The sequence below is a fragment of the Ruditapes philippinarum genome, unplaced genomic scaffold (genome assembly GCF_026571515.1).
Source record: "Ruditapes philippinarum isolate M1 unplaced genomic scaffold, ASM2657151v2 ctg38_1_1_1_1, whole genome shotgun sequence".
In the NCBI taxonomy this organism is placed as follows: Eukaryota; Metazoa; Mollusca; class Bivalvia; order Venerida; family Veneridae; genus Ruditapes; species Ruditapes philippinarum.
This window is the reverse complement of record NW_026860353.1, coordinates 264,374-334,622: the sequence shown is the minus strand read 5'-3', so window position 1 is coordinate 334,622 and position 70,249 is coordinate 264,374. Positions and strand designations below refer to the sequence as shown.

Below are 70,249 nucleotides of genomic sequence, written 5' to 3'. Positions count from 1 at the left end.
TATCGGTCTTAAATACGATATGTAAATTTGATTAAGCGTTTTCCTTTTAAGTTTAAACTTAAGCATTCGCATCGTACCTAGAATTCTAGAAGATGATGTTGTTATATTCGAAATATGTTGATGCCATGTTCCATCACTTAATGTTACTCCTAAATGCTTGTGTGAATGAACAAGATTAAGATTAAGATTTTGAAAGTAGATGTCGGGGGCATCGCGATTATTTTTTGACAGTGAAAAATACATAACTTTCGTTTTGGCAACATTAAATTGTATTAACCATTGTTTTGCCCAGGCAGATATAATTTCAAGATCGCGGTTGATAGTAATTTCTATATGATTTTTATCTCGTGAACTTACTGCTAATGATCTGTCATCTGCAAATAATCGTGTGACACTTGTAAGTGACTACTCTGCTATGTCATTCACATAAATTAAACATTTAAATGTGATTTGTGGCAAAACAGATTGAGCAAACAATCTGGAATTTTGCATAAATAAACAATAGCGAAAGCTATATTGTGGCTCAGTCGGACGGACCTCATAAGAATTAATTACACACTCGTCTCCCTTTAAAGACCCAAACAAAATACCTGTATCTCAATCCCAATGCATGCTGCTTATGTTTATATATACCAAAAGAAGCTTTAAAGGAATAGCTAATTTTTGTTTCGCTCTTTAAAGGGAGACAGTGTATTTACTACCACATAAATGTTTACTTGCTGACTAGCGGATTACTGGGTTGGTGCTATGTAACACCGCACTTTGGGGTCAAACGCACTTTGGGGTCCGACCCCAAAGTGCGTTAAACTTCGCACCGCACTTTGGGGTCAAACGCACTTTGGGGTTAAAATCGAGAAATTGACCCCAAAGTGCGTTAATATGCTACATATCAACGCACTTTGGGTTACAGAGGTCTAAAGGTGTAATCTGAGTTCTGCTTAAATACTGAGAACTGACTTATTTTCGATCTGCGACATTGAAATATTTGAGGTGGAGTTCAAGATGGCGGTCAATACTTTGATGATGCTTAAGTGAAGAAGTTTCATTAATTTTACCACTTGAAATATCCAAAAATTGTGTTCATATAACAAAATTACGGTGGCATAAAAGTGACATTTGCATTTTTTTATTTAAGTTTTGCATACATATTTTTATTTAAGTTTTGCATACATGTTTTTTTTTCAGTTTTCATTCATTTTTTTTAATTTTTTTTTTTTTTTTTGAGTTTTGCATTCATATTTTATTGTAGTTTTCGTACATATTTTATTATTTTATTTTTCGTACATATTTTAGCCAACAAAACAGCCTTCACATCTCATAATAGCCTATAGTTGAGTATAAAACTAGCACAGTGGATTGGTCACATTTCGGCCCATTCCTGGAATCGGTCCAGTCGTTTTAGGCCGCGCAAGGTTAGGTTTCGCCCGACCTTTTTCGGCCCATTTTTTAAATCATATGTATTCTATATAATTATTGTTTTTAATTATTATATTCTATTATAGTAGTGTCTATTTGGAAAGGGCTGTTGATTTTTGATCAGTTATTATTCCATGAATATGCACCACTCAACCCCACTCCCTGAGAAAAGCGGTGGGCATTGACTTTAAACCAAGCCGACCACTGGTAAAATCTTCGCCCTGCGGGGGATATTCAGATAATATCATTCCTGCCTTATGCCCCGGAACAGTGCATACATCAAAACACGATTCCTTTTTAACCCGCACTCCCCCTGGGGCAAGGGAGGTGGTTACAAATGACTGTTGTATTACAATTATGCACTATAAAGATCTAAATAGGTCGTTATATTTCACTGATTTAGAAAAAAATATAAATACATGTATATATATGTATATATACTAAAAAGTGTTGTTATCTTTTTGATACCTCCAAAAATGAAAATGTTGGTATTTACAATGGTGTTGCAAATGGGGTACTGTAATTTACAGATGGCGAAGTGTTTGAAAATGGTGTTTTACAAATGGCGTAATTATCCAAACCTCTACTTTGCAAATGGCGCCATGTAAAAATTTGTACGAAAAAAGTAAAAAATATAACAAAAAATAAAATATGTACAAAAACCTCAAATAAAATATGTATGCAAAACTAAAACAAAATATGTATGCAAAACTAAAAAAGAATATGTATTGAAAACTAAAAAAAGTATGTATTCAAAACTAAAAAAAAAATGTGTACGACCACGGATTTATATTATAAATCCTGGGTACGACAAACAAAAAAAACCCCAAAAATATGTACGAAAAAAACAAAACAAAAAAAGTATCAAATAAAAAAAATGCAAATGTCACTTTTATGCCACCGTTCAAAATACTCTAATATATACAGAAATTGTGTATTCCTAAATTTAAAGGTGCTGCGAAAAATATCCCGTTCTGTCAGTCATTTACTTGATAACTTTTGGTTCCATATTGAGTCACATTTTAAATATGCAGTTAATATTTTTTTCCAAAGAACTATAAATATACTCTATTGCAATGTTCTGGTGAAACATCAAGTTTTTCGATATAAATAGTGATTTTTACAAACACATTATTAAGATTATCAACACACTTAAGGGTTTTTGTAAGCTCCGTAACAACCGTTCGCCAGAGGCTTTTTTAATAGAAAATCTTACATACTTCTTTAGAAAAAGCAAACATGAATTTTATAATGTTAAAATAATGGTAGCAGAGAAATGTAAGATGCTTGTTGCCTGAATAAAGTAGCGATACATGTGAAATTATTTTTCATAAAAATATTCAAAACAATGTAGTATTTCCATATAAAATACTTATTCACTATAACTGTACTCATCATTGTCAAAAAGCAACAGATGAAAAGGATGATTCAGGTAATTTGGCCAATGTGTATTTTTTGATAATATAAAAGAACATCAAAATAAAAAAAGCTTTTAAGAAAAACAAATAAAAGCATAATGGGCCTTTAAAATGTTATTTTTAACCCTCGGGGGGATCGATACCCCACATTCCCCTTTATACCCCCAGTAAGAATTTTACATTATTCTGAAGCTCCGCTCTTAATGTGCGACTATTTAAATAGTTGATATTTTAGTACTGCCTGTACGGACTACTACTTAAAAGCCGCATCTACACCTAGTGTCACATTTAGCTAAATAAATGGCTATTTTAACATATTATCAGGCAATTTTTTTACTGAAATGGTTTACTAAGATTACCCAGAATTTATACCTTTGTCTATGCTAAGACTGTCTATGCTAAGACTATCATATTTCTGTAAAAGTGTAAATAACAAACGGGAAAATGATGCATTAAGCTATGTAACACCACACTTTGGGGTCAAACGCACTTTGGGGTCCGACCCCAAAGTGCGTTAAACTTCGCACCGCACTATGGGGTCAAACGCACTTTGGGGTTAAAATCGAGAAATTGACCCCAAAGTGCGTTAATATGCTACATATCAACGCACTTTGGGTTCAAGAGGTCTAAAGGTGTCATCTGAGTTCTGCTTAAATACTGAGTACTGACTTATTTTCTATCTGCGACATTGGAATATTTGAGGTGGAATTCAAGATGGCGGTCAATACTTTATGATGCTTAAGTGATAAAAGTTTCATTAATTTTACCACTTGAAATATCTAAAAATTGTGTTCATATAACAAATTTACGGTGGCATTGACATTTTTTTGTTTTTAGTTTTGTATACATATTTTATTTTAGTTTTGCATACATTTTTTCAGTTTTGCATACATATTTTTTTAGTTTTGCATTCATATTTTATTTTTGTTTTTCGTACATATCTTATTTTGGTTTTTTTTTATACATATTTTAGCCGATAAAAACAGCCTTCAAATATCATAACAGCCAATAGGTGAGTATAAAACTAGCACAGTGGTTTGGTCCCATTTCGGCCCATTTTTGGAATCGGCCCAGTCGTTTTCGGCCGGGCAAGTCTGGTTTCGGCCGACCCTTTCCGGTCCATTTTTTATATTATATGCATTTTATATAATTATTGTTTTTTATTATTATTATATACTATTATATAAGTGTCTATTTGTAAAGGGCTGTTGATTGGTGATCAGTTATTATTCCATGAATATGCACCACTCCCTGAGAATTGAGAATTATAAAACGTAGGTCAATTCTTTAGCACATCCAGATAATGTGCAGAACTTATATGCCAGGTGTGCCGGCTCAAGGTCGGGGTCACACCTTCAGGTCAAAGAAAAGATTTGGGTTTCATGTCCGCTCCTTATCTCCGAAATCCCAGGAAGGATTTTAAGGCACATTGTGACAAATGTTAACCACATCGAGACCATATGCAGAACCATTCTTTGGGTTACCGCGGACTATTTATTTAAATATATACTAAAAAGTGTTGTTATTTTTTGATACCTCAAAAAATGAAAATATTGGTATTTGAAAATGGCATTTGCAAATGAGGTACTGTAATTTACAGATGGCGAAGTGTTTAAAAATGGTGTTTGACAAATGGTTGAATTATCCGAACTTCTACTTTGCAAATGGCGTTATGTAAAAATATGTAACAAAATAAAATATGTACAAAAAAACTAAAATAAAATATGTATGCAAACTAAAAAAGAATATGTATGCAAAACTAAAATAAAATATGTATGCAAACTAAAAAAATGTATGCATTCAAAATTAAAAACAAAACTATGTAAGACAAACAAACAAAAAATATGTACGAAAAAAAAAAGTATCAAAAAAAATACAAATGTCACTTTTATGCCACCGTTCAAAATACTCTTGTACAGAAATTGTGCTTTCCTAGAATTAAAAGATGCTGCGAAAAATATCCCGTTCTGTCGGTCATTTACTTGATAACTTTTGGTGCCATATTGAGCCCCATTTTAAATATGTTGGGAATGAAATAAAATGCAGTTAATATTTTTTTCGAAGAACTATATATATACTCTATTGCAATGTTCTGGTGAAACATCAAGTTTTTCGATCGGACTATAAAAAGTTATTTTTATAAAAATATTATTAAGCTTATCAACAAACTAAGGGTTTTTGTAAGCTCCGTAACAACCGTTCGCCAGAGGCTTTTTTATGGTAAATCTTACATACTTCTTTAGAAAGAGCAAACATGAATTTATAATGTTAAAATAATGGTATCTGAGAAATGTAAGATGCTTCTTACCTGAATAAAGTAGCGATAAATGTGAAATTATTTGTCATAAAAGAAGTCAAAACACTGTAGCATTTGACTTCCCTATAAAATACTAATTCACTATAAGTGTACTCATCATTGCCAAAATGCAACAAATGAAAAGATGGTTCAGGTAATTGGCCAATGTGTATTTTTTGGAAAATATAGAAGAACATCAAAATGAAAAAGCTTTTAAGAAAAACAAATAAAAGCATAATGGGCCTTAAAAGCGTTATTTTTAACCCTCGGGGGGATCGATACCCCACAATCCCCTCTATACCCCCAGTGAGAATTTTACATTATTCTCCGACTGCTTAAATAGTTGATATATTTAGTACTGCCTGTACTGACTACTACTTAAAGCCGCATCTACACCTAGTCAAGTTTCTTATATGTCACATTTAGTTAAATAAATGGCTCTTTCAACATATTATCAGGCACATTTTTACTGAAATGTCTTACTAAGATTTCCCAGAATTTATACCTTTGTCTATGCTAAGAATATCATATTTCTATAAAATGTGTAAATATAAAACGGGAAAATAATGCATTTAGCTAAAAACAATGGAGTTAATGAAAGGTGTACATTCTTTTAAAATAAATGGAAAATTTGAGAAAAATATTTTAAGCTTAATACTTGATACAAATTCTTTATTTGGTGATTTATTTGGTGAAAGTTCTTCACTTACTAATCAAAATCATTTAAATCCCTATTGATTCTACTTTAATTCAGGGCACATGTTTGTGTCTATTTAATACCTTGATTTTTGTGTTTACCATTGACTTTGACTACAATATATTATTTAAAACATAATGAACATTAATTTTCTATGACCCCAAAGTGCGGTCGTTTGCCTGATGTTAAAAAATGCATATGTACCTGTTTAACGCACTTTGGGGTTAAAATTGGATCCCAAAGTGCGTAACGCACTTTGGGGTCGGACCCCAAAGTGCGTTTGACCCCAAAGTGCGGTGTTACAAAGCTAAAAAACAATGGAGTTAATGAAAGGGTTACATTCTTTTAAAATGGAAAATTTGAGAAAAACATATTTTATGCTTATTAATTGATAAAAAAAATTTACTTGGTGATTTATTTAGTGAAAGTCCTTCACTTACTTATCAAGACCATTTAAATCCATATTGATTCAGGGCACATGTTTTGTGTCTATTTAATACCTTGATTTTTGTTTACCATTGGTTTTGACTACACTATATTATTTAAAACATAATGAACATAAATTTTCTCTGACCCCAAAGTGCGGTCGTTTGCCTGATGTTAAAAAATGCATATGTACCTGTTTAACGCACTTTGGGGTCGAAATTAGACCCCAAAGTGCGTAACGCACTTTGGGGTTGGACCCCAAAGTACGTAACGCACTTTGGGGTCGAACCCCAAAGTGCGTTTGACCCCAAAGTGCGGTGTTACAGTGCTAAAGATAATGTATGAATTGCTTGATAAACTATTTTTGTAGAGCGTCTGCGGCGAAATTGTAAAGCGTCAGTGGTGTATAGGCTCCGTACTGGGATACGAAGCCAGGAGTCCGTGGTTCAATTCCGGTTAGGTTGTCATCATGAATGTTTATCCTTAAGTAAGGCAATTCACTCTGCATTGCTACTGGTTTCTTCCCCGCTTCTGCTGGGAAGAAACTACCTCCATGGTCGACTGATTAAGAGTCGCCGACATCTAATCCAAAAGACCTCTCAGATGTGGGTTCGAATCCCAGCGGAGGACGCATTTGTCAGTTTGCCGTGCAGGAGTGGGGTCTGGTACTGGTTATTTCCAGTAAGGCGACAGTACGATGGTGACACTACGACAGTACGATGGTGACACTACGACAGTACGATGGTGACAGTACGACAGTACGATGGTGACACTACGACAGTACGATGGACTATCACCATCGTACTGTCGTGCATCGCCATCGTACTGTCATACTGTCACCATCGTATTGTCGTACTGTCACCATCGTACTGTCATGCTTCGCGTTTTCCGTCCTCAGAGAAAACGCGATGGCCCTAACAGTACACCTTTCGAAGGACAATTCATGTTTGTTTATAGGGGAGTAAGACTCTCGATTCATATATCAAGGAATAGGGGTTGGAATTGATCGGAGTAAAGTAGCTTAAATATCATTGAATAGCTGCAGTTGATAAGCTGGGCACCATTTGACAGACGGGGTACACCATTATGTAAAGGTAATCTTAAAACAAGGTGGGTGCCAAATACTTTCTTCAATTTTCCAAACCTTAAATAACATATTTCACTTAAATTTTCACCGATGTATTAAAAATAAGATTAATTTTAAACTACAAAACAAAACACACAAAAATCAAGCCCCAACTTAGGATGCTGCGTAAATGGGATAAGAGTAAGGGGCAGACACATAATTATGACATTTGCCGTCTGTATAGAGATATCATTTAATGTCAGCGAAATAAAAATGACTCATTTACGCTCGTTCATTAATGACCTGTTTCATGCGACGTCTCATAACTTAAATACTTCGATTTTATTGCACGATTTTAATATATATTCCCCAAATGTTGCTGAACTGTATTTTTCATTTGTTTTACCTACATAAAGAACGATACATTAGATTTAAAGGTAATGCAATCTGTGGAAACAACGGACGGACGCACCAACAGGCTTTAAGTTTACCAATTAATGCGTTTTTGACATTTCATACCTCCATGCACTTTAACCTTAAAACTTACATTCCAAATATCAAAAAATTGGGGTCACTTTTCAACGTTGAATTACGACCCGGGGTCATTTTTCAACACCTTCACATTACTGATCAAAATTTAACGGGTGGGTCAAAATTCAACGTTGAGAATTGACCCGTGACCGTTGAGAAATGACCCAGGGTCAATTCTCAACGTTGAAAAATGACCCTCAGGGTCATTTCTCAACAGGGTCAAAATTTAATGTTACACCGGCATCTACCATGTATAAGTGCTTGACATTTGTCGGGTGCATCTCAAAGATACCGTCAAAATCATCTGGAAAAAGAAACCACAAAGAGTAATACATTTTCAGATAAGAATATATCAACATAATGCACATTTTGCAGGTATTCTCTCCCATTTCTGCTAGCAAAATTTTATGTGCAAATTATGTCATAATTTATTATTTTTCTCGAGCGAAATTTCATGTGTAGATCATGGGAGAAATCAGTTTTTTTCAAGCGATTATGACAAACGAAATAAAAACTGACCACTGGTTCTACTGTTTGGATCCCCATCAACATCATCGAGGTCTGGCGCCGTTTTCTTCAGTGGCGTGAATGGAGACAGGGGGTAACTTTGTTGTAGAGACAATCCCCTCATGAAGTTGTGGATCACACCTGCACGCCCTGCACGCGTACTTAGGAGCTCGAACTTCTTACTGTAATGTAGAATATGATAAGGGTTAACAACAATATAGTATTAAATCGCTTCAAAGCATTTATTTATTGAATCGCCGTTTTTGCCACGGTAATGCTATTGGTGATGCCGGTTCTGTGCCGGTGACGCCCTGGTAATGCACCTATGCTTCCTGTTCAAGTTTATGAGAATAAAACTGACTGACCACGTTGACATCAGTCATTTGGTAAAAAGACAGCAGAGATGCCATCCTAAGGAAAGGGGAAAGTTAGAAAAAAACTGTGTCTACAACACCTTCAGAGATTGGGGTACCTGAAGCTGAAAATGCACCAGCTGATGAATTTTTCCTTCTCTCATTTAACAAATTGTCCATGCTCGTGTTCCTTCTCTAAACAAAATGATCCAAAGTAGCACTACACGTTTATATATTCCTGTTCTTTAAATTTAGTGTATCGGCATGAGGTCGTTACACCACCGTCTATCATCGTTGTATAACCGTACTTGTCTGCAATATCCGGGACATTACCGGAGCGTTGTTGCCAGTGACCTCAATGTACCCTGGCTCTACCGTAGCTCTGCCTGTTTTACCGTGGCAACATCGTGTCATCACCGGGACTTTGCCGTTTGGACATTGATTGACACGCATCCCGGTTTACTACGATTTGTCACGGTATGGATGCAGTATAGATACGGTGGTTTCCCGGCAGTTCCCTGTTCAGCCCCGGTTGTATTAAACATTTGAAGATAATCTTATTTGTATTTATTTATTGTTGACCATCTGGGCAAAGCATGTAGATGTATATTAATTATTTACAAACCGGAGGAAAATGCATAAATACTAGTCAGTTCTAGAAGCAAACCTGGTTCTTTGTGTGTGCGGCGTAAACACATGGGACCACGGTCACATTCGAAATAATCTGAGTCTTTACTTTATTATTAAGATCGGTTCGATTAGGAGAACCTGAGTGCCAATTGCTGACTTTACTATGCATGTAAGGAAGCAAGTTTATAGTGAAAATGTTATGTTAAAGTTATCTATAAGTTTTATAATAGTCTATCAATAACTGGAACTACAAGGAAAAATACAAGCATGCCGACACAAATATGTAATGGATACAGTACGAGTTTTCCTTCAAAAGTGTCTTCTTACAGACATAAGAAGACAATTTTGAAGAAAAAACGAGTAACTGTATCTGACTTATACGACGTTTTATTGTAAAGAACCGATATATTAATAAAAACATTTAATTACAAATAGATCTATGTATGTTCACGTTGAAAATATAAAACTATAGAAAATATTTGCAAGGCCTTTAAGCTTTGGGCAGTGCAAGGTGTAGGTAAATTGTATTCGCACGGAACTTTCGTGCACTTAGTCAATCGGACATAATTCACTTTCATTTATGATAAACAATGTTATATAAATGGCTGCCATCAATTAACAGAATGTCAAATTTATGTCAGTCAACATTGAAATCGTCTCTAACTTGTTTTGCGTCAATGTTATATGGATTACGTTTTGGACCCCAAATTTAGTAAGTTTCCTTATTTACATACTTACCTTAACGCAATGTTAAGCCGTTTATGGCAGTTGATTGTTGTGTGTGTGGGTCGGTGTGTGCAGTAAATGTCACGTTAATGTTGTTTTTATAGTACCATCTTCCAACGAACAACTGTTAGTTTCGTCAATGCTAGAATCAACAGTTACTTTAGTCCTGGACATGGCCATCCAATTTCTCGATAAACTGGTTATTCTCATGAGATGTGCACTACTTTCCATCGGTTTCTATAGTGTCCTGTTTGAAGCAGTTAAATATCGCCTGTTAAGATTGACTAAATCTCTTGTTTAAGTTCAACTATTCGACAAATTCAATGTTGAATGGCGCGAAAAGTATTTTGTGAGAACGTAAAATCTTGCTACTTACCTATAAAAATACAGAAAGGCAGACAAAACTTTAAGAAAAAATCGAGCATGTCAATAGCAGTCCTTTCATTGTCCCAAGAAGGACACCGTATATTTCAACTGCACTAAATCCACGTGTAACGTAACGGTTATTTAAAAGTGTATTCTTACTATTGTGGCCTGTTTGGAACACTTTTGTGCGTCGTGTTGGCGCTAGCCAAACGGCGCGTTGTCGGATTTTCGTCTTGTCCTGTCGCTAACGATGTACGCCAAACGGCGCGTTGTCGTTCGGCGTGTTGTCGCGATGTCATATTGTCGCTTGGTTCAAATCGAAAGATTGGCTTAATATAAGCAAAGGGACAGGGTGACATCGCGACAACACTCCGCATGACACGCTGCATGACAACGCGCCGTTTGGCGTACATCGTTAGCGACAGGACAAGACGAAAATCCGACAACGCGCCGTTTTGCTAGCGCTTCGCTAGAGACAGGACGACAATACAAGAGCTCGACAACTCGCCATTTGGGGCTTTGTCGTGTTGTCGCTAGCAAAAAGACGAAAATTTGCTATCGACAACGCAACGCGCAATGTACCAAATCAGCCACCATATCTTACAGACGTAAGAAGATACTTTTTGAATAACTCTGCCGGTGGGGGGGGGGGGTTATAGTCGTTTAATAATACAGGGAGGATAACTCAAGCACATAATGGTGACTGATTTGGTACGCTTTTGCGCGTCTAGTTGGCGCTAGCGACAACACGACAAAGCGGCAAATTTATACATAAATTAGATTAATTTTACAAAGAAATGAAAAATATCTTTGGAGAAAAACTTGATCCTCGATTCAGCAGCTACCTGTCTTAAGCAGCCAACATGACTGCATCCCTTGGCTGACTGATTAAGACAGTTTTGACTGTATATATATTAGTGTTTTCTTTATGTCTCAGAAGTTTTAGATTTTCAGACACCCCTTTACTGACTGTTTGTTCTGTGGTGAACATATGTGAACTGTTTTGATCCTTGAAGATCGTTCAGTACATTATTGTTGTGTCTGTGGTATTTTCAGTTTTAACTATTTGGCATTTTCTAGTTGTGTGATTCCAATATTCCTTATTGAATAATGTTGAATCACCATAAGGATATACTGCCTGCTTTTTAACTATGTCTTTTGATGTCTTATCTGTGATATGCAGGCTTCATAATCTCTGATCCCCTTTCAAAATTCCATTTTGTTTAGTTCCGCCCATACTTTTCTCGTTATAAGGGCACACGCTTTCTATAACTTGGGGACCATACGCCGGTTTTCATAGAATGGCGCAGAAGTGTCACATTGAAGGTTCCATGATAACCGCGGTATAAAAGTTTACCATTTCATGTTTAAATGTTGAATTCTGCTTAAGCCGTTGCTAGGGGGCATGGACGGTAGTTTGCACTTGCTCAATCAAGCCGAGCCTGCAACATTTTAAATTTTGCCGTTTTGGGCTTTATTTAGGGATTCTTTTTTCCCTATTTGACTTACTTAGGTTACTTATTGAATCATCATTAAAGGTACAACTAAAATGGACACACTCATAAATAATGAGTTTCAAGTATATGTTGATTGATAAAAACGAATTGTAAAAAAATCATAAAGCATGGCTCATTTTTAATATTCAAAACAGTTTAATTTATTTTAACAATTCAATAAAACTGAATTTCAAACATAATAATCATTTACTCGGGTACACATGTATCTGTATTGCACAGCATATTACTTTTGTACACCTGACAATAATTTTTATTTTCCAAACACAATTCTTACTCACATTAAGCAAAGTAACCTATAACTTAATACCCTTAGCTGAAGAATTATTTTTATTCAGATACAACTCTGAATCGCATAGCAATATTCTCACTCACATAGTCATATTCTCACTCAAATATCCATATTCTCACTCATATAACCATATTCTCACTCACATAGTCATATTCTCAATCAAATATCCATATTCTCACTCACATAGCCATATTCTCACTCACATGGTCATATTCTCGATCATATAGCAACATTCTCACTCACATAGTCATATTCTCACTCACATAACCATATTCTCACTCACATAACCATATTCTCACTCACATAGTCATATTCTCACTCACATAGCAATATTCTCACTCAAATATCCATATTCTCACTCACATAACCATATCCTCACTCACATAACCATATTCTCACTCACATAGCCACATTCAAGATGCCCATTTATATAGCCATAGTCTCACTGCATGTTACTATTCACAAAACCAATTCTTACTTAAAATAGGTATTTTACCATTTCTTATGGTCATTTTCTTACTTTACATAGTTATATTCCCAGTCATGTTTCATATAGTCATTTACTCACTCACATAACCATATTCTTACCCAATATAGCATTTCTATACCACATAATTTTAGTCATATAATCATTTGATATAGCTCTCTGACTTCTTTCATATGAAACAAACGCTTTACATTAGACGCTCAGAAATGCCCTAGTTCACATTTACACATATTTAATGAAACACATTATACAACAGCCCCTATAAAATAAAGCATAATAAAAATCATTTAAAATGAAATGACAAATTTTGATCAGCCTTAAAAAGAGTCGCTGTATTTCCGATTACAAACAGTCAACAAAATGTACAGCAAGACCACTACCTCCTTGGTGGAAAGAACAACAAAGTTAGATAACTGTACGATGATGTCCATGAATAACAGTTACCACCCCTGGTATTTTTATTCACAGTCCAATTATACTATTATGGAATGATAAGGAAGTATAACACTGCGAGTGACGGACTCTTTTTACATAAGTTCACCCTCCTTGTATTCTGTGTAATCGTCGAGTAATTCAAAGTTCAATTACACATCTCTTAGATAAACTATGCACACTTGTAATGATATAAAGCATACATTTCAGCCCTAGGTCATCATTCATCTAGGGGATGGCGTCTGTGCTGCAGTATAGAATTGTGATTCATCATCATCGTCTATAGAGAAGCACCTGTTGTCTTGCCATTGTCGAGCTTTCTCCGGTTGTAATGGTTTTCTTCTTCCTGGAATCTCTCGCTTTTCCGTTTCACTTTCTATTTCTTGTTCTGTTGAAACTTCAGTAGCAACTGACAAAGCGCCGCTCCCAAATTGTTTCTGGTTCTTTCGACTAATAGCTTGTTGTCGCCGAAAACTTGGCTGCGCGTTTGATTCGTTTCTGTTTACTGTTCCATTTTTGGGTTCTTCGGTGAATGTAATGTTCTCCTCTTCGATGGATTTATCAATTCCTTTACGTGCATCACTGACACTATAACGTCCACTCCTGATTCTAGATAAGAATCGTGAAAGTCTCTTTTTGTTTTTCTGAGACACTCTTCTCAATAACGGGACCTCTTCCAGACTGCACAGACACCTCGGCGGCTCTGCGCGTTTCTTTTCAACCACTTGAGCAATTGCAGTTTTGATTTGTTCAACATTTAATAACGTATTAAACTCCGTTAACTTTGATAATCTCTCAAATGCAAGGTGTGAATATTTAAAGTTAAATGTAGAGTAAGGCGTGGTAGGATCATCAAATATGTCAAAGTCCGCAAACTCTTTTTCTTCTTTAGTTCGTCGTCGGACTCCTAAAAATAAAGAACATGTTATATCAGTTGTGTTGCTGTTACTGTATTCTATTTGGCTGGTTTTAAAGTCATGCCGACTTGATTAATAACAAACTATGGGTATTGTGCAACTTTTAGCCATGTTTTATGTTTTTTTTATTTTTTCTGTCGTTTACTTTTAAATTTTTAATGGATGTGATTTTTTCTGATATTTCGATCTCTTATTAAAACAACCTCATGTTAACATCTACATCACATAATATTTGAATGACTAGTCATGTTTTGAATAAGGATCTGCTAATATACATATATCTTGGTACAGCAAACAAATTGAGATTCTGGTCAGACTACACGGATGTCTAAACTAGATACTAGATATAAAGGCAAATAATCAGTTCCGATCTGTGCTAAATAGTTATCAAAACATTAAAAGTTGAAGAATTTACAACTTTATTAAATCTGTCGAATTATCAAAGTATGTTATCTATGTATTCCCAGGTTATTATTTCGTTTTAGTTAATAATATTCATAGCGCGTTTCATATTTTTGTAGGTCTATAGTACTTTGCATGTTGTTGTAAGCTTCTTTTTTTTTTTTTGGTTTTTTTTTTTGTTTTTTTTGTTATACTGTATGTTTTCACTATACTAAGTATATTGATAGTACATGTATGAAGATAATTGTAATCAACCACATACATGTGGATCTTATTTTGACAATTTACATTTTTTTAAAAAAGACTTGAGCAATTAACAACTTACGTAATAAGATTCACAATACATTACCTGGTTTTACAAACTTTCTGAATTCAATATTGACGAGACAAAAATGAAGGACAACGGGGCAGTGCGGGTCTGTTGGGTGTTTAAAAATGTACATTTCCTTTAAACCTTCTCTGTCAAACACTGATGTGTCAATAGGAGGAAACGATACTTTATGCTTCTTCGCCCAGTTGGCTGCCAGTAACAACTCCTGAAAAAATACGTAGGTTTTTTTAAATAAACTAAAGATGTAGATACATAGTAAACACAAATAAAAAAATCTTGAAGACGAGAAATGTCTTAAAATTAAAATAAACGCTTGGCTTAAGAAGAAAAAGAAGAAGACAAAGAAAAAAGGAGAAGACAAAAAGAAGAAGAAGAAAACAGAGTTGAAAATCATATCATTTGCTCTACTTTTCCACGTCTGGCTTGGATAAAGTCAAACAGAGAGCTCTAAATCAAAGTCGGAGGACGCCTTTGATGTAATTTAAAGCGGTATAAAACTTACACTCTTACATTATATAACTTCAAGATATGTATGAAAGTCTAAACGGTATATTTTGTGTGCAAGTCAATTATAAAATACCTTGAAAGGTGGTGTGGTATCGCTAGGTCTTGCACTGAAGTCGAACGACAAAATGATGTCGACCTCCCGTTGCGGCCGTAATACAACCGGGTATGGAGAATTAAAAGTGAGACCGGCATCTACCATGTATAAGTGCTTGACATTTGTCGGGTGCATCTCAAAGATACCGTCAAAATCATCTGGAAAAAGAAACCACAAAGAGTAATACATTTTCAGATAAGAATATATCAACATTATGCACATTTTGCAGGTATTCTCTCCCATTTTTGCTAGCAAAATTTTATGTGCAAATTATGTCATAATTTATTATTTTTCTCGAGCGAAATTTCATGTGTAGATCATGGGAGAAATCAGTTTTTTTCAAGCGATTATGACACAAACGAAATAAAAACTGACCACTGGTTCTACTGTTTGGATCCCCATCAACATCATCGAGGTCTGGCGCCGTTTTCTTCAGTGGCGTGAATGGAGACAGGGGGTAACTTTGTTGTAGAGACAATCCCCTCATGAAGTTGTGGATCACACCTGCACGCCCTGCACGCGTACTTAGGAGCTCGAACTTCTTACTGTAATGTAGAATATGATAAGGGTTAACAACAATATAGTATTAAATCGCTTCAAAGCATTTACTTATTGACTTAATGGAGTTACTCCAATGACACTTTTCGTTAAGTAAGTAAATAAAATGGTTTACAAAATAAAAGAAAATGAATCTTACTCATTTTTCAATCTGGACAAAACCATTATGTTTCGGGGAAAAAACAATATGTACTGACATGAGGGAACAGTGCCGACCATAATCAGTCGGCAGCACACATGCGCAGGTTGGAATTGGTTGATTCGCCAGTTGTTTATGGGTGAAGAAATTGAGAGTGAAACTAAAGATTAAAATTGAAACTTTCAAATGAAATTTATAAGAAAGCCATATATTTGCTTGTAAAAACATTTTCTTATTACTAAACTCAAATTATCATACTAAGGTACCACAAATTTACCGGTGGACATTCCACAAACAACCGGGACAATATTTTTATACTAAATAAGAAACAGATATATTCGACTTACTTTTCAAAAACGCCTTTTAAAAAATCTGACCAATATCCTTTTTGTTTAGTCCTTCGTGTTGACATCAAGCGTTTAGGAGCCCTGAAGTTGTTTGGTAATGTTTGAGACTTTCCATTCGATGCTAAACTTCTCTCACTAAAAATAATAAACATTAATAGAATAAATTTCAAATTTCTTGTTGTTTTTTTATGTATCGAATTCTGTTATATACACGTCTCAAAATCCAATTAGAGTTGCTTCCCTTTAACTATTCAAATTCTTTTAAACATAAATTATCAATGTTTGCCTGTTTTCTGATTTTTTACTTTTATTTTCGGCTGTCCTAGATAACTAACAAGGTATATAACCATTTTTTCCGCAAGTGACCGACTACTTTTCCCACTGTCTGAATCTGACAGCGGCGAGAGACAAATGACCATCCGACATAAATGTCCGAGATCAACTACCACAAAGAAATTGGACCAGCAACCCCTAGTTATCTAATCCGATCATCTCTCTATTAAGTTAAGGTGCTAGTGAGTATAGTCAAATTCGATTTTTTTAAAAATCGGAGGAAAGAATGGTTTGGCTATCAAGTCATTGGTTCCGAAGTATGGCATGCAATACATGTACATTCACAATTATATTCGGTCAACGTTAAATAACGGTTTCACAGAGTTTTGTGATGCAATATTGTCTTGAACTTTCATATTGCAGTTCAACATTTACACTGGTTTTACGCTATTTTGTTTTATTTGATATCGCTGTATGAATGTTGTATAAACACCCCTCCCCTTCCACCTCAGTTTTAAGTTTATATATATATATACTGCTGTTCTGCTGTTAAAAGCCATTTTGTAAACAATGGACAAACCAAATTTCAACAACAGTAGCAGCAACAATAATAACGAACAAGTTTTTGGCTTGCCTTAAAGATGGTGATGCTTTTGATTGCGGTATTTCACGGTTTGGGAGTGTATCTGCCTTGGACAGTTTAATCATACTAGGTCGGTTGTTCGGAGCTATTTCTTCTGCGTCATCAAATTCGCCCTCATCACTGCTATCACTACTCTCATCTTGTTCGTTTTCTTCAAGTTGTTTCTCTGAAAATAGTCCGTCAGAATGAACATTATTTCCAAGTCAAATCTAAAGGTTGTTAATTCTCTCTTTAGTTCGTGAAAACGCGACAATATTTATACGGAAATGGATATGGGTGATGGAGGGGGATATTACGATAACTCACCGTATTCCAAATACATTAAATACCGAACAAGTCGAATTTGCACGAACTGGTGATGGTTAGGATGTCTTTCTATATATACACGTAGAATTAACATATATTAGAAAAGGGACGAAGCTTTTGCCTCCCACATATACTTTTATCGCATGACATTAATCGTTTTCCGACAAAAATAACGATTATTTTAAGCACGTTAAATAAAGAAAGTATGTGAATTTACCATTTTCCAATATTTTCCGCTTTAAATAACATCTGATAAAAAGGACCTAACAATTACCGTTTCATAGAAAGTCATACATTAATCTCGCATCAGATATGGTATAATATTTGTCACGGATTCGTTATACGTAACCATTTCTTAGCTTTAATTTAAGTATATATTAGATGATACTGTAAGTCAGATCCTATATGTCCGCTTTCACATTTGGTTTTATTGAGTAATAAACACTGATAAAATATATAGATAAAACACAATTTTAAGTGAAACTATATTTTATTTTTATTGGTAACACTTACGATTAACTTAAAAATGAAATCTGTAAACCGGTAGATCTATTATTTTATATCTCTAAACTATGTGAAATATTACTTGTCAAGTTCTATAGCAAATAAGCCTTATTCATATTTCGAACCAACTGGAAAATATGTTTAATATAAAGTCGGACGAATCGTCACAAAAGTGGAGCGAGTCGTTTTTAAGTTATATATATATGGCGAATCGTCATTGGGACGAATCGTTATATGAGCCGCGTCACGACAAAACCAACATAATGCGATTGCGACCAGCATGGATCCAGAACAGCCTACGCTGACCAGGATCCATGTTGTTCGCTTACAAACCCTATAACAAGTAGAGAAAATGACAGCGAACAGCAAAGATCCTGGTCTGGATCCATGCTGGTCGCAAACCCATTATGTTGGCTTTGTCGTGACGCGGCTTATATTATCCGGTAAATATATGTTTATGGTAAGATTCGTGTCTTAGTACCTACCCATTTCAAGTCTTATCATTTCTACCGGATCCAACTTTCTGTTGTCTTCAAGCAATCTTTTGAACAATATACAGAATGCGCTCCCCCATATGCCTGCAATACAGTATGTAAAAATTATAAAAAATTGTAATCAGGATCTTTTAACTAGATCTATTTAAAAGACCTTGTTGTTATGTACAGTAGGAACGTATTGTTTTAAATCATGATAAACTAAATCTTACAACGAACGACAATTATTAAGTTGACACGAACGACAAGTCTTAAGTTGACAGCTTACAACGAACGACAAGTCTAAAGTTGACACGAACGACAACTCTTAAGTCGACACGAACTACAACTCTTAAATTGACACGAACGACAACTCTTAAGTCGACACGAACGACAACTCTTAAGTCGACACGAACTACAACTCTTAAATTGACACGAACGACAACTCTTAAGTTGGCACGATCGACAACTCTTAAGTCGACACGAACTACAACTCTTAAATTGACACGAACGACAACTCTTAAGTCGACACGAACGACAACTCTTAAATTGACACGAACGACACCTTTAAAGTTGACATGAACGACAACTCTTTAGTTGACACGAACTCTTTTAGACTTTTAGACACGGACAACAACTCTGTCAGAAACTTTACGCCAAAGATTATAAAAACGAAAAGTTATAGATTAATATCATGCTACCACGCTTCCTGTTCTTTTGCAAAATTGCCCATGAAATATTTGTTGTTAATAATTAAATTAATTATTTGTGCAGCAGATGGTACATTGACTTGCCAGTTAAAGTTCGCATGATATCCGGTGCTAACCCACGACTTTGCGTCACCGTTTAGTCATAACCGACCTTATTGAGAATAAATATTACTTGTGTGGACCCGGCTCGTTTCAATTTTAAATTGACTAGGTTTCTAAGAATTGTAGATATTAAATTTAAAAAATTTGGTAAAGATATAGTATGTTAGAATTTATATGATGCGTTTACCGAAATGGTAAACCAAAGAAATAAATCACGCCCAGACTGTAATGTACTTTTGGTTAAATGTTACATAACTTGCATGAAAAGAAGCAAGGTCACTTAAAAATTGCAGGAAATGAAATACTTGTATGTATTCAAAACCAAATGTTTACATGTATTAGAGGAAATGTTACAGACATTAGAGGAAATGTAACGGACATTACTAATTATTTGTACATTTCTGGACAAACATTGGAACAAATGTTACAGACATGGAAAGAAATGTTACCGACATTGGAGGAAATATAACATATCTTGTAGAAAATGTAACAAACAATATGGGAAATGTATCACATAAACATGTAAGAGGAAGTGTGACATAAAATGGTGGAAAAACAACATACCATGCAAGAGATGTAACATATACATTAGAGAAAATGTAAGAGACATTAGAGAAAATGTAAGAGACATTAGAGGAAATGTAAGAGACATTAGAGGAAATGTAAGAGACATTAGAGGAAATGAAAGAGACATTAGAGGAAATGTAAGAGACATTAGAGGAAATGTAAGAGATATTAGAGGAAATGTAAGAGACATTAGAGGAAATGTAAGAGACATTAGAGGAAATGTAAGAGACATTAGAGGAAATGTAAGAGACATTAGAGAAATGTAAGAGGCATTAGAGGAAATGTACGAGACATTAGAGGAAATGTAAGAGGCATTAGAGGAAATGTAAGAGACATTAGAGGAAATGTAAGAGACATTAGAGGAAATGTAAGAGACATTAGAGGAAATGTAAGAGACATTAGAGGAAATGTAAGAGACATTAGAGAAAATGTAAGAGACATTAGAGGAAATGTAAGAGACATTAGAGGAAATGTAAGAGACATTAGAGGAAATGTAAGAGACATTAGAGGAAATGTAAGAGACATTAGAGGAAATGTAAGAGACATTAGAGGAAATGTAAGAGACATTAGAGGAAATGTAAGAGACATTAGAGGAAATGTAAGAGGCATTAGAGGAAATGTAAGAGACATTAGAGGAAATGTAAGAGAGGCATTAGAGGAAATGTAAGAGACATTAGAGGAAATGTAAGAGGCATTAGAGGAAATGTAAGAGAGACATTAGAGGAAATGTAAGAGACATTAGAGGAAATGTAAGAGACATTAGAGGAAATGTAAGAGACATTAGAGGAAATGTAAGAGACATTAGAGGAAATGTAAGAGACATTAGAGAAAATGTAAGAGACATTAGAGGAAATGTAAGAGGCATTAGAGGAAATGTAAGAGTCATTAGAGGAAATGTAACACGCAGGAAATGTAACATACATTGGAGAATATGTAACATACATTCAATGATATGTAACATGCATTTGAGGAAAGAAAACATATATGGAGGATTATTATGTTACATACTTCAAAGGTACTGTAACATATATATAAGAAATGTAACATATTAGGGCGGAAATGCTAAAAATTGGAGAAAATGTACAGTTTTTTTTATAGGAAGTCTTTAAAAATGAAACGTTTTTGGGGGAACATGAAGCGTAAATGAGTAAATGAAAAACATCTTGGAGGAAAAGTTTCATATCTTGGAAACATGTTACATATATCTGGAATAAAAAAGTGTTGAAAAACATATCAGACAGTTGATGTAACGTACCTTGTAGGAAATGTAACGGAGGTTCTTCATATTCTTTACACAACTTTCCCATGAAAAATTTACCTCCGAATAATTTTGTCGACATGAATGTTCCATATTTTGCCAAGCCAATCTCATACGGTGAAAATTCGACCCATTCTATAAATCATCAAGAAAAACATCTTTACATCCACAATTAAGATACATATGGTTTACATCCACAATTAAGATACATATGGTTTACATCCACAACGCAGATGCACTGGTTTTGTGTTCTGCTTTGAAGACATTGTCAGAAGGGAATTCAATTATGGGGGTAAATCTAACAAACGGTACAGCAGGTATCCTAACGTTGGTTCAGTCCCGGCCTTAAACAAAAAGGCAAATGCACACTTTTTTGATAATGCTGACATGTCTAGATTTTTGTTAATATTTTGACAATTGGTGTCTTGTATATGTGTATTAAAATAACGTTAGAGAATTGAAAAATAGGCCAAACCTTGAAAACTCCTGGCTGAACGGTCTTTTTTGACGTGAACACACGTGAGAAGAGGCATTGGTATTCCTCCATCAGCCAGTTTTGCCTGTTGGTCAGACAATTTACAGTCCAGTCTCTGTAAAATAAAAGACAAATTTGTTGACCAATAGATGAAAATTACTGATTAAAATGATAGCAACATTTTATTTATGATAGTAATATGCTGTGGAAGCTTTATTGGCTAGAAACATAACGACTGTCTTTAAATGTTTCTAAAAATACATTTAACTTTTCAAACGAGTCGATACGCCAATTTAAGGCTTAAAATGCTTGACAAAAAGATTTATTCAATTTCCAAGTGACATGAAATATACTACAAAGAGACGACCAAAATCATTTGAACAAAAGAAAGAAAATTTACCCCCTTCAGTAGAGTTTCGCCAACCATATGTCCAAAGAAATCAGTGAAACTAACAGGCTGACCCATCTGTCTTTTCTTCATAATTTTGTCCAAATATCTGTACACACCTTGTGGTGAAAGCAACCAGAGCAGGCTCGAGTCTATATTGTTCTTTAACTCATCTTGCATGGCCCCTGGTGCCATCTGTGGCCAACTTGGGTGAGAATATAACGTGGATATATACCTGAAATAAAATAAACAATATTTGGCATTATATAAAGCTTTTAAATAGTATTATTTTTACTCTGTATTTCAAACTTTCTATGGCATCATATATAAATAATGGTGCTGAGTTTTATACGAACTGTGTCGCAGTGTTTAATTCGAACTGTGGCGCGGTGTTTTATTCGAACTGTGGCGCGGTGTTTTATTCGAACTGTGGCGCGGTGTTTTATTCGAACTGTGGTGCGGTGTATTATTCGAACAAAAGCGCCGTTTTATATTCAAGGAGTGGTGCGGTGTTTAATTCGGACTGTCGTGCGGTGTTTTACTCGAACTGTGGTGGGGTGTTTTATTCGGACAGTCGTGCGGTGTTTTATTCGAACAGTGGTGCGGTGTTTTATTCGAACTGCGGTGCGGTGTTTTATTCGAAAAGTAGCGCGGTGTTTAATTCGGACAGTAGCGCGGTGTTTAATTCGGACTGTCGTGCGGTGTTTTACTCGAACTGTGGTGGGGTGTTTTATTCGGACAGTCGTGCGGTGTTTTATTCGAACAGTGGTGCGGTGTTTTATTCGAACTGTGGTGCGGTGTTTTATTCGAAAAGTAGCGCGGTGTTTTATTCGGACAGTAGCGCGGTGTTTTTTTCGAACAGTGGTGCGGTGTTTTATTCGAACTATGGCGCGGTGTTTTATTCGAACTGTGGTGCGGTGTTTTATCCGAACAGTAGCGCGGTGTTTTATCCGAACAGTAGCGCGGTGTTTTATTCAGAGAGTAGCGCGGTGTTTTATTCGAACAGTGGTGCGGTGTTATATTCGAACCGTGTGCGGTGCTTTATACAAATGAATTGATACAGACAGGAACAGCAGAAATAAATACAGGGAAGCTATCATCTTCTTATCAATTGAAACAGGATCGGATGAAGTTCTCAAATGCAATCAAATGTAATTATTTATAGACCGTATTAGGTAAAACATGGAGTTTATATGAAGTGTTTATGATTTCCAGACGTTTAATTTGCAACATAAACAGTTTTCAAATTAATTGTATTTTCTTCCTGAATAAACCACGTCTAAGATACTATATAACGAAAAAAGAACAATAACAAAACAAAACATTTGACAAAAAGCAATAAAATTAATGTTAATTCCGTGTCTATGTTACCTAGACGTAAAAAAGCAAGACAAATTGTTGTGAACATGATTGCAGAGTTTTTAATTAACCACAAACAACTTTAATATAGAAACACTTCAGAATATTTGTCTCGATGGAAGACAAAATTACGGTCTAGGGTCTGAATTTAATCTCAGTGAAAGTTTATGTTTGCTTATCAAAGATACTTATACCGTAATCGTATATATAACCACATATATATTTCATTTCATTTATTTTAAGTTAAGGTTTTCTTCCAGACGTAAAAGGTGAAATAATTTTGTTAATATTCTTATAATAAATAAGGCAGTGATCTTATTTTGAACTTTGCTATATATGTATCATAGAGTTGAACCACAACTGTGTTCAAATGGCACATATACCCTAGTAACCTTTGCTATAAAAAGAACACATCTAAGTTTACCGAATGCAAATAGTGTTGCAGTCTGATCAAATGTGATTTTAGAAGGGTTATCTATAGTTATTACATTTTAAATAAGTAAATGCCAAAAACTCTTGTGGAGCTGGTCCGAAAAAAGTATGTGTAAGTTTCGACGATGTTTCTATATTATTAACTTTATGAGATATACAAAACTATTGTATAAAATGCTTTTATTTTTAATTAGTCAAAAGCCAAATGCACATCATCTAATCTAGATGAAAACATTTGCTTATATATAGACATGTTGTGGTTTACATAAGGAGAAAGCGCAAGGAATGTCTCAATTATGACTAAGTCAAGGGTCATCAATATGGTTCCGGTTAAGTACATATACTTGATTAAACCCATTATCAGAGCATCTGAATAATTACATACTAATACGGTTGGTTTAATTTCCTTTCTATCATTTACTGGAGACTCTTGCTGTAAAATTTTCCGAGACATAAGTACGGACGGACGCCCTTATGATGTGACATATGTTCGCGTATTTCTTTCGATGAAAAAAGCCCAATAAGGTCATTTAAGTACCCAACATGTAAACTGAATGAATCAAATTTATCTTTACTCGTTGTTCCCTGTACCAAAAAAAGAGCCAAATACATGTATCCTGTCATTCGTCAGAAAGGGTGGACAAAGGACACATCAAGTTGGGGGGACTGGGAACGACTAGAATATTTGATAACTCACCAGGAAGATCCGGAGAGTCCACATAGGTAGGTTGTACATTGTAGTATACCAGAATCATGAAGAGCTTTGACCACGCCACTGAGGCCAACCATTGCTCGAAACCCACCACCTGAACCAATCACAGCTATCGTTGGTGCCTGGAGACGTAAAATAAATATAAAATAATTTAAATGAAAATATATACATATATAACATTTTTATTTGTAGCAAATATCTGATATAGATACATAGTTAATAAAAATATATATAAAAGCAAATGATTTATAAACTGTCGATTCTGTTAATGTTTTACCTAAAAGTGTGTGTGTTATACGGCAAGGAAAAAGTAAGAAAGTATATCTTGTTTTGGGGAGGCAAGGAATTGCCATTGTGTCCTCTTGCATGGAACTAATATAATAATCAAAATCCATGCGCGCAACAATATAGTTTGGTGCCATTTAAAGTAATCCAGGGCAAAAAATTATACACATCAATCATTGTTAGAAAAATATTAGTTTTTGTTTACGAAAATATTTCATTTTCATTTCGTGACTTATGGAATGCCTTTTTTTGTGGCACATGGCAGGAGCTGTTATTATTAACAGTTGTGTTTATTAGTTTTATTTTGATTCTTAAAAGTCAAGGAAACAAATATGTTGTTATAATTGTATTTTATAACTTTATTTGAAAAGCATTAGCATTGTGATATTTATATCTATGAAATGGCTTCTACTAAAAGCCGGACTCCGAATATTTCTGTGGTCTACATTGATGTCTATTCTGGAATGTACTGGTATTTTCATTTTTTGTTATTAATCTTAGATTTAGATTTTATGGTCTTCTCTGTTTATTCATTTTTTGTCTGTAATGCATTGTTTATTGGTTTGTTATGTATACTGCTATGTCGGTCAGGTTTAGATTGAAGTGAAATGGATTATTAAACACACATTATACATATATCTCTTGCACTTCACTTTCCTGTTTTTGAACAAGTTGTGTGTAAAAATTTAATGAAGTCAAGATCTTGACCAAGAGCCTTGGTAAATATATCATATAATGATTCTTAAAAATAATGATAGCTGAGTATTTCTGCAGTTGCAACATCTTTGATCGCTAGTTCAAAGGGTCAAGGTCACAGGGGTAAAATATAGCTAAGATCTGTTAACTAGAACAGTTTTGGCTAGCTCAAATAGGGTTCCGTTCACGAGGCTGCAGTAAATTCTAGCTCACAGAACATACATTCTCCGTAAAAGACATTTGTTCGACAACTTAGAAACAAATACATGTGCATGTATACGATAAAGTATCACATGAAGTACCATCTTCAACAAAATGTCCGTGATTGTAGGTGAATAAAAATCATTTGATATAAAAGCGTGTCGTTGTGTCTCCCACATTGTGATATGAATTATTTGTTCGACCAAAATTACAATAATTTTAATTTATTTATTAGAAGAAAAACAACAACAACACCTGGGTCCATTGTATTGGCAGGTGTATCATATTCTAATTAAATAACCACAAATAACCAGGTGATGATCACGGTATATGCGTAAATTCTTTTGTTTATTCCGTCTTCTAATGTCAAGGGTGTCGTTTTTATTTCTTATATTTAAGAAGGTTAAATACACGAGGGCACGCGCACGCATACTCGTACATAATTATACAAACTCGGCATTTGTTTTCTTATTCCATATTAATGATTGATAAGTGTGTCGTCAACAAAATTATTAAAAATGAAAGCAATCATTAGAACGAACACTTACGTTGAGTCTGAAGTTCAATATCTCCATTAAATAACAATCAATAGTAAAGTTTGTTGTTGTTGTTTTTTTGTATGTAGTTCAAAGTGCCTTTAGTACTGGTTTTTCTTAACCCACTTCGCGCTTTTAACTAACTGATACAAGTTTGAGCACATGTACTTGAAAAATGTTTATTTGGAGCCAAACAAAATCTTTGTTCCACTACCGACAAAATTTCCAATCATGTTTCACTGTTCTATCAACTTCTGTTTCACTTATACAGATTTCTACTTGTATAATACTCAATGGCAAATCAATAAAATGAAAACATATTTAAAGTTACATAAATACATAGTGATTATGGAAGAGAATATCCGTTAAAATGTCTTACGTCGTCAACATTTTTCGGGGCTTTCTCCTCACCAAGAAGACGTTGCATGCCTTCCATAACTTTTTCTTTTCGCTTCAAAAGGTATTCTTTCTCCTGGTCACATAAACACAAGCTGTAACGTAACGTGGGGTCCTTGCTGAAAGTTAACAGATTTTACAGTGAACTAGAGTGCATTTATTGTGAATATACATGTATATACGAATATGTGTCCCAAAACACAAAAACATAAGTAGTCTAACAATAAAGGATTTTTTTTCTCCAAAGACTATAATCTTCATGCTAAGTTTCAGTAAAACGGTTTTCATCCTACATATATTTACTCTTAATTAAATGTATGTATTATAAAGATTTATAGAGTCTTATATAATGTAACAACAAAGTAGGAAATGCGATATAAGACATATATAATATTAAATAATGAGGGTAAATGCAATAGAAGACATAAGTTTTGATAGATGGGAAACGTCAAATATATGACCAAAAATGGTTAACTGATGAAAGAAATGACATAAAGAACTTAAATATCATATTAAAAACACTTAAATTATGCTAAATTTAAGGGGAAAGTGCAATATAACAATATTAATCATGGTATATTAATGGGGAAAATGCAATTTACCACTTTTTAAAAACATGCTAATTTAAAAGAGAAAGTGCCATATAACACTTTATTCATGCTATATTAATGGGGAAAATGCAATATAACACTTAAATTTTACTTAATTAATGGGGAATACAATCTAACTATTAAATCATGCTTAATTCTTTGGGGAAAATGCAACATATCACTTAAATCATGCTATATTATATGTAATTGGGGGCAATGCAATACATGTATAATAAATGAATATCAACAAAGTAAAACATGCATTATAGTTCAATTGATGGGACAAACAAATATTCTGACACGTGACTGAAGAAGTTTATGCTGTTACACACAAATAATTCATTTGAGTTTAAGTACAATTGAAAAAAGAGTATCGACTTTAAGCCGTTTATAAATATATTCAAGACTCGGGCTTAAATGAGAAACGAATTTCATAAGATTCTGAAAAAACTTAACATTCTTTCAAGTTAACTGAAATTTTATTCAAAATCGTCGTCTTCTTTATGCACATGCACATTCACATTTTGCTGTTCAAACTTAAAATCACCGTATAAAATATTTCATTATGCAAATAACATGTAACTTCACACAAAACCTTTGCTGTATAATTTAATTTTTCTTTTCATAAATATCTTTACTCACAGCTGTTCGTCTGTTGTTCGTGTATTAGTATTTTACATGACAAGAACGATCAGTGATCTGATGCAGTTGTATTGAAGGGTGATTGACCGGCTGTTCGTTAAATGTCGCGGCTACTTTAAAGCATGAAGTAGCTGCTATGAAGCAGAAGACACAAAACAATTGGCCGGCCAAAACGTTCTTGCACTTGTAGTTTTTGAGAAGTAGTCCGGACCAATTTTATACCGGACAGACAGAGAGATGGACGGACAGATAGACAAACAGACGACAAAGAAGTGGTCCTTATAACCCGTGATACTTTCTAGCATGTATCAGCTTCTGTGTAGCAGGCAACACAAAAGTCATGAAAAGGCCAAAATGCTTTTTTAATTCAAGGGCATAACATAACATCTGTCAGAGTCATAAAATTGGAAAATGCCGACGATTTGCACCGGAAAAACTTGGCACTGATCATTTCTGTAAAGTGTGGATGAAAGGACGCCATAAGTTCTTGGAGTTGTCAGGACAAGTTTTGTGATGGACGGAAGGACAGACGGACAGACGACGAGGAAGTGATCACTATATATATCGCCGCTACTTTGTAGCAGCGACACACAAATGGTATAGCTGCATGCATGCAATTTACAGGTTTAAGCATTTTACATGCATACTTCATATTCGTACATGTACATAAACTTTGAATGTCATAGAGCTTTTCAAAGCCATGCATATGTTGAGCCTCAATTATCATCAGAACAACAAATCTGTGTTTAAGGCAACACGCGTGTGAATTGTTTAATGTTAAATATACATCATATATTTTAATTAATTATACACTGCAATTATTAACGTGTCCTTTGTCTACATTACGTGATATACCTCCTGAGATAAATATATGATTTAAAATGTTGCTTTATTATGTAAATAGAATCTCATGAGTTCTTAATTTCACGAGGACATTGGCAGCTTTTCGGACCTTTCCGTAAAACTTTGGACGATTACTGGTTAATCGGCGAAAAGTTCCGAATGCTCACGATACAAGACATATTAGTCTATACGAGCTTTAGTGTGAGCCAGTGGTTAAAGTCGCTGACTTCAAAGTAGTTGCCACTCAGCGCTGTCAGTTCGAATCCCGCTGTAGAGACTTTTGATTCTTTCATCTTACTAATAGAAGATTTTACTTTTTGATCCTATTTAATGGGGGCACCTTTGTTTGTCTTCCACAAGTACAGCTGGAAAGTCGCCATATTACATCTTACTACCTAATCTATAATCAGCACTAATTAGTCCAAAATGTGGATTTGATGGCGATTTATAAGTTATAAACGTTTTGATTAAATTTGATATAAGTATGTTGAAATTAAACTAGTGTCAGTGAAAGGGTTTTTATCGTGATTTGAATATCAATAATTAGTTATAGTCTACGACAACAAAATACAACAGTTCTACTTAAATAAACAAAATAAAAATAACTTACTCTAAACTTAATTTCATTTCAATGTCAATCTCGGATACCTGAAAGGCAGAAATAGTATTTTGTTATAATCATAAATCCAGAATATAGCACTGGCAAGAACTGGGAGTTATAAATTAAAGATAGTTTTAAAATAACTGGGAGGATTTCAGTGAAATATTAGTTTAAGAGAGATGACGAACTATTTCTACTATAAGATACATGATATTTATATGTAAAACCAACTCAAGAATCTGCTGAAAGAATCAAATTATCATTCTTATATGTAAAACAGTAGATGACAAACTAATTGGCAAGTCATTATGAAATGTTTGAAATAATGAAAAAAAAAATATTGTATACTAGTAGTAATATATTAACATTTGCATTCGATATCTTAAGCCTTAATGATTTTTATTAAACATCTATTATTTTTAAAGTTATGAGTAAATATTAACCTAATGTATAATTGATCAATTGGTGAATTTTTTAACCGGAAATATTAATAAATTATCCACATTTTTGACATGCAATAAACAGAACAGACATACTGTATAATTAGCATAGAGTTAAGTACTCAGACGACATGGTTCCGTTTGACCTACTTAACTCACTATGCAAGCTTATTATCATACATCGTTACTATGTAGTCAAGCTTAACTTTAGTATAAACATGTATATAGAAAGGGCAGAATAATGTTTAGTCTGAATATCCGTAAGTCTTATGCACTAGTCATTGCAGCCCCCGGGGAATATCGGAGACTTTTGATTTTTCGCGGCTATTTTGGCGACAACCGCACTACCACCAGGGTGAGGGTCCATCAAGGTTACAATCGACTGTTGCATTATCAAACTAACTTGTTTGTAGGCTTAATCTTAGAATATTAGGACACGTTTAGTCAGCAATTTAGAAAGTCGGAGTAAAAGTGAAAGTATGATACAATATGGAGCAATATGAAATTCTTAAGTAAAATGTAGTTTGGTCACTTTTGAATCAAAAATATTTAAAATTAGACTATTTGGTGGGAGCTGGGAATATATAAATAACTTCGCTTTTCAATACGACATAGTTGATATTAAAACAATGGTTTATTTCCCATTAAATCAATTTAAATTATTGTTTGTTGTTGTTTTTCAACTAAACTTTTCGAAATGATATCCTTTTTTTAACAAATAAAGAAATGAAGTAAAAGGAGGAGAAACCAAAATAAAATAATACAGCGATGAATTGAAATAAATTCTTTTCTTTCTTTCAGATATAATACAGACAAATATTTACCTCATTAAATACAAACGTCCTTTTTTCGACATGGTTACGTCGAAGTTCGGCTATATCGAAAAACACTTTACCAACTAGTTCGTCATATGTGTAATTTGCTTCCATAAGCCGGATTTCTGAAATTATATAGAATTAAGTTCTTAAATCTTTTTTTTAATTTACAATAATGTATGTAAATCATAAGAATTGTTGTTGTAATTTTTTTACATAAAAAAGGCTTTGGATTGTAATACTTCCATGCGGCTAAAATGTATTGTGTATTATTAGTCTTAATCAAGTAGAACTTGCTGAAAGTAAAATATATAGTGGTTACTTCATATAAATGACGAATATAAAAAAGTAATAGTTAAGACAATAATCAGAATGTGACTGTCACGTGATGGCCATATATATCTATAGTTCACTGTATATATTATAATATTAGAACTAAACGGTAGTCCCAAGTTGAGTAATTAACGTTCGGAAATGCAAAATTTCAAATAATTTATAACGGACATACAGGTGTGTGCCATAAAAATGCGACAGCGATGATTTATTGTGGTTCAGTAAGAGAGCATCTTTTTCATTTCAATGACATGGTTCCTTAAAATTCATCTACTAGAAGGCTAAATCTAGCATGTTTATTTCTTTGAAGACTTGGGTGTTCTTTATATATTTATACATTTACAAACGCCATGTTCCAAATGATAAGAAATCATATTAAGACCTTGACTGTTCAAACATTTGTGTCACCATCAGTATCAGCTGACCACTTTATCAGCAGCTCGGTCTGTGTACTGGTATTTCTAGGGCAGGAATGACATTTGCAGATGATTATCAATTTGGCGGAGGATATTCAACATTTTAGATTAAGAGTTTCTGCAATCGACGTAAAGTTTGCATTACAGTAAACTAAACATCAAGAATATTTTAAATTCAATAAGAAACCATATTATTAATAATTTCTACAGCATATTATGTATACGTTACTGGTAAAAGCAGACGACATTTTTGTAAGATATACTAATATCTAGACGATTTTCTCACACCTCCAGGCGAACAAATTTTAAATCTTCAAATGATGTTTCAATGTATTTTCTATTCCCATGATTATTAAAATCGGAATTAAGACAAAATTTAACATCGAAGAAAGACGCAGTAAAACACGTAATTACATCACGGCAGTAGACAATAATATGTTTATATGTTATTTCCACATCTTACATTTTGGTTTACAAATATGAGAAACGTCCATGTATGTATCAAACTACAAAGTAAATAAAAGTAACTCCACTGAGGTCCAAAACTCTAAAGATACAAAAGTTGAATTTCTTACATAGCTGGGGAATTTAAAATGGGAAGATATGCAAACGATTATGTAGATATATACTTAGAAGTATATTGAAAATCGTATGTGTGTGTTATTTTTGGCTCGATTTGAGTGAAAAGGGAATGTGAACGAAAAGGGGATGTGAGTGAAAAGGGTTGCAACGCATTTCAACTGTGGGTCATTTCTTAAAATAAAGTCATTCATTCTGGAAAACTGGAGTGAACGAAAGATCTGAAATTTTGCATACAAGTTATTTGTTAAGAAGCCAAAAAGAACATAATTTAAAAAATTAATACCCAGTCCCATCATGTCAAAAAAGCCAGTAGAATCCTTTTAACAAATGTATACATTCATTCCGTTACCTTATAACTTGGTTGGCGTATAATAAAAAAAAAACTTCGTTTGTGATTTTTTTTGTCGAATGTCTATTTAAACTAGGAATACAAAATATCTAGCTTCTTCTCGCACCAATTCTAATGATTTAGATGATTTTCGAGAAAAAAATAGCAATCAAAAGACTAAGTTATGGCAAAAAATATATATATTTGCAAAAAAGCTTTTGCACTGACTAACGAAGCATAATATGAAAATTATGTATTTCGGTATTACTATAATTAAATGAAGACTGAATCTCAAGGTATGCCATATACATAGATAACATCACTGGTGGCGACACGAAGAAACAGTTTTAACCTTTATGTACCTATATAGAGGATGAATATTTCACTGTGTCAAGTTTGAATATCAACCGCACAAAAACTGTGAATAGATTTCTAGGAAATAAATATATTCGCATGAAAATGACACAGTTATTGCAATGCCTGCATGATAAAGATAAAATCTAGGTATTATTAAATCTAGTTTCCGAGAACAGTTGTGTTCAATACAAGTAGGAATTATCACGTGGCACCGCCTACATCTTTTTGAAATAATGTATCCAAATATTATTGTATGATAACACGGCATACAAGGTATATATGTGCACTTCTCAATATAAGTCAGATCAATCAATCAACCAATCAATCAATCAATCAACCAATTAATCAATCATGAACAAATTATAATTAATTAAAATATTACAGAATTTCTCGTATTAAAATGGATTGGTATATTATGGAAGGTAAATAAATTACATATATTACATAACAACAAACCACGAAAAATTTAATTATGAATGTTGTTGGCAAGTGTGAGATTCATGATCTGATATTACATATATCTATATAACAGATAATATTCTAGAACAAAATATTATTTTTCATCATTTAATGTGTATACAAAATCCCTTACAAATTCATCAGCATTTTTTTCAAGTAATATTTTAGTAGAGCATTGAATGATACATTTCTTAGACTACTTATTTAATCAATATTTGAAATAATTACGGAAAATGTCCCTCCCCATTGTAGACCAATCCACTTTAATTCAAATCGAAAAACTTTTATGTCTGTCCGCCTTGACTTGGCTGTGGCGAGTGGGTGTTTTTATAGCCAAATTCGAAAAACGTCAGAACGGTTTAAGAATAACACAGGATATCACGAATACGGATATTACGTACCCATGATATTTTCTACTGCCTCGCCGAGGAGGAATGTAAAGGATTCGTTCCATTCTGGATTTACTTCGTTATCTTTCACCGTTGTTTGTTTTCTACCCTCTGGTGCCGTCCGTATGTATATCTTGATATAAGGATCCGGGGTGTCCACTGTAATAACAAACAAAACAAAAATTATCGAAACACTAGAATGTCTTTCCTGAGTTAAGAGGTATGTACCCGAGAATAAGTGATCTAGTTCGACATTTTTTTATACAGTGTGCTTTTATTGCAGCGGGAAATGTCTTTTTACCAGTTTTACAATTTCAATGACAAATGTTCTATGACCAAGGATACTGAAGTTCTTCTTCAAAGTTTGGTTCAGGTATCATTCCACTTAACATATGTTAAACATCAATATAAAATAGTAATGTAACATATATGCTGCGTCTATAAGCCGCACAGATCTTGGCTGCTTACATTCAAAAAAAATTACAAGTTGTAAATTAAAGATGATCATACAAAGAAAAACCCCCGTCATTCAAATGGTACCCTACAGAAACTATACTATTACTACAATATGAGAATCCTAGTATTCTAATATAGCATTTCAATTCATAACTTTAAAGCAATGATAAACATTCAACAAGATTATACTCCGTAACATAATACACTTTATATAACTGAACAGCTATATACAATATTTGTTTAAATAATGATAATAGATAACAAGATTTTCGTTCAAAAGAAATTCTTATATTGCTATTTTTAGGATATATAGACAAATGGCAGGAATTTTTCGAGAAAATTACACTCGGAACAAAGCATTAAGTAAATGTGAAGTATATATATTTTTACCGTAATCTGACCATCCTTTGGTGATGTTCCTTCCGGCAAGCACGGTAACTTTGAGGATCAAACATGGTCGATGTTCAACCTGTAGGGGTGTAAAACGAAAATATATAATTATACAGCAATTGATGTTTTGTATGGTTTACTTAATCTACCGAGAACCACTTTACAAAATTTCTGAGCGTTTTTTTTTTTCTTCTCTGTTTTATTTTATCTGCAACACTGAAATGACCCAATTTGAAAGACGCAAGTAGACTGGGAACTAAAGTTTGTCACAATTTTTAAACCTTTAGCGGAAGATCACCTTAAAGATAAATTATCAATTGTTTTAAGTTCCGTTCTGATCAAATGAAATCTTAAAGATATATTTAACATGACCCATATTATATAGCGAGCTGTAACTTTTTTGCCAAAGCTTTTTCGGTCTGGATAGAACATCAAATCAAATGTAAATTTGCACAACTATGTAATATTCTTTTAACCATTTCACCTTTAATCTTACCTAACTAGTTGACATGTCTCTTTAAAGTAAAAAAAATGTGGAAAAGATTGACTATATCTCTCAATGGATGTTTATTTTTCTAATGACAATGTTTATGTAGTTAAATATGGACTTAAAGTGTAAACATTGAGAGAGATAACAATATAAAAACATTATCTCAGCTTGCAAATTGTTAACATAAATATTGGCAATAGCGATCGATTAAAGAACATACATGTAGTTAAAACTTACCTCAAAAATTTGGTATGGATCAAATCTGAAAATAATAAAAAAAGAAAGAATTATAAACATGTCGAGTAGTAATTAAGCACTATTTTAAATTTAGTGGCTGCGAATGACGTTAAGAATAATGAAAAATAGAATATAAGGAAGAAAAGACCCCCCCACACACACACACACACACACACAGACACACACGGACAACACACAACAGACATAACTCATCCGAACGGGTGTTGTGATAATAATGAACCTTTGACACCTACAAGCATCCAAATCAACTTTCACATTCTTGCCGACTGGCCTGATTCCTGACTCGTGGCTGGGCAATCTTATCGTATTAGACTATTATTGGACTGATACAAATTAAAATAAAGCCGAGTCCATCATACATGTCAAGTAAGTTTTTAATATATAAATATGTATACATTTACTTAAAGACATATTTGTCATATCATGCAGTTTCACAAAAATTCACATATAATAAGTCACATCTGTCCATGAATCGTTGGCCAATCATATTGTCGTTTAGTTTGGTATTATTTCAGCTTGACAATTTTCCGTCTATAACCATGAATATTTCTGGTAAAAAATAACAGTATGTATACAAAGAAATGAACAAATGACGCTCACCACGGAAAACCCATGCTATATATTGTGTATAGCTCATAATTCAACTATATAAGCAATGAATGCCAATTTTCATTGGATTGGATCTATGTTCAAAACAAGTTAATGAATGATTATGACATAACTAGTATACAACAGAAAATAACACGATTTTAGAGAGTATATTACATCTGGGTTTTAACTTACATCGTTTTTACTTAACGCAAATAAGAATTTATATCATTTAACTAAAAAGTACACATTTTCCTGTTACAGTGGGTCTCAATGTGAAAACACGTTTTTCCATTTAACGTTATCATTCTTATAATTATTTTTTTATTATTTTTCTTGTAATTCAAATTTTAATTTTGAAATTCCTTTGCTATTTATGTTCCGCTCGAGAAAAATTCATTGAAATAACTTTATATTTTACCACTATACACCGTGCACATTTACATATTATATTAAAATGTTGAAATTTGCTGGCGCATGTAATGGATGAAGTATAAAAATTGATTTAATTAAAAGACAAAGTTGACAAGAGGCGTTCAAAAGACTTAAATTTTAAAAGAAAGTTTTAGAAGTATCATCTGCTCACGAGTTCACAATATTATTAAAAAGGTGTTCAATTTGATGTATCTTTTTCAGCAACATATTGTCTGGAGTTAAAGTAACTTTAAGAGAAATGGTAAAGTTATTTAAGTACGTTTGTAATGTCGATACACATTGTCGGAATTCGACCTATAACATGCAAATGCCACGATAAAAAAGATAGAGTCGAACCTATCTAAGATCCCTGGACTGAGAGACAATAACATTAACATATAGGAATTAACTATTTACGCTGCTGTGTCCACTTACTGGACCATGAACAGGTGTCCTAATTATGAGACTCGAACCTACGATCTCTGGGCTGACTTACAGCATCTTAACAACAAGGTATCATTTGCAAAGAAAGAGAGACGAATTAATAAATCAAATAATCCCTGATATATGTTCTGCAAAAGTTTTCGTTTTTTTCTTTCTTTTTCAATATAATATGAAGTTTTTTATGTAATTAGATAAAATGTTGGTTTGCAAAACATTGTGTCTCCCGTATACAACGCAAAAGAGAAGCTATTTTGTCATATGATGGTTAAGTTTTTTATATATCCTTACAATGAATTCTCGCAATCTATGAAACAGATTAATACAACAAGTAACTAATGAATTTCTGGATAATTATTGTGAGGATAATAATTTACAGTGATTCTTGAAACATCAACGTGTCTTACTTATACATGCTAAAATCTCGCTGAGACAACATGTTAATGTTTCTTGTTTTTGTCTTGAATTGACAATACATGGTATATTAATATGTTTAGAAAAATCCCACTTTATATTGATATTGTACAGTATCATTAAAAACTACAATGAAAAAATAACTGTATTTAATGCAAAGTGATAACAAGAAAGGTAATCGATGTTCACTTAAATTTCAAAAGCGATCGGACGTTTTACTCAATAAAGCATATATTTTGATTGTTTAGATCAAAATTTATTCATCAGTTAATTTGATATGCTAGTGACTCACTTACACAGTAAGCCTACCGTGTGTAAAATAAAACTTAAATTCAGACTGATAAAAAAGGATTCTTGGTCCAGTGGTAACGGAATGATCTAGTAATCTAGGGGTTACTCCCAAGTTCGATCTCCGACTCAACTACTAGCAATACCTTAAGAAATCGAGGTCCCGTGTATCGATACTCAACATGTAATAAAAGAACCGGGACCACGTCTTATATGGGGCAACTGCTGTTTCCATTCACTACCCAGAAAATGACGGTATGATAGGCGTAGATGAAGCAACGAAATTAAACGAAAATGAATGAAAAAAGACCTTCATAGCGTGGGGTGGTAATAAATTTATGATAACGTGCATTTCCTTTAAATGTTCGATGTGAATTTAGTGGGACGCACTCAACGCTATAAATCACCCACGGTTATGTCACATGATTTGTTATGATAAGCCTTGACAAACATAGCCGAGACGCCACTATCAGTTACATTGATAAACGGCCTTACATGTCTTTACATTTTGCCATTTATGCTTCTTGTCGTATTCAGACCTTGTAACAATATGAGGTGCATTTGAATCATGAATAGAAAACTGCACTGAAGAAACGTTGTTTAATGTATGTAGTTTTGTATGAATACTTGAATGGGTGTACATTTTTTCGGTGTTTTTTTCTTTTTCAACCTGGTAATACAATGTAACCGCATCTGTACGATGTACGTCAAGATTAACAATTCTAAATGGATAGAATTTCGATTACTTCAAAAAATAATAATTGTCGTGTAGTTTTCAACAGTAAAACGAAACCCTAGAGAAGAATATAATTTTCAGTATCTTACCAGGAAGTTTTTTGTTATTTAACCACTTGACCTGTTGAATTTATGTAATATTGCCTTGCAGTCTGTTTGCATTTAATAAGATTCCGGTATAAAATATATAAATAAAAATAAGTTACTAACAGTGTAGAGCGACCTGGTCAGACTGTACGGATGTGTAGGTTGGCCTGGCTCTAGTGGTTAAAGCAAACCGCGTTCGGTCTGGTGAAATGATAAAATACAGTTGTCGAAGATTTGAAGATGTTTGGCGAGATTTACACGCCTGTGGCGAGACTGACCGGAAATATGCTATGTGATTTAGATCGTCTATAAAAGCTCGTCAACGTGGGTGTCTGTATGTACGTATTTAGTTCGTGTCTCTCTGTATCTTGTGGATACAGTACTAAGGTAACTTACAAGGTTTTTTTTCTCCACATAACTCTTCATTATTAACTATGACACTGCTGAAACAAAGGTGACTAGCCTGTGAACCAGGCTGGCATACACAGAGTGCAGTCGGACCTGCTATATATTGTTTGGTACCAAACCTTACATTTTCACCTAGATAAACCAAAAATTAAAAATAAACAGTTCATTTAAAAAATCAGCAGTAATTAAATTTCTATGACATCGAATTATCATACAGATAATGTACTATGTATTTTAGGTTTGGGAATAAACGCGACATTGTAATAGGTAGCATAGGGATATATTAAAGACACATTATTACTCAGAAACCAGTAAATTTTACTTCTTTAGCGTAAATATATGGTTTAAGAACATGTTAGATGTTTATAACCTGAAGAAAGTAACCCTGAATGTGAAATCATTAGTCATAAAAGTAACAAAATGTAAACAAAGTAATATTTTGACTTCCATACAAAATACTTATTATCAATAACAATACCTGCACTAATTGCAAAAAGGCAACAGGAGCTTGGAAACTATAACCGGACACAAAAATAAAAAAAGGTTTGAGAAAATAAAATAAAAGCATTTCTGGGGACACAATAAGATAAAAAACGTTGTCATATGATGTATGCTATATATAAGTAAATACTGATTTTTAAAGTTGGATTGTTAAAGTATACATTTAATATGAAGGGTATTTATTTAAACTGTTGTGGTGCGGCCCATTATGTGATAATTTCAATGGAATTTTATCCCTCTTTATCCAACTTGAATACTGTCTCGTTTCAGGTAGCAAATGGAAAGAAAAGGAAATAATTCAATAAAAACTAGTGTAAATATGTATAATATACAATACACACAATGGCGTGTCTAATGTTACTACATATTTCATACACCATAACGAATGAATGTCGGAAATATTTAGAAATTCGGATAGCTTTATCTATCATCGTGTAAAAGTCATTTCTAATATCGTGTTATATTTATTCAAACTATACTGGTCAGAAATCTCTGGTGTATTGTATTTGTTGTGCCACGGGCTAACTCCCCCTATTATCTGTTTCATCAATGGTGTATATGCAAATAGTTTATGCTATACACTGTATCAATCATAAATATTTAAAGAGCAGGCAAATCTGATACGTGTCCGAACCTGTAGTCTGTTTGCAAAATTTTCAAATTATTGACAAATTGCTTTTTTTTTAAGAATTGATTCTTATAGATACCAATACCAGTACAAATGTAAATTAAAATACTATATATTCTTAAATCTACAATTTATTATACATACATGTACAATATAAACGGTTAACCACTGTATACATGTACTTAAACAAATATTCATACTCGATCGAAAACTCATATAATCTAATTTGAAAATTCAGTTTTTGATTTGTCATCTTGTACCATGAAACGATGTCACTTGATTCATGAATTACTATACTGTATGTGTACTGTATAAATGTGAAATTTTATAATTGTATTTTTGCTGCTCTTGTGATGTGTTTAGGAAACCACTGGTGAAAATGCAACCATTTTGTGTTTATTGTTTTCCTATATGATTAACGTCATTCTTTTTATTAATGAAAGTTTTTTTGATAATTTGTTTGCCCGACCTTCATTAAATCATAACATTAATTTTGCACATCATTCAGAATCTGATATGCTTTGCTGTGACTAAAATGTAAATGTGATTTATATTCGGGAACAAATATTTACATTGTTTATGAAACATGTGCCCGTGCAATTCGTATAAAAAATGATATTCCGCAAAGCTTATGCAAAATGAATTGATATAGATATAATAAAATCTGTTAAACAATATGTTACTAATGAAAATTGAAATTGTCTCGACAAATGCACCAAAATAAACTCTTTTGTAAAATGTCGTATTGACAAACACACTCTTGCGAAAGCGTGGAGGTACACGTGTGTTTACACTAACACGTGCACAGTCACTAAAGTGAGATATACTTAATCAGATATAAAATCTTTCCAACGTTCAAACACCAATTTATAGTGTGAATTGATACTTAATTTTCTTATTTTCTTAGAAGTAGGTTAACTTTTTTTTCGAAAGTAAGCTTGGTTCGTACATGCATAGGTTCTAGCCCGTGATCGATAAACTTTCCGGACAGGTTAAATGCTGCTTATATAAATGCAAGTATCCCGTTTGTATATTCAAAATACCATGTTAAAAAGAACAACGAGTACAAAAACCATGTAAATTGATATACAAATACCATGTTAATAGAAATACAAATACACGGTTAATTGAAATACAAATATATTGTTTAATAAAAACAAATACTCAATTATGCAGAATGAGCAAAGTGTACAATAAAAATAGACTGTTATATTATCAAATATTTAAAATGTCTAAGATATTTCAACAGAAGTTAAAATCATGAATGACCTTTTGTCGACCTTCATTTAACCCCAGCTACTCTTCATTAATAAAAAAATAATAACATGGACACATTTTAAGTTTATATGGGAGCAGAACGATAAACGTGGGGTTATATGAAACCTAACTATAATACAGTCGCTCAAGTTTATTACCTACATTTTACAGGTTTGAATTTCATACCACAACCATATTTCGGGCTTTTAAGACATGTGAAGAAGTCTAATATTTACTTAATAAACATGTCTTAATGCTTTAACGCGTTTAAAACGGTATAATTAGGAGCGTTCTTGTTTGTACTTATATCAACAAAAATGTTAGCTCTTCTGGTATTTAACCGTTCTATGCCGCCCATATCATCCGAGCCCTGCCTCAGATAATATCTCTATTTCATTTCTAAACCTTTGCACGAAATATTTATACATATAATAATGCTATAATCTAATAATAAGCAAGTTAAGGAAATATGATAGTTATGAAAAAAAAGACAAACAAACCCTGTTATATCCATGATTCAGTACATTTCCTCTCAACACATAAATTTTTAAGCTACGATGTCACGGAAAATAGCACTTGACTCCGACCAAATTTATCTGTACCATTTGGCTACAAGTGAAGCGTGTATTCGTATTTTCTAATTTAAGTGAATATATTTATTTATACCAGGTCACTATAAAACATAAAACTCTCCGATACACTTCGTCTACGTTAACTAACTTCCGTAAAATCACTATTCTCACTCGAAAAAAGTTTAACTGTGTGTATAATTAAAAATCCATGAGTCAGTAACTGTCACTATTGCACGGTTCAAATATTGAAAATTACAGGGTTCTATCCTGACAAAATTTATGTCAACATGTCCATTAAACTTCAATTCGGATCGTCCATTTTAATTAAAAGTTTTAGACGTGTTCAATACACTCTATATTAGTATTGTGTATTCTACAAAACATGCACATCTAACCTTTAATGTCCTGGTATAAATTTGTGACAAAATATCTTCAGAAATGTTTACATTTATTTTTCATGCATTTATATTTAAACTTTATTCTAAAATCCATACACAACCGCGTATACTACAGAGTACAGACCAGGTAAATGGTATCATTTAACCGTGTAGGGAATCACTTCTATTCTTGATGCAAGTAACTTTAATCTTAAGTGCACTGTACATCAGTGCGTCATATGGGGTTATTTTCATAAGTGCATTATCTTAATGTAGTCGGATATCCGCAATGGTAAACTCGCAAGTAAATTATTGACACACAAATCTATTCCATTCAAGTGTCATTAAATCGTCTATTTTTACACTTTTCAACCACAAAATGATATATAATTTCTCTCTATCCATTTGATAATAACTGCGCCACTGGCATATCTACATTTTCCTTTATTTCCCGAAGGTGATTGCCCGTATTTCGATATTTCAGGATGAATATCAAGACATTAGAATTTGAAAATAAAGTAGGAGTCGTAAATGACAATGTATGAGGTATATATAAGATAGGCCATCATAAATATTAACGTGGTTATAAGTTTCCCATCAGTTATTAGTTCCACGCTTAAAACTACCTTTACATTAACATAATTAACGCTTGAGCAAACAAACAGAATTTAAAACGCGTCAAACATAAATACGTTTAGTGCATCAGGAGTTATTTCCCTTTTTATGAAAAACTATACAAAAACAAATAGCAAGACCAGCTGGTCGAAACAACATAATTCGACCACAGGGGCAAAGCCAGGCCAGCAAGAGACACCAGACCGTGGCTAACCGCAACACAGACTTGATCCACCTGAATGTGACATAGTCAGTAAAACGGGTCATGAAATCTCAAATTATTATTAGTATTTTAATAATGGACATAAAATAATAATATTATTTTCTTCTTCTTATTAGTCTCTGTTTGTTTATTTTGTGTTGTTTTTTTCACATCCTTTTATTCAGGGTATGTTTAATGTATTTACATGTAAACAATCCTGATTTATTTAACATGAAAAATAAAAATTTGAAAAAAAAATTATATTCATATTAAAATCAACGAGGATTTTTTCTACATCTATAGTTGTATATTTATGTGAAATAAAGATGTATTTCGTCAAATGTGTTATATAATAACGGTTAAAACATTTTATATCCAATTGTAATAGGTTGTTTAGCTTATACGTTCGTGTGCGCGTGCATTAATGTTAACGAGACATATTTTCATTATAAACATGAATGGCAATTAAATCACTGCGACATCTGAAACAATACAAACATAACCAACTGTTCATAAGCTCTTACTATGTCAAATTCCCAATGATTTACCTTAGGAGAAGACCATCGTTTTGTTTTTGTCCACATTTTTTACACAATGTATTTTCTCCAGTTTTGAAATATTTCCTTTTATCTGTGAACCTTTCCTCAAGCCTCTTCCCAAAACGCTGACCCATATTATTGCTATATATCATTTAAACAAAACCATAACGAAATATTCTTCATTATTAAACCATATATCATAGTTTCCTTCTATTACCGGGTAATAGCATTTTTACATTAATTGAGCATGAGCAAATATACATCTTTTCTAAGAAATAGAATTGTCAGCGAAATCAACATCCGAAATCCGAACACTTCATTATCAACATATCTAGACAAATAATTCAAAACACACAAAAAGAACTGCCGGAGAATGCTCAGAAATATTCCTTTCAAAGAAAATAAAAAACTGCGCCTGAGAAATCGTTGTCAATTCAAGGAAGAAGAAACCGAGAATCAGCTGTGAATTCTGATTACAAGTAATTTCTGTAACTCTACAGTAAAAGATCAAACAATATATACTGTATGAGTATCGTGACATATCTAATAACAGATTTACAATTACAGTACATAGTGAAATAGACTGAAAATTATTCCTAATTATGAAGTAAATGTAAGTGAAATAATATCAGTTTGATCGAATGCGACTGTGCGAAATAGTATAGTTCTAGTCAAGCTAATCCTTCCATGCAGCCTGGTCAGAAACAAGTTTGTCTTGTTTGTTTGATCTAATTATTTTTCTGGAATGTGTACAACGATGCTACAATTTTTTTTGTGTCGAGATCTTGCTTAAAATTGTATATTACCAAACTTACATAATTAAGTATTCATTACAAGTATTAGCAAAAATTAGCAACAAGAAGTGTAAATCAAAGCACAGAAGGCGCTGAATTTGTTTGGGTCTCAGAATGTCAGAAATGTGAAGGTTGTGAGATTATAAACCAATGTGTTTGTTAAGTGTCACCAAATTCTGTTTCCAGTGTTATAACTATAGTAAATTGGCTATAAGACTAATTGCAACACTGATATTCAATTCAATGTTTATTTGGCTTAATCAATTAAAAAAAGAAACAAAAAAACATGAGTTGCCTGAACTGGGATTTGAACTCTGGACCTCTCGCTTCTAAAGCGAGCGTGTAAACCCCTCAACCAGGGGGAGTAATGAGATAACTGCCTAAAGAATACCATATTATTCTTTATCACACACCCGTGCCGATTTTGCGACTCCGTAAATATGGTATTGCACGGCCGTGCATATATTTTGACGTGACGTCATTAGCGTTATACAAACATAGTGTAAAGACGCGCTAAATGTTAGCGTTATACTATAGGCGCGTCAATGAAAAATGACTCTTATTTTACTTTAAACGGTCTTTATTTTGGGTAAGTGATAAATAGAATATTAAATTCGTGTAAGTTCAATACTGAAATTATTGCACGAGTTGAATAAAATAATATTATGCTCGCCAGAGGCTCGCATAATATAATTCTATTCAACTCGTGCAATAAATTCAGTATTGAACTTACACTCATTCAATATCCTCTATTAATTAGAGTTTGTAACCCTCATTAATTTCGATATATTTTGTTCACGGTAAACCTGTTGTTTAACACTGAAGTAAATAATCATGGAGCTGAATATAAGCATGTATATCTATAAAAATAACACAATATTAGAAATATTCGACCAATCGGGAACTATTTTTTCGTCACGAAAATTAATGCGCCTGTCATTTGACAATCTTTACGCAATGATCTCCCCTTAATTTACATATGAAGGGAAGTAATCGTTTCGAGGAGTTTGGGCCACTTTCGGCATTTGCAAATTTCGCTACCATTATTTGCTTGGTCTGACGACCCAAACAACTAAAAACTGCAAACAATGGTCACTTCCCTGATAATATTGTATACCAATTAATTTTGGCGTTGTCAAAATTTGGTGTTTTTCTGTGTATTTCAAATTGGCGGTGTTATAAATCGGAGGTAATATCGCTGACTCAATCGCAACATTTCGGCCATTTCCGTTAAACCATCGGACAAATACCTGTGTCACGATTGTTAGAAGACTTAGAAGACACAGAGCTGACATATTCTACAAAACATATAAACGAATAATTATTCGGATGCTAACACTTCAAATGGTCTACTGCGCATGTTTCTACTAACAAAAAATAAATAAAAAAAATAGTGTGCAATCATTACTTGATGTATTGTGAAAATAAAATATCGCCAAAATAAAGCAACAGCCAATATATATCCGTTTACAGCAGCTGAATTAAAGGGAGACACCTAAAATAATATACTGACTTGAATGGATTTCTTTTCTTTCTTTTTTTAAACTATGATTAATGTGATCGTCTGGGAATGGAAATAAAAACTTTAAAAAAATATATCAATTTCAAGTTTGTACTCATGTCATAAGTGCCAGTCACAAAAAAAAATCATCTTAAGTTCCCATTGCGTCTGAGAACGGATGATTTACAAATATAATACAATAAAAGCGCCGATAGCAAATTATAATTATGATTTGTATCAACCAGACAGCAATTTAATATTTTAATTTACTATTGTATTTTAAAAACATGCCTTTAAGTTATGACATTTATGTATTTCTTCCTTTTACAGAAACAATAACAACATCAACGACGACGTCCATGAAAACGACGCTGACGGTGATAATAAATAGATCAAATAGAGGCTCATCCATACAACAATTAAATTACATATCAATGGAAGGGAGGCAACACTGCAAGAATTTCAAGCATAACTCACAGAGTTACATCTCTTCTCATTCCATATTCTGCATATTACAACTAATTCTGGTTGCTTTATAGTGAATAATATCCTAGTTATATTTTCTTACTTAAAACCATAAAATTTAGACCGGATAGCAACAGATTCTTAAAATATAAAATCATTTTCTGGATAAAATTATTTCGCATCATTGAAAAGATGCATTAAAATAAAACATTATTCAAATGTATAACGTCATAATAACATAACGAAATTATAATAAAGAAATAACTTGTTACTAACAATAACCCCGACAATTTAAGTAATGTACTTGTCCCGCTTCCATTTTCGAAACTTTCAACTAAAAGTTTGAGGGAATTCAATATCCAAAGTAAATGACTGTAATTTGTGGTGGCTGATTTGGTACGCTTTTGTGCGTAGCGTTGGTGCTAGTGACAACACGACAAAGCGCCAAACGGCGCTTTGTCGCGCTGTCGTCCTGTCTATAGCGCGGCACGCCAAATGGCGCGTTGTCGTGCGGCGTTTTGTCTCGGTGTCACATTGTCGCTGAATCCAAATTGAAGGATTGGATTATAAGCAAAGCGACAGGGCGACATCGCGACAACGCGTCGCACGACAACGCGCCGTTTGGCGTTCCGTGCTAGAGACAGGACGACAACACAACAGCGCGACAACGCGCCGTTTTGGCGCTATGTCGTGTTGTCAGTGCAACACAAGACAATGTTATACAAGAAAGTACAACACAAGACAATGTTATACAAGAAAGTACAACACAAGACAATGTTATACAAGAAAGTACAACACAAGACAATGTAACACAAGACAGTGCAACACAAGACAATGTTATACAAGAAAGTACAACACAAGACAATGTTATACAAGAAAGTACAACACAAGACAATATAGCACAAGACAATGTAAAACAAGACAATGTAAAACAAGACAGTTCAACAGAAGACAATGCAACTAAAGACAATGCAACACAAGACAGTGCAACACAAGACAGTGTAACACAAGACAATGTAACACAAGACAATGTAAAACAAGACAGTTCAACACAAGACAATGTAAAACAAGACAGTTCAACAGAAGACAATGCAACAAAAGACAATACAACACAAGACAATGCAACACAAGACAATGTAACACAAGACAGTGCAACACAAGACAATGTAAAACAAGACAGTTCAACACAAGACAATGTAAAATAAGACGGAGCAATATAAATTTAGATTTTGATAAATGGTTTGTGTGGTAAAGAATACATACTATATTTTTTTAAAATACCAACTTATTTTGAATAATTTCAATATTTTTTAAATAGCAATTCTGACTTTTCTCATAAGTAAGGCTTACATTATGTGCAAACTTTTAATATCTATTCGCTACGTGGCTTTTCTATACTAATAAATGATGTAAACAAAACAAGATAATGTAATACATGGCAAAGAAATGCAAGACAAAGTAAAATAAGTCAATGTAATACAATACAAGAGAATTCAACACAAGACAATTTAATTACAAGACAGTGCAACACAAGACAATGTAACACAAGACAGTGCAACACAAGACAATGTTATACAAGAAAGTACAACACAAGACAATGTTATACAAGAAAGTACAATACAAGACAATGTAGCACAAGACAGTGCAACACAAGACAATGTAACACAAGACAGTGCAACACAAGACAATGTAAACCAAGACGGTACAGTACACGATAATGTAACACAAGACGGTGCAATACAAGACAATGTAAAACAAGACGGTGCAATACACGATAATGTAACACAAGACGGTGTTATGCAAGACAAGTAATACAAGACAATGTAATACAATGTACTGTAATAACAGAAAATGTTACACAAGACAGTGTAATACAATACAATGTTATATAAAACAATATAGCAAAGCTATGACTTCAAGCTTATGCTACATACACTTGTGTTAAATAAACGTTTATGCTACATACACTTGTATTAAATAAACGTTTAAAGCTTTATATTTAGTTTTTAGTCATCTGTAGTTTATCAGTTCAAAATTATAACAGCCGTGCAGTTTAACAGCTGTGTAACTAAACAGCCATATAGTTTATCTAGCCTGAAGTTTTACAGTCACAACAGCAGACAAAAAACATACACAAACCCATGTAGTTAAAAACACATAGGCTTTTCACCTTTCTATAACTATAATTTTGATAGTGGAATTTTTTTCTATATAATTTCATCGGTGGTTTTGTATTTGGTACCTTATAGTAATCCTTAGAGTGTTGAATTATTTTTTTTCAGGGTTGTAGTAGGGGTCCAGGGGCAGATAGGGGGTGGGGTGTCCAAACACTGATACTGCCACTGGTGGTTAAAAAGCCACAAACGTTAACAGGCGGTGTAGCAAAGCAGTGTAAAGTTTAAAAGCCACGATGTTTTACTTAAGAATGCATTTATCAACACTATTTTAATGCATTTTTCAAATAGGTTTGAAATTAATGTATACCAAAGTTTACTTCTTGACATTTGTTTTGCTATCTCGTAGCTTTATTAGGTTTTATTGCCGGTTATAGCTTTTCGTTAACTAAAATGTACTTGAGTTAGATTTTGTTGATCGCACCACTCTATTCTAACATTCATGGTTTATAGTTTTGATGTCTAGTTAACCGTGTTCCTTAGTGTATAAAGTTAATAATGGTATTGTATGGTGAACAGAATAAAAATTCGTAGTCCTGCATTCCAACAACAATCGAAGAGTCAACATTTCATACATCTTCATAACCAAAGTTTATACTTGAAAAATATTTAAGAATGCCGCAATACTTAGAAAAAGTTTAGTGGTTAAAGCAACAATTTCTTGTTAAGATGAAGGAAACAAAAACGTGATTTAACAGGGACATATGAAAGAAAAAAGCACACAAGTTAAGTAATTGTAATTAAGTTAACAACAACAACAGAATCAGAATGTCACGACAACTCAAACCTAGTACATCAAGTGTATGGCTTTATGTTACCAACAACAACAGAATGTCACGACAATTAAAACCTGGTAAAACAAATGTATGACGTTATGTTAACAGAAACAGAATGTCACGACAATTTTAAATAAACGTAGTTCGATACATTCACAAAACAGAATATCACGCCAACACAAACTAATGTCACGACAACTCAAACGTAGTACAACAGGAGTATGACATCAGGTTAACAAAACAGAATGCCACGACACTTCTAACCTAGTACAACAATTGTATGACGATACATTAACAAAACAGAATATCACGACGACACAAACCAATGTCACGACAACCCAAACCTAGTACAACAAGTGTATGACGATACATTAACAAAACAGAATATCACGACAACACAAACCAATGTCACGACAACCCAAACCTAGTACAACAAGTGTATGACGATACATGAACAAAACAGAATATCACGACAACACAAACCAATGTCACGACAACTTAAACCTAGTACAACAAGAGTATGACATTAGGTTAACAAAACAGAATGCCACGACACTTCTAACCAAGTACAACAAGTGTATGACGATACATTAACAAAACAGAATATCACGACAACACAAACCAATGTCACGACAACCCAAACCTAGTACAACAAGTGTATGACATTAGGTAAACAAAACGGAATACCACGACAACTCAAGCCTAGTACAACAAGTGTGTGACGATACATTTACAAAACAGAATATCACGCCAACACAAACCAATGTCACGACAACCCAAACCTAGTACAACAAGTGTATGACGATACATTAACAAAACAGAATATCACGACAACACAAACCAATGTCACGACAACTCAAACCTAGTACAACAAGAGTATGACATTAGGTTAACAAAACAGAATATCACGACAACTCAAACCTAGTACAACAAGTGTATGACGATACATTAACAAAACAGAATAACACGACAACACAAACCAATGTCACGACAACTCAAACCTAGTACAACAAGAGTATGACATTAGGGTAACAAAACAGAATGCCACGGCACTTCTAACCTAGTACAACAAGTGTATGACGATACAATAACAAAACAGAATATCACGCCAACACAAACCAATGTCACGACAACTCAAACGTAGTACAACAAGAGTATGACATTAGGTTAACAAAACAGAATGCCACGACAACTCAAACCTAGTACAACAGGTGTATGACGATACATTAACAAAACAGAATATCACGACAACACAAACCACTGTTACGACAACTCAAACGTAGTACAACAAGAGTATGACATTGGGTTAACAAAACAGAATGCCATGACAACTCAAACCTAGTACAACAAGTGTATGACGATACATTAACAAAACAGAATATCACGACAACACAAACCACTGTCACGACAACTCAAACGTAGTAGAACAAGAGTATGACATTAGGTTAACAAAACAGAATGCCATGACAACTCAAACCTAGTACAACAAGTGTATGACGATACATTAACAAAACAGAATATCACGACAACACAAACCAATGTCACGACAACTCAAACGTAGTACAATAGGAGTATGACATTAGGTTAACAAAACAGAATGCCACGACAACTCAAACCTAGTACAACAGGTGTATGACATTTCGTAAGGAGAACATGCCCTAAATAACTTACATGTTAATCTTAATATTCCTCGCATATTGTGATAATATACTGCAATCTTATTCAAGTAATACCGCATGAATGAGTTTTTTGTTTACAAGTTGAATAAAGTTGTATTGATTAAACATTGACGAATTTATATAATAATTTGAACTTACCGTGATAAAAGCCGTCTTTTAATGCTTTTCTGTCCACATCGGTTACAAACGTGCGTAGTTTCGCTGAATTTTTCTGCTGGTTTACCAGCATTATCAGCGAGAGTCTTTTTTCCAAAGTGTTGACCCATTTTCTAAATTCTTGGTTGGTCAACTGTACTTTGTAATTGGATGTAACTAATTGAATGAGATTAATTCTACCATAACGATCATTTATTAAACATTAATCCAATTATGCGTAGTAATCCAATTGAATTTTAACAGCTTAAAGCACTTTCCACAATGACTGCAGAACAAAACAAAAACTTTAACACCTTTAAAAACTAATAAAAAGAACTAATTCATCTGTCAATATTTAAACTAATAATGAAACCGGTAACGTTCTCCATAACAACGATGTTCATTCCAAACTGAATTTTAAACACACAGAAGTCCTGATAGAAACATTCAAATCAATTGTCACTGTCTCAAATGGCACCAATGTCTACAAATTAATTATTTAATTATATAATGTACAAAATCTTAAAGTGTTCATGTTTGTAAATACATATTTTTAACCGATGCTCAAACAGAAATCGTCTGTTTAATTAATCGAATGAGTGCGGTTTCCACAAGATGAGCATAAAGAAGAAGATTTATGCATAACAAATCCAAAAGAATCTGGAAAAAAAGTGATCCCTCGAAAGTCTCTCTAATGTTAACCTTCTTAGATTGCATTGAGCATAATCACCAAATCATGGTTAAGCAGTACATTATCCGAATATTTGTTTCACATTTCAGAAGTCAAGCGTTTAAAATTCCACGTACAAGTCTTAATTTTCCAAACATAAATGTGTAAGTATGACATCTTCTTCACTTATTCATGCCCTGTTTTATCGCCAATACTGTCAAATGTTGTAACATCAGTATCTATCCATTCATCTTGTATATCTATAAAATATTCCTTAATAAAAATCTAATCTAAAATTCATACGCCATAAAATTTGTTGTACATAAAATTTATTATTACAAAAATTACCTAAATTTTCCGCTTCATTTTATTTGAATATATGTACACGATACGCATTTCGCTTATTCCTTTTTTATAGGTTTAGTATAGGTTTGAAATATATTATTGTATATTATAATACCCTTTTAAATTCCTTAAATCATTTATTATGCTAATAATTGTACTTGTATTAATTCGAAGGGTGATAAGTTTTGTATCAAAGTGACGACGTTTGTATAGTGGCCATTTAAATACTGTAAATATGTTGCCATGAAAGCAAGTTACTTAATTGCTCAAACTTCGGTTTATAGAAAAAGTAATTGTAAAAATGTGCGAAAATTAAAAAAAAAAAATGCGCAAAGATTTACACACAGCAATTTGGTCACTAGAGTAATTAAGCCATTCGTGTCAGAAAATCGTGAAAATCCGGCATGGTTCGTCACTTTCCGTCTTTTATATAAGTTTATAGGCGCCTGTATGACCCGGAGAACAAAAGCATTCTTGACAAATCTGATGGCATGTTGACAAAATTTTCAGAATTTACATGAGCTATACCTTCAAATAAATGTAGAATAAAGTGTAAGAATTACTTGTCTGCTTCACGAAAGATCCAATTTTGAATAATAGGAACGGGATAAAATCCGTTGAATGTCCGCTATGTATAAATTAGTCTCTTTTCAATTCGGATTTTGCAAAATGATAACAACAATTTTACAAATCATTTTTATGTAATGTTCATATTTGAAAATTCCCAGACGTGAAAACTGAAAATTATTAAGATGATATCGAAAGATAACATGAACGATGCTATCAGTAAAACGTGCACAAAAAAACAGTTTCATATTATGTTACAACATACATACCAAATTTATTCAAACGTTTCTAAAAAAAATATATAGCGGTTTCTTAACGCAAAAGCTTTCACTAAAACATAACATAACTTGTACATTTGCTGATTATATTCGAAATTGTTTAAGATACATAATGCAAATGCCATAACACATGTTTTATGTCAATGTGGTCCCTAGTTTTTGCAATTTTGAAACTTGTGAAATAACAGTAAAACTCTTGATGAGGAAACTGATATAGGTGAATCTTGTCTTATAAAATGTTTACTTTAATTTGAATGACATTTATAAGTTTATATGTTTTCAAGCTTAATGGACGACAAATAAATGTTGCGCATATAGCACGTCGTCAACTTTGATACAAAAAATGTTTTAAATTAATTTTTAAATACTCGTATAAAGCTACCGACAACGTTAACAATTTTATTCGACAAGATATTATTTCATACGACTTAGTATTCACTGTAAATATTTATCATTCTTAGGGCATTGTTTCATAGATGCAAAATTAATTAACAGACAAAAATACAATTCATCAGTCTATCTATTCTTAAGAGTTTAAATACCATTTATCATGTTTTGTGCATTTTATTGTCAAATACTTTTAATGCTTACAATGAGTTGTTATTTTTGATAAACTTCATAAAATTCATTAAGAAGGATACTATAATTTAATTTGCTTTCTTTCCCCTTAAACAAAGCAACTGACTTGAAGATTTGCCCTTACACAGCTTGCTTCAACTGATTATACCAATGCGACCGATGCAGACCAAGATCTGCCGGCACTTCCAGTAATCGAAGCTCGGATTCGTGAGTTCGAGCCCTGGACGAGACACACAAGTTGTTTTCTTAAAAGTCAGGTTCGCGACAACATGCCTAACGGCTTCCAATACTATTTCTTACTTATGAAAATAGCCGTCCAAAAACGTATGTTAAATAAGTGCATGTTGGTTTAAGGCTTAAATAGTGTTAAACTACCGCTAAAAAGTAACAAAATAAACACCCAAATATTACTAGAGTACTGATCAAGAACATCTCAATATTTTATTTTGAAAATATTAATATTTATAATATTTCCTCGATGAATATCGTGAAATTCCATAAATTCCTGATTTATTCTAAACATTTCACAAAATCTCACAAACTTAGAAAGAAACACACAAATCTTCACTGAAAGTCCGCACAGATCAAGCCGGTTAAATTCTAATTTTAAAGCGATTGTTCAAATGCAAAATGGTTCGAAGTAATTTCACTTATGAGATACATCCACTGAATACTAAAATATCATGTTAATAAACATCCAAATATAGCCGAGCTATCAAAAATAAGATTTCAATAAATCACGTGACTATTATGAAGGTATTTACTTTTATAACTTTCTCATAAACTTCGTCATTAGATGTCTATCATCAGTTTAAACATGGCCGCTGTTCAAACAATTATATAGAAGAGCTGCAATATATTGCCGAAAGAATTGAAGATATTAGACCCTTGGGCTAAATAAAACAATGTGCATGAAAGATATGACATACAACAACGCAAGTTTCTATTGTCTTGAGCTTAACAAGATGATGTTAATTTCTGTCATGTTTGGGCTAAAGTCTATCAGTCTAATAATCTAACTGTCCCGAAAGAAAATGTTTTCGAACTCAGGACGGTAAAGTAACAGGATTTATACGTCAAATCCGCGGCGCAACCGGCTGTTATGTACATTAACAGTTCCAAACGTATTATAAAATATAACAAATTATCGACAAAAAAATAGATTTAAAGAAATAATAATAATTAACGTACATTTTGATTCGACCGATTTTTTTACAAAAATTGCAACGGTTATTTGATATTTCCCTGTTTGGCGCTTTTTTTTCAGAAGGATAACTACTTACTATATTGTAAGTAAACGTCCATTAAAATTCGTATAAAATTGACATTTTTAAAGTAAAATCTATTAGAACTTAACTTTTCTACATACATTTGATTTAGATCAATTATTTTTAGTACACAGTGTATTAATATAAAGCAAGTACAGTTCGTCATATACGGTATATGAAACGGTGATTGACCTAATTTAGGCACTTGATCGGTCATAAAAATGGATTTAGATACAGTGATGTTAAATATTGCCATCTTTTATCAGTGATATATTTGTGAAGGCTTTACATGATGGTCATAAATTATTCCTTTAATGACAGGCACCTTGAACACCGTGTCTTTATCTATACTGATGAATCCAGTAATGTTGACTTTTGGTCTGTCCTTGATTTCTGTATTTTGGTGATATTTTGATATTAATTTGATCTTAATTTCTTATATGGACTTCTTTCAATCTGGACAAAACCATTCATCTTCTGTTTTAGTACTGAATGAACAGCGATATTGCAGACACGATTATGCCTATTTTGTTCAACTTCTGCACTGGACGCATGTGCATTTGTTCCCGCAAGCAGACTAAAGGTTTGTTAACAAATGACAGTAACATATTTGGCATTCCTCGGGTATCCTCTTATAACAAAAGCAAGGGCGTGCAAGAACAAAGATTGACTTTACTTCAGAGTCAACAAACTTTAGGAATGATACTTGTGTCAAGTTATCATCATTGGACCTAAAATTTTACGTCCCAGTATAAACACTGAAGTTCATTATTCTATATTTAAAAATGGCCTATTATAATCAAAGTATTTTTACTAGCAGAACAATTTTCTAAAGGGTAAAATACAAAAATGCTTTTACTTCCACTCACAGTGACAATGTTACGCTTTGTCAATCCTTGTCGTAAAAGGAAACTGCATATAAGACCTATATTAGACCTCAGGTTGAATATTTCTCCATAGTTTGGCATCCTTGGCAGAAATACTTAATTTATAAGATAGAGCAAGTACAAAGATCAGCTGCTAGATATATATTTTAATGACTATACAAGTAGTGTCTCAAAAATGATAAATGATCTTAATTGGCAAACCCTTAAACAGCGCCGAAACATCAGTGCTGCCACCTACTTGTATAAAATCCATTTCTTGGAGATTTACGCTCTCTCGTTATATTTGCTTTATTTAAACATATAAATAATTTTAGAAATACCCACAGAAATACACCCATTAGATGCCGTTGAAGGAACTGGACATTAATAACCATTTGACGGGGTAAGTTGATACATTTTTTTCTTAATGCGAACTATTAATCATCTTTCCAGCTCATTTTCAAACTATAATCAAGGAAATATTGTCGTGTATATTTCAGAGGTATAATTATCTTGTACGCGTATTTTTTAAAACTAACGAAAATGTAGTGATTTTTCACTACTTCCAACGCTAGAATATTATGTTCATACGTGTAGTGATTTACTGAGTGGCTTACTGGTCAGAATCTCCTGTAAAACGAAGGCATTGTTTAAAGCAAAAAATGAATAAATTGATCATTATTTCAGATTTGTCCTCGAGGTCAGGATGCGGATAATGGCGATTACTTTCCACTGGAGTCAACATCTTTATAATAACTGCATTTTTAAATTTTGAAGAAAAAAAAGATCGAGATGATATGTAAATATTTTTTTTTAAAAAGTTCTGTCAACTGTGTAATGTTTTGTTTTGCTCTTTTTCATGTATACTCACTTTATTATTTGATATAAAATAATAAAAACTGGGCATGCGCGAGAAAGTGTACTGATACCTCATTTAGAGCACCCCAAAGTTTTCCAATACTGAAATTTAGAGAACGCAGATCTTCAAAGGAAAGTTGTGGCGGTCATGCGATAATGATTGAAAAATATGTCTGACAATCAATATCATTTAAAGATTTCACGTTGTATAACAAAATCCAAATTGTCGTCAACAGGTATACGTATTGTACTTTTAGTTTCTAAAAAACATTACAGTTAGACTAAGTATAAAAACAATGTACTTTTCACATATATATTATGAATTTACTGAATTAAAAAGGACTAGCACATGATATAATGGCTACTATTTCTTTACATGTGAAGTTTTCAGAATGGGTTAGACCGAAATACAGACGATTTGCATGCGTTTGAAATAGTTTTAATGCATGAACACAATGTAGTAGTAGTTTTTACGTATATAAAACACACACAAAAGATGTTTAGTTTTGTGAAACATGAATGGTGATATTTTACAAGAATGTCCTTACTTTGTACAGGACCTTTGAATATTTGTTGTGATTCATTTAAATGACCGGCGTCTAACTATATATTGTTACACATGTACATATTGTTGTATTGTTGTTTGTTGCAAGAAAAAACGATTATATTAGAAGACAATATATTACGGAATTCCATAAACGACAGCCTACTGCTCACTGCCTACTGCTAACTGGACAGCCTGCTGCTCACTGCCGACTGCTTACTGCTTATTGACAGTCTAAGTCTATTTATGGATCAAATAGAAGGATTCCGAATGTACACACATGTGCGCCCACCATTTTGTTGAAGGTAAACTTTCCGGAAAACAATTGTAAGTAGATTAAAAAGGATTATTTCATAGCCTAATAATTTGTAATTTCGACTTCATTGCAATGACTTGTGTACGTCCCACCATTGCACACTGCTTTGATTATGTTATGAAATGGTTCCACGTGCCTCTTGCACAGGTGATTGATAAATTGTCAAATATAGGACTCATTTTAGGGTAAATCAACTTAATAATAAATTATTCACAAAGAATCTGTGTTCAACAATCAACATGGACGGGCCTGAGCCCACTATTCCTCGGTGGAGAGGCGGAGATCTGGACCATTATGTCAACACTCCCTTATTTTATTTAGAATTTCATAGTTTATTAAACTTTCATTTGACAACATTCTAGAAGAATATCTGTAATATTCTGGTGAAATCACTGGCGAAATTTAGGCTCAACATTCTCTCATAATCAAACATGTGTGAGTTCATTTACGAGATCATTTTGGTTCAGTTTTCATTGGCTGTTAGTTATAGCTTATATATGTGTAATTCCTTATTAGATGTTATGTTATGCATTTTTGTTAAGTTGATTGCTCTCTTGATAGTTTATGTTGCGAAGATATGTGCTTTGAACGTTAATTATAGAATCAATTTTATTCCAGTACAGAGGATGATAAATCTGACAGAAATATTTCAATGGAGGAACAGCCTATACCTTCATGACTTCACAGACAAGCAACAGAACCAATACACCTGTATGAAAATATTGAAATTACAATGGAAGAGGAAAAGGACTACATAAATATATTGGTTCTTATAGACCAGTTTAACTCGGCTTCCTTCTGAAAGCATAAACAAAGACAAACTTGGCTGTATTCAAATTGTTTCAAAAACGTTCAATATTTCAATGACATAAAGAGTGCAAACATGAAGTGATAAATTACAGTTTGGATCAGCTTATTTTACTGTTATGAAAAGCCATTGTGCTATTGAAAAATTCTGAAAAATAATAGTTTCTTAACTCTTTAAATTTACTTAAAAATTTTTGATAGACAAAATGATCATGTTAATGTTACAATATATTTTTGACGTGTTTGTTTAAAATCCATCTTTTATATAATTTTTATAATTATCTTGTTAACAAACACACTTAAAAGTGAACTTTAAGGTTGATTATTTTTTCTATTTCTTTTTGCAATTACCTCAAGTAAAACCAATGAGCAAATCTGCCTTCGTATTTGCCAGAATCATCCAATGAAAGTCATTACTATTTCTATCAGGGTTCTAGAAGTTTGACAACTAAGGTAAACAGTTCTAAGACATCGTGATAGTGTAGAGCTTTTATTGTATAATATGAAGCATTTTTAAGTTACCTTTATTACAACGTGTATATCAATTTATATTGCAGAGTATATTTACATTAATATGATTAATCTCATAACAATTATATAATTCATAACAGAACTTTTAATTATAATTCTGCTTTTATATTAATTACTTTCCCCGAAACTTTACAAATATTTAATATAGATTTTTTGTTTTTTTACAAGCGTGTCATAATTTTTATTTTTAAATAACGATGTATACAAGAAAATATTAGCTTACTAGTCTCATAATTGGAACTAAACATTTTTTTATGTGGTGTTATAATCAATAAGTGTATTTTGTTTTTCATTTTAATTGTAAATAAAAAAGTTCTTTAAAAATAAAATATCATAATTTTCTTGTAATTTTGTTTATGTTTAGCTCCCCGGAAAACAAAATTATGACATGTGTTAATCATAAAGCAAAGTTTGTTTGTTGAATGTTGTAATATGACCAAGTTGGAAAAAACAATATTCAACATTGTTCACATTTAAATAGTGTCTTAGTTTATCAATTTTAAATGCATAGGATCGCGAAAAGTATGTATTAGGAAGATGAAGATTACGTTATATTATTAGTTCCATAAGAAATACATCTGAAGCTCCAACATCTGGAAAGTTAACTGAATATTTTTCTTCAAAACAGCTTTACTAGTTAATCTAAACTCTCTTTTCTTAAGACAATGAAATAAAATGACGGTTGTCCAGCAATAATTATATTGATTAATCTGTTTTCTTTCCTGTGGTTTTAATGCCTTTATCACAAGTTATAAAAATCAGAATGTAACACAGGCAATACTGCAAAAACTTAAGAATTTCATGCGGAAGGCATTACATGGCTCAATTTTAGGATACCGCAGTTCATCATATCGTTAAACAAATACTAACATTCCTTTGTATTAAATAATAATGCCCACGTTGTTGTTTGTTTGTTTTGGGTTTTACGTCACATCGACACAGTATAGGTCATATCGCGACTTTCCAGCTTTACTGGTGGAGGAAGACCTCAGGTGCCCTTCCGTGCATTATTTCAGGCACGAACGGGCACCTGAGTAGAACCACCGACATTCCGTAAGCTAGCTGGATAGTAATGCCCCCGTAACTCAAAGATCTTTCAATGATTTGATTATGCATCGACTTTCCAATTATAACACAATAATTGACATGTTAGTCAGCATGCTTCTGTCGAATATTTTTTTAAACATCTACTAAAGAAGCATTTTCTTGAGTCAAATCTAAGGCTTTGTAGAATTAAGGTTTAAATGTACGGTCTACAATCACCAGAACAAGTATTAACTTTTTTAGATAGAACTAAACGTACGGTTCCATATATGATTTGAATCATGAAGTGTGTATACTCTCCCAGTACGTTTAACGATTATCAGAATAAACTACTGGTAATCCGAGATGTGACTGGTATATAAAATAATTTTGTCAGAAAATCTATATATCTATGTTTTGAGCACCATCATCTAGATAATTTTTTAACAAAACATGATAGCATTATTTAAAAAATGCGAACATAAAACTGACCGTTGTAATTTAAATGTAAAAACAACGACGTTCTTGAAATTACAAGGCCTCCGTTTAAAAATATCATTAAGCACTATAGTTATAGGGTAGGGTCAATATCATTTAATGAACAAATACATGTTATATGGTAGATGTATTTTAATTACTGTCTTTTACAAGCTTGAACATGGATATACGTACATGTATAAATAATAAAGCAAGCAGTTATATTTGGTAGCTCAAAATTACCGAACAAGATTTAATGACAGAAAAAATTTGTAATATTTGGTTTGATAACATTTTTATAAAGTTTACAGGTCTATGATTTGGAAAAGTTTTAGATGCCTGCAAAGATATATACTTATATTTCTGCTTAGTATAACGAGAATTATACATGTGCATGCATAAATGTAAAGAGCTCCAAGGTTTCAGTCAAAGTCTTCATAAATGATACAGTGTACTGTAATTCCTTGACCAATACTGTTTCAAACGGCCTCATTGTAACATATAAACACATTGGAAGAAGTACGTAAAAGCCAACATTTACTTTCAGGCAGATAATCGGATATTTGACAGGTGTAACAGTTGGCATTCATCAATGAACAGAAAGCATTAAACAGTCGCTGTAAGCATTAAGCAGTTGAAAGTAAGCAGTTGACAGTAGGCAGTTGACAGTAAGCAGTTGGCAGTAGGCAGTTGACAGTAAACAGTAGGCTGTCGTTTATGGAATTCCGTAATATATCGCATCTCAAAACCTTGTAATGACTCTAGTCAATGTAACACGCCCATCTTTTAAAATTCAAAGTCTTCTGACATCCTAGATATGTCTGTATAGATTTAAGTGACGTGCATAAAATACTAAATAGGTAAATATTTTCTCACGAGAACATTCCTTTCTTCATTCGGAACTGTTTGAATTCATCATATTTATTACAAAGGTTGAGATGTTGACGAGTTCCTAGGCAAGTTCAAGTAAAACTGAACTAAAGATCACTTCCGTTTGGTGTTCTTTTTTCTGTAATTTTTTACAAGTAGTGTTCTTCCTCAATTTACCGGCTTTTTAACTTATAAGGACGACAGGAAGTAGATCTTTAAAGAACAACATAAGACAGCGTTGTTTTGAACGGATCATAAATGCAATGAGTTTTATTCAATAATAACCGGGTTAAAGATCGTGTTATTACGCACTGGATAACAAATGATATATTTTTTTTCACTTCCGTTGCATTTCAGAACGGTACGTTCATAGTTTATTCTAAGCTGAGGTAATGAACAACGGACTTGTGTAATTTCGCATCCATGTTTAGACATACATTGTTCAATAATAAAATGCACAGAAATTGTGAGTTTAACACATGACTTTTGAGTTTGAGAGAGTTCCATATTGAGTAGTGTCACGTGTTCTGAATAGAATCTAAATATTTTCCAGAAACAAAACCCCAAAACAAACAAACCTGCACATATGTACATAATGTCAGCTCCTTAACTATGTTCATTATTATTTATTGTTCGTTAGGATGACTAGGATGAAATTGATCATTCATTTAAACGACTTTCAAACAAATTTCCTTGTCGTTAGGTTCGGATTGTTCTTTTTTATATGGTTAATAAATGCACAAGTTTGTTCTATATGTCGTGTTACATAATTGTTACACATGAGTTGATATAAAATGTTGAGACTATTTTCTTTTGAAATTTGGTCTAAAACTGCAATCTATGCATTATTACAGCTTATTATCTTAACATTTGCCAATTGCCGCAATAATTAATACTACAATGTACTAGAATAATGAACACATGTGAGAAACAAATTCTAGGAGATGTTTCTTATGTAGATGTCATTCTATAGAAAACTCCCACGTCCGTCTGAGATTGGACCCAATTTAATCGATTTCTAACTGATTTTCACTATAGTTACCTCTGGAAGCTGTTGTACAATATATGTACATTTCTCTTTGACATTCTTGACCTATTCTAAACTTTAAAGACAAGTCATAAATGTTCTAAATTGTTTCTAATTCCTGTGTCCAGGCTATAATTTTTACATTGGCTGACTTTGTTCAATAATTTATATAATGGAAAAATCCCTATATTGTTGAATTGTTCCACTCCATTTCTGTAATTTGGCAGACGAAGGGTTTAATACACTGAAGATTATTTAATCATAATATTTCTGGATTCATTTTATTTACCGTAACGTGACACGATTAACGTTACTTGTCATATGTAATAAAATATAATAAATGCGTACAAGATAAACTACTATAAGGTAATTAATTTCCTTTATGGACATTTTGTTCAGCTAGATTTTTTGTTAACAAATGAAAGTTTATGAGAGGTACAAAATCTGTTTCTTCTCTCTTTTGTTTCAACATAGATGGATGTATATATGAATAGCTTCAGCGATATTATTACATTTTTGTATTTTGTTTTTGGGAACAAAATACATGTATTTTCTTGTATACAGTGAAACAATTATAGCGCTGAAATACATCAGAAAAAAAACCACACCAAAAAGGCAAAAACATGCAAATCAAACATAATGTTAAAGTGACATTATGCTTATTCTTTTATTGACAAATGCTCATTATTTCGTTGCCAAATGAAGCTCAATAAAAATATATTTCAAACCATTGACTGTTATACTGATACTGACCAACAGCCAATGCGCTTTAACAAGATATTTTTGTGTTTTGGAACTTTATGTGGGACATGCAAATTAAAACAATTATACGATTACAGTATTGATAGAAACATATTTTGTCTTGTTTGATGATCTTCAAAACTTAAAGATGTGAATAAATGAGTAGTCAACCTGAACAGAATAGTCACTTGTCAAACCTGAATATATATATATGTACATGACCAGTTTATATATTCAATAATTTTGTCAAATCGGAAGTTATGAAGCTTAAACCTAGAACAGACTGTGTCATAAACATTGTCATAAGGAATGTGCATATTCAAAATAACATTCGAACCCGCTTACACGGAGAAATACGTGCAAAAATTAACAAGGTCAGGCAAGGCGACGTTCACAGAACGCAGTCCCGACACAACCCAGCAACACTTATGCCTTCTGTTCTTTATTTATTTATTTATTTTTATAACCGTATAATTGATATTTAAATTCATTAAAGCAATAAATTATAACGAAGAAGTCTATCATAACAACTAACAAGATAAACCTTTTCAAACTTATATTATCACAAAGTCGACCTGCTATAAAGTTAATCTATTTTTCATTTTTCTAATTTATTTTTCTTGTACTGAAAAGCCTTAGATCGAAAATATTAAAGTTAAAAATGTCCAATACAGACATTTTTTTGAAGTACACTATAATTTCTACAATCGCTAGCGCCTAGAAAATCGTGAGATTCGCATGATCATTTTCTCCTTAACTCGTCAATATTTAAACTAAAAACAGTAAACTTTTAAAATTTATACGATGTGTCATGCTCAACATGAAATTCAATTTCGAGATTATTTTTTCGTTTTTTTTTTAAACATCGTACGATAGTGCAACAATTTAAGTAATTTTGGGATGGTCGAAAAACTGCGCCTATAATTTTTACATATTTAGAAAATCCTCGCTGTATTTTTTTTATTATTATTTTCACTGAACTCTTGACATTCATCTTAAAGCTTCCTTAGAGGAGACCTATCCTTCACGGAAGTAAATTCGGCAATTTCCGTCGTATTACGGATTTTATAAAATCGGAGTTCTCCGAAAGATTGTGGAATGCTGCAATGAATTTTGTTTGACTACATAAGATCTGATCGATCCCAAGAATAACAGAAAAGCTATCTACGGAAATTGCCGATTATCTTTTCGGTCCGACGATTCATTTATGCTTAATATGGTTAAAAATATGTGAAATGTTTATCTACAAAAACAATTTAATTACGTCCTAATAATGAAGAGAATCTAGACATTAAGTGAACGGCTTTGTTGAGTAAATAGCATTGTTTATTAACGAGCATTGTAAAGTAACTGACATTTTTTAATAAGTGGCTAAATCTAGTAATTGGCTTTGTTAGGTAAGGGATAAACTGGCTTTGTTAGGTAGGGAATGACTGTTTTTATATATATACATGTATATTTAAAATGAACTCTGATGTAGAAATATCGAGGATCAATTCCGCGACCGTTTGCAGCCACAGAGCAGAGCTACACTAATTTTTACTTAAACCCCAGTAAATCTCATTATTAATCCTAGCTAACAAGTTCACAGATAGTATGATCGGATATTACAACTCCTGGTCGAAGTTAAACATTGTTTGTTGATACGCAAAAGATTAACTTATTGAACCCCGTATATTTACGACAAAATAATCTTCTTAATGGTAATTAATCATAAATTATGGTACGGTTATGTATGCTGTTAAAATGAAATGTATAACAATTCTTTTCAAAATACTCTTCAACAATTTAGCTTGGCGTCTTTGTAAGAAGTTGTCAAACTAACACCAGTTGAATTTTCTTTTAAACACGAGGTGCTATCTCAAACACACAAATTATCATTTAAACACAAGGTGCTATTTCAACACAGTTTTTCATTTGAACACTATTGCCTGGTGCTATTCCTGGTGCTAATTGTCATTTGAACACAAGGTGGTGTTCCAACGCAAGTTTTCATTTCTACACAAGGTGCATTTCCAAAACAAATTGTCATTTGAATATATACAAGGTGCTATTCCATACACAAATTGTCATTTGAAGACAAGGTGGTATTCCTGTCACAAATTGTTATTTTAACATAAAGTGCTGTTCCAACATAAATTGCCATTTGAACACAATGTGCTATTCAAACATTTACATTCATTTTAACACAATGTCAATTTAACACAAATTGTCATTTTAACACACGTTTCCATTCTCACAAAAGTTTTCTTTCCAACACAAGTTCTCATTTTACACATCTTATTCCGACACATGTTGTCATTGTCACACAAATTCTTATTTTAATACAAGACGTCGTTTTAACTCAAATGGTCATTTTAACTGTCATTTTAACACAAATTCTTATTTTAATACATGTTGTCGTTTTAACTCAACTTGACAAGTGGTTATTTTAACACACGTTGTCATTCTAACACAAATTGTCTTTATGCAGACAAGTTGTTATTTTAACACAAATTCTTATTTTGATACAAGTTCTCGTTTTTACTCAATACAAGATGTCATTTTGACAGAAAGTTGTCAAGAATGGCATTTGAGGTATATGTTGAATAGTGTTTTTTTTCTTAAGAACGTGAGAACCTTAACTATTATGATACATTGGGAACTAAATCAATGCAAAACAAAAGGTCTGTTCATGTCGATAAAAATGCTAATCTGCAAAACATCCTTGAATGTTTCAGTGACTCGAAATTTTTTACGTGGTTATATTTAACCCTCAACCTAGAGGAACTAAAAGTGATTGGCTTTTGCCACCAGAATAAAGCCAGGTCAGCCTGTACATCTGTGCAGTCTTTCAGAGTCTATACTTTTTGTGGCTCAAGACTGGTATTTTGAAGAAGAATAGCCTGAGTTTCCAAATCAAATTCAAAGCAACATGTATCCATAACATGTATTCAGCTGTTTAAAGGGTTTAAGGGTTAAGTCTTAATAACAATTTTATAATTTTATGACTATGGATAAGAAACAGCAAATACATATGTAGCTACACTGCCGGCTACACAAATAGATTGACGATAAAAATGTACTTACATGTTTTCTTTAATAATATATTTCTTTCTTTCAGCAGCTGACGGATGTAAAGATGTTGGTGTAAAAAATATCTCATCCGACGATGCCGGCGACGTTGAGTCGGCTCTCGGCGATGTATCTGACCCCGACAGAAACCGTCGGATCCTATTTCCATAGTTTTTTACATCAAAAGTTGGTACATAACGTGTTACGTCGGCACGGTCCGGAAACCTAAATGCTGGAATGTAGTGGTTTACCCCGTTTGTGAACATATTGTCCATCTGAATGTCCTATCCTCACTAACACTGCTAGTTCCGCAGACGATAATTATCTTAATACTGAAATCTAATATAATAATTGTTTTAATACTGAAATCTAATATGATAAATGTTTTAATACTAAAATCAAATGCTATGAAATAGCCAAAATTATGAAATGAAACATTAACAACACTTTATTACTTTGTATTCCTTATACAATTTACATGAACGCATACTTAAATCCTTTCGTAATGTGTTCAGTCAATGATGTAACACGTAATTAACCGATGTATAGCTTACTAGACAAGATTTCTTACTGAATCGTAATCTCCATAAATAACATTACAATTTTTAAAATTATGTTAACACCAATGATAAATCACTTTTATTAACCTTGTATAATTAAGTATTTAAGTTAAGTATCTAATTCTATTCTTCAAAATAAGATATAGATTGATACACTGAAAACGAACAGGAAAAGGCTCGTTTGGCTATTAATTGATATGACCGTCAATTTATTAATTCATGGGAAAATGTGTACGTCAGTCAATGAAATTTGCACTTAAAAACATCAAGTTTAAAGTCTGAGAACATATAAATAGTGCGTTTACCAGCGTTCGGGTAAAAAAAGTTGTATTCATGCGCCAGCTATTTCCGGTTTTATTACGTCAGGTTTTTGTCACGCCATATAAGCATAGCTTTATGTCTAAATGTAACTTTAACATGAAATATATATGTATGTCGGTGGATATTTACATAATTAATGGTGAAAACTGTTACAAAGCAAAAGTCGACAGTATTTATTTGATTCAGCATGAATGAATTGAAAACAAACATTTAGATTGTTGACGTTTTTAAGAAAATCTAAACTAGAAGTGGTCCTACATTTAATTCACAAAGGTTATAAATTAGTTCACGTTTGTTTAAAGTGCTCTATTATGCTTTCAGTCCACTTAACGGTTACACATTCATTGGATGAGATTTTATAAAATAAAAATATATAATATTAAAAATTACAATTGATCTATTTGTATTGGAAAAGTTCATTTGAAGTTTTTTGGGGACATTTTTAAGATCAAAATAGAAAAAAAAGTTTAAAGATATGAAACCGCATAAAAGATGCTCCCGCAAGAATGACTCAGATTTTGTCTTATTTAAAAGTCCAGAAGCTGACCATTGACAGTGAATATAATGTAAGCCTGCAGGCTAGTCATTTTCATTCTTAGTCTATATCTAGTAAGTTTCTAAGATATACTTTGTCCATTGGAACATAATTCGGGTTATAAAACATACACAATTTTGTGAAATTTAGAAGTCAATCGTCACACAAGCGTCTGTGTGGCCCGCATCATGGAAAATAAATAAAGTGAAGTCATCCCTTTTTCAAATACAGTAATCTCCGCTTAAAACGATAGTCGGGGACCGCCGGATTTATATCGTTATATCCGGATATCGTTTTATCCGTGAGGCAATCTATATAAAAACAAGAGTTGGAACCGCAGCAACCGTATTGTTATAAGCGGTACATCGTTATAAGCGGTATATTGTTATAGAAGTTTACTGCACATGTACATTATTAATTCGTTCAGAGATGAAATGTGCCGACTTTCCAAAAACATATGATCAAGGTGCTCGCTATTCAATATGGACATTGAAATAGAAACTGATCTGCACAAAGGTAGGAAAGTGTCACAACGATTGCAATAGATGGTGTTGATTCATTATATAACTAACTCGCTGGAAATGAATTTCTCTCACTAATGCTATACTATTCCTATATGTAGACCACGAATCTCACGAAGCGCCGTACATACAAAATATATCAGGATACGTGGAAATTTGCATATTTTTGCCAAAGTGGTGACGTTCTATGATACAGGTACAACAATGTTACAAATCTTTAATGTCTTAGTAGTACTGACAACTGGCATCAGCTGAAACAGACGCATTTTGGCGCGATACATATTGAAAAGAACACCCCACATGTTGAGAAGCTAGCAGCTAGAAAGCGTGATTCTGTCATTGAGACGAGGGCATATCACGTGAGCCCTAAACCGAACAGTGCTAGCCATGGACCTCCCGAGGTACAACTTCCGGTGTTGATATGGAGAATTGGTTAATGATACCATAGAATGCAAATATAATGACCTTAGAATGCCGCAATTACGATTGTTCAATATGGCCTTCTTAGCCAACATATTAACTTATTAAAAGGTTTTGCTACGAGTTCGTTATAACGGCAGCACAGAGGTGACACGTGTGTGTTTTTATTTATCTCGTGCGCACTAGTTACTATGGTTACTATGTTATTAATGCCCAAGAAGCGCAAGAACTTACCATGAACAAATCCGAAAAATCCAAGAGCTTATCGAATCTAATAACGATTCAGTACGAATTATTTCGTGGCGACTCGCGAAAAATCTTGATCTGGTACAGCGGAATTTATCATAAATGAAAATTTACGTATTCCTATTTTATATATTTAAAATATTTGAAATTAAAACAACACTGGTTATAAATACCTGAGGTTTGTTCCGACAGAGATTTATTGAACGATAAAATATTAATTTCCAGTTTCAAAACGTCTTCCCTATCCACCGGATGTCAATACTTAAAAACACTTAACATCAGTGCACACTGTCTGTGCAGGAATTTATTATGTAATTAACGGCAAATAAAACACAATCTTATGTTATAAATATTGTGTAACAGTAAAACAGTAATTTTCAATATATTGTATTATCATGAAATATCATTATAAAGTATTAGCAGCTAAAAATGTTACTATAACAAGATAATCTAATAATGTAATCCATTGATGCACACTACGTATATATTTATGAAAATTGATGTAAGATATACATCGTTTGGTGACTAGTTTCGCCATGACTGTACGTAGTGGTGATATTAGCCATAAAAAAGCTATGAAACGTTTATTACAACATTGTTAACTTCAACTATCAAACAGTTGTCGATACATGCATTAGCAACACGACACTATGATTATGGTGAAACAAGTGTTCATTTTCATGTACTCAGTGCATTAAATTACAATTACACCAATTTCTATTGTTATTTTATGCTACTTCTGCTGTTTAAACGACCATGAAATGAAACAAGAGAAATAACCATGGCAGCGGAGCGTTCTTTTGACCTTTGAACTACAGTTATTGCATTAAATGCAACATATTTTAGTAGCATTTGTGTGTTATACAAATCAAAACCAATATATAGGACGGTCCATGTAATTTGTTTCATATCTTTTTTGTGTAAATATTCATTATTTTTAATTAGATCATGTATTTCATTAACATAATGATATAATTCTAAAACATTTTTTTTGATATTTTATGTTTTTGCCAACAAATCAAAGGGGCAAGTCACGATGCTTCGGTGATTTTCATTGAATGGTTTTACATAGCGCCTATGTACTCAAGTGAATAATATTGTGTGGCGATCAAATATCATACGTCAAAAATTTGGTCGAAAATATTAACGAATGTATAGTCTTGTGTAAACGACAGCCACCCACCCTTTCCCCCTTAAAAAGTATTTCAATAATAGAAATTGTCCTTCAATTATTGTAAAAAAAATGATTGCGAGGGGATGAGACGGACGTGAAAACGAGATTCATTTACAGACACCCAAAAGTAGAGGAAGTTAAATATCCAGTTTATTCATCTTGATCTCGAATATGATACCACATTAACTTATGTTTTTCTTCATAAATACAAAGTTTTCGCTTGTTTCCTTCTAACTATCTGGAATATACCACATCAGCAATTCGCTCTTTCTGCTTTTACGCCAACCATAACCAGATCTTTACAAATTCAGAAACAACGTTGAGTATAGCATAGTCCGAACTATTCTTCACGTGACCACTTTAGCCCATCTTCCATCACAAAAAATAACGCAATTTTATAACCAATGAAATTGTTGAATCTTTCTTTTCTTTTTATTCTGATAGTGTTTCCTTAGTAACGATTGCATGACGTACATGTATTAAGGTATATGATATATAAGTATACTATAGGTATTTCACAGACAGGAATGACAACAGAAAAGCAACGAGTATCTAAGGTCAATTTCAAGAGATTGTAAGTTGTTTAACTTATTTACTTGCTTACCTAGCTTTTAAGTTATTATTGTTAGTTATCATTTTAAGCCGTTATTTATTTTCGTGCACGCGTGTTTTTCCAAATTCGTATATTTATGGTGGATGATTTACGTATTTTCGCATTTTCACCTCAAAATGACACGAAAAGACGACAAATATGGACTTTGTCGACGTCGTTTCTTAGTGTTTTCGCTTTTTCAGATTTTCAAGGCAAAAAAGCGAAAATACGACAGAAGAATTGCTAAAATACGACATATATAATATGTCGTGTATATATTCGCATTCAATCTGTCGCAGTTTCGCTTTTTCG

The 70,249-nt window shown here is 32.9% G+C and overlaps 1 protein-coding gene across 4 annotated transcripts; it reads right to left on the bottom strand.

The window, feature by feature from the left end:
• Positions 1-12,050: 12,050 nt before the first annotated feature.
• Positions 12,051-68,484, bottom strand: LOC132759765 (cytosolic phospholipase A2-like). Of its 4 annotated transcripts, XM_060751596.1 has the most exons (19): positions 68,345-68,484; positions 65,584-65,907; positions 35,137-35,161; positions 34,410-34,488; positions 33,576-33,722; positions 30,709-30,824; positions 29,454-29,491; positions 26,752-26,887; positions 24,640-24,776; positions 22,164-22,386; positions 21,764-21,878; positions 21,286-21,423; positions 18,664-18,756; positions 17,360-17,534; positions 16,453-16,587; positions 15,784-15,953; positions 15,388-15,566; positions 14,826-15,012; positions 12,051-14,064 (listed from the first exon to the last, which is right to left on the bottom strand). In XM_060751596.1, the coding sequence occupies exons 2-19, from the start codon at positions 65,841-65,843 to the stop codon at positions 13,382-13,384; spliced, it is 3,036 nt and encodes a 1,011-aa protein (XP_060607579.1). In that variant the 5' UTR covers positions 65,844-65,907; positions 68,345-68,484; the 3' UTR covers positions 12,051-13,381. The 4 variants fall into 4 exon arrangements, with proteins under 4 accessions (XP_060607579.1, XP_060607578.1, XP_060607580.1 ...); XM_060751595.1 differs by lacking the exon at positions 68,345-68,484 and having other exon boundaries at positions 65,584-66,161; XM_060751597.1 differs by lacking the exons at positions 65,584-65,907; positions 68,345-68,484 and adding an exon at positions 50,751-51,642.
• Between the last annotated feature and the right edge of the window lie 1,765 nt (positions 68,485-70,249).

Excerpts from the sequence above, each read along its gene's own strand:
- LOC132759765 (XM_060751596.1), bottom strand. The coding sequence starts at position 65,843 with ATGGACAATATGTTCACAAACGGGGTAAACCACTACATTCCAGCATTT. Across the intron at positions 29,492-30,708 it reads GGACGTTTGTATTTAATGAG|GTATCCGAGATTGACATTGA; the intron begins GTAAATATTTGT and ends TCTGCCTTTCAG. Across the intron at positions 15,954-16,452 it reads TTAAAAGGCGTTTTTGAAAA|TAAGAAGTTCGAGCTCCTAA; the intron begins GTAAGTCGAATA and ends TCTACATTACAG.